We start from the raw sequence: 72,089 nt of genomic DNA on the forward strand, positions 1-72,089 counted from the left end.
TTGGCTTTGATATAATTGTAACTTGTCCTTAGTGTGTGCGGGATAGCATTAGTGTGCGGGAATTGCTAGTCGGCGTGGACTCGGTGGGCCAAAGGGCCTGTTTCTGTGCTTTATCTCTAAACTAAATATGCTTCACTTTAGAAATCTCCTGGCCAGACACACAGTTGCATGTTAACAGAACAACATATTGACAGAACTAGGGAATATTAATTAGCAAAGCCGTCCCGATATTGATGTAAGCACCAGATTCACCAAGGTAAAAGATACACTTTACACAAATCTTCTACTGACCCCGAGTGGCATCTGTGTGGAATTTGCACTTTCTCTCTGTGACTGCGTGGGTTTCCTCTGGATGCCCTGGTTTCCTCTCACAATCCCAGAGACAATGGATTCCTAGGTTCATTGGCCTGTGTAGGTTGTGTCTACTGTGTAGGGAGTGGATGCGCAGGTGGGATAACAAAACTGTGGACACAATGGGCCCAAGGATCTGTTTCCAAGCTGTGTCTTTCAATCAGTCGATCAGCATTGCCCACTGCTGTGAATGCAGCTAAAGCCCCCTCACCGGCAAACATGTCAATGCCATCAATTCGTTGCCAATGGTTCCAATTTGCTTGAGCAGCTTACAACCGTACATGACGGTCACCGTGGCGCAGCGGTAGAGTTGCTGCCTTACAGCAAATGCAGCGCCGGAGATCCGGGTTTGATCCCGACTACGAGTGCTCTCTGTACGGAGTTTGTACATTCTCCCCGTGACCTGCATCGGTTTTCTCCAAGATCTTCGGTTTCCTCCCACACTACAAAGACGAATTGGCTTGGTAAATGTAAAAATTGTCCCTAGTGGGTGTTAATGTGCGGAGATCGCTGGTCAGCACGGACCCGGTGGGCCGAACGGCCTGTTTTCGCGCTGTATCTCTAAACTAAAGTAAACTAAACTAAACCCAGCGGTATGAATATCGATTTCTCTAACTTCAAGTAAGCCTTGTATCCCCCTCTCTCTCCATCCCTCCCCCACCCAAGTCGTACCAACTTCAAAGTCATCTTGTTGAGTTATTATCTGTATTCATTCTCACCTAGCCCACAGCTAACAATGACCCGTTTCCTTTCTCATTGTTACTTTTCTATCTTTCTTTTATTCATTTGTTCTATATCTCTCTACATCACAGTCTATATCTCTTGTTTCCCTTTCCCCTGTCTCTCTGTCTGAAGAAGGGTCTTGACTCGAAACATCACCCATTCCTTCTCTCCAGAGATGCTGCCTGTCCTGCTGAGCTACTCCAGCATTTTGTGCCTATCTTCATGTCAATGCCAAAGTTGGGAGAGCTGTATAGTGGACTCGACAAGCATGTGCCCGTGCTAACAGAATCCTTATCAACATCATGGACTCCTCCACAACCAGCATCACTGCTGCCACATCAATACACTGGAAACTATCATTGAACCTGAAACTTAAATGGACCCGCCATCTCAGTAGTGGATCCACAAGAGATGGTCAGAGGCTGGATATTTTGTAATCTTCTAAGGTTTGTTCACAGGATCTCAAAGATGACATTGAGAAGCATTCGGAGGTATCAGGAGAAAAGCTTGTAACAATGTTCATCTTGATCTCATAATGAGGGAGTGCGATGTAACCGGGCAGAACTGAGGCTCTTGGAGTTTGCAAGATCAGAGGTAATTCCAGAAATGGAGTGGTGAGTTTGACGAAAGGCAGATGCTGGACCAAGGGTCAATGTAAATCAATAGTCACAGAGGATAGACACGAAAAGCTGGAGTAACTCAGCGGGACAGGCAGCATCTCTGGAGAGAAGGAATAGGCGACGTTTCAGGTCGAGACCCTTCTTCAGACAGAGGGGACTAACAAATGAACTCAGTGTACATCAGTCACGGTGGTGCAACAGTAAAGTTGCTGCCTCACAGCACCAGAGACCCAGGTTTGTTCCTGACTGCGGGTGCTGTCTGGGTTTCCTCCGGGTGCTCCAGTTTCCTCCACATTGCAAAGACATGCAGGTTTGTTGGTTAATTGACTTCTGTAAATTGTCCCTAGGGTGTAGGATCGAATTAGTGTACGAGGTGATCGTTGGTCAGCACGGACTCAGCCTGATTCCATGCTGTATCTAAAACTAAAGACTAAAGATGTGGAGAGCAGAATTTGGAGGAACTGAGGCTTAACTGGGGTAGAAGGTCAGAGAACAGCCGGGGAAATACATAGGAAGGAACTGCAGATGCTGGTTTACACTGAAGGGAGACACAAAATGCTGGAGTAACTCAGCGGGACAGGCACCATCTCAGGATAAAAGGAATGTATAATGTGGATAAATGTGAGGTTGGTGGCCGATTGGGAAAGGGGGAGATGCAGCGAGACCTGGGTGTCATGGTACACCAGTCATTGAAGGTAGGCATGCAGGTGCAGCAGGCAGTAAAGAAAGCAAATGGTATGTTAGCTTTCATTGCAAAAGGATTTGAGGAAAGGAGCAGGGAGGTTCTACTGCAGTTGTACAGGGTCTTGGTGAGACCACACCTGGAGTATTGCGTACAGTTTTGGTCTCCAAATCTGAGGAAGGACATTATTGCCATAGAGGGAGTGCAGAGACGGTTCACCAGACTGATTCCTGGGATGTCAGGACTGTCTTATGAAGAAAGACTGGATAGACTTGGTTTATACTCTCTAGAAATTAGGAGATTGAGAGGGGATCTTATAGAAACTTACAAAATTCTTAAGGGGTTGGACAGGCTAGATGCAGGAAGATTGTTCCCGATGTTAGGGAAGTCCAGGACAAGGGGTCACAGCTTAAGGATAAGGGGGAAATCCTTTAAAACCGAGATGAGAATAACTTTTTTCACACAGAGAGTGGTGAATCTCTGGAACTCTCTGCCACAGAGGATAGTTGAGGCCAGTTCTTTGGCTATATTTAAGAGGGAGTTAGATGTGGCCCTTGTGGCTAAGGGGATCAGGGGGTATGGAGAGAAGGCAGGTATGGGATACTGAGTTGGATGATCAGCCATGATCATATTGAATGGCGGTGCAGGCTCGAAGGGCCGAATGGCCTACTCCTGCACCTAATTTCTATGTTTCTATGTTTCTATGAATGGGTGATGTTTCGGGACAAGAAATCTGAAGAAGGGTCTCGACCTGGAATGTCATCCATTCCTTCTCTCCATGGATGCTGCCTGGCCCGCTGAGTTACTCCTGCATTTTGTGTGTATCAGTCAGGAAAATACTGTGTTTGTGTCTTCAGGTAATGAGAATGTGGATGAGCGTTTCAGTAACATTGACGTTAACAGAAAGGGAAACTGAGCGGATGCATAATGTTTGCCTGATTCACAGCACCCTCTGAAGGTGAGGGTGGATAGATGTTTTGAAAAGATAACCACAGCCACACCCATCCTCCGCTCATTCAACAACGACCTTCACAGAAATGCCGCATCCTGTTTCCTCTCTTGCTCTCTAACCTAATCAGCAATAACTTTTCTGGGCCTGTCCCACTGCAGTCGCCACATGGTGGCCACATGTCCGTGGGTGGTTGCCGGGGAGTAGCCTTCATGGTCGTGAGGAGTTCCCGCATTATTGGCACTAGTCGCGGCTTCATTCTGGTCGCCGTGAATTTTTCAACATGCTGAAAATTTAGCGGCAACTAGAATGAAGCCACCATGGAGAGTAGCGAGAATTCTCTTGCCGTAGGTGCAGTGGTAGTGGTTCGCCAGGAGGTTGTAGGTTCTCGTAGGTTGTTGCCAGTGCTGACCGGTTGGCTCATTGGGAAAAAAACCCATAAACAGTAGTTTTCTGAACCAAGGATAACCGACCGGTAATGTTAAATGTCCGTCGAGCTTCACAGCCGTGTATCTCTGGCTTCTTAAAAGCTGTCTCCACTCCTTCTCCCCACCCCGTCTCCCGCTTCCCACCCCTCTTTTAAAGGACTTACGTGATCCTTCCCGTACACTGTGCTTTCACCGTCTTAATTACAGTGCCAACCTTCCTGTTCATTGCGGTGTGTGTCTGTATCACATTGGCTTTGCACCGTGTGAATTTCACTTAGACAGCGCTCCCCCCGCTTGCCCTGTCCCCTGCCTCCATAACGGGCTGATGAAGGAAGGTGTGTGTGTGTGTGTGTGTGTGTGTGTGTGTGTGTGTGTGTGTGTGTGTGTGTGTGTGTGTGTGTGTGTGTGTGTGTGTGTGTGTGTGTGTGTGTGTGTGTGTGTGTGTGTGTGTGTGTGTGTGTGTGTGTGTGTGTGTGTGTGTTCCACTCTGATAGTCGCCGTTCCAGCCGTTGGTTTTTCAGCGACCTGCTACAACTTGATATTCGTCGGTAGTCGCCTGAAAAATCGCCTAAGTGGGACAGGCCCATTAATATCACAAGTGTTGCCACAGTCAGTTTAACTCACCCAGCACCGAGTTGACATCAGCCTTTGGGGCTTCAAAATAGCACACTTATTGGCCAAGGCATCCAGAGAGCTCAGGAAGCAAGCTAAGTTTTGGATTTACAAAGAATGAATTACTGTAACATTACAGACAGCAAACAAGTTCAGCTGCATAATTTCAAAGATTACCTAGCCCCCACCCCCACCTCGATAACAGGATAATGGACAGATTCCAACATTTATGATTTGCAAATAAATTACTATAATTACAGTTAAGTGCACATAAACACATTCTAGATCAACATTTATCATTGCTGTAATGTTAGTGAGCCCTAATGATCCCTATTAATGTGGCAACAGTGCAAGGATTGTTTTTAGAAGGAATATACATCATAGAAAGCCCACTGGCTCGAACCAAATACATGCTCCAGGAATCCACGGAACTATGACACATGCGGATGAATGCAAACAGCTTTTATCCACTCTGGATTTTATCCTAACTGGAACTTTGCAGGTAATTTTCAGTTCCTAAATTGTGAGCAATTGTGGGCACCATGTCTGAGGAAAGATGTGCTGGCTCCGGAGGAGATTTATAAGAATGATCCCAGCAACGAGAAGATTGACCTATGATGAGCGTTTGTCGGCACTGGGCCTGTACTCGCTGGAGTTTAGAAGAATAAGGGGAGACCTCATTGAAACATACAGAATAGTGAAAGACTTGGATAGAGTGGATGTGGAGAGGATGTTTCCACTAGTGGGAGAGTCTAGGACTAGAGGTCATAGCCTCAGAATTAAAGGATGTTCTTTTAGGAGAAATGTCTTTAGTCAGAGCGAGACCCTGTTTCAGTCTAAAGAACTGTCCTGCTGCGTTACTCCAGCTTTTTGTGTCTATCTTTAGGTGTCAGAGGTTATGGGGAGAAGGCAGGAGAATGAGGTTAAGAGGGAGATCTAGATCAGCCGTGATTGAATGGCGGAGTAGACTTGATGGGCCGAATGGCCTAATTTTTACCCTATCACTTATGACCTTATAACTAAATAGAAACATAGAAAGTAGGTGCATGGGTTGGCCATTCGGCCCTTCGAGCCAGCATCGCCATTCAATATAATCATGGCTGATCATCTAAAATCAGTACTCCATTCCTGCTTTCTCCCCATATCCTTTGATTCAGTTAGCCTTAAGAGCTAAGTCTAATTCTCTCTTGAAAACATCTTGTGAATTGGCCTCCACTGACTTCTGCGGCAGAGATACACAAGTCTAATAAGGGGGATTTAAACAAAGATTATACTGTATTCACAGCACAGGATAATGTTCAGTGTTAACATAGCTGGCGTATCTCACAGATCCATTAACCACATTTAAAACCTATTCAAAAGAGATCTGCATGCAGATGTTTGGCTATAGTTCAAGTTCAAGTTCAAGTGAGTTTATTGTCATGTGTCCCTGTATAGGACAATGAAATTCTTGCTTTGCTTAAGCACACAGAAAATAGTAGGCATTTACTACAAAACAGATAAATGTGTCCATATACCATGATATAAATATATACACACATGAATAAATAAACTGGTAAAGTGCAAATAACAGAAAGTGGTTAGTAATAATAGTAAGATTAAACGAGAACTTACCAGTTTGAGGTTTGATCTGTATTTTATGAGGAGGAACGTTGAGGGAATACGTGAAGAACCCCGCTTACGACGCATGCGTGTCATTCTTCAAAGCAGCGGTGTGAGGTCACAGATATCCTATAATGACCTAACATAGTAAGATTATGAAAGAGATACCAGTTTATGATATGATCATAGGAGGGTGGGAGCGGAGGGCACGTATTCCCTCAACGTTCCTCCTCATAAAATACAGATCAAATTTCAAACTGGTAAGTTCTCGTTTAATCTTACTATTTTACTTCGGAGTCACGTGAGTGACTACGTGAAGATTTTAAAGCTCTGTGACCTCATGCCGTGGAACGAGTCCATGCTTCACGTCTGCCTTGATTATTGGGAGAAGTATTGTTAACAATTTTTAAAACACCTCCATACAAACTTGTATGATGTAACGAAAAAATAAATTTATTAAATTGAAATCATAGCCCATTGGTTTTTTGGGCAAATTATATTATTGAACGTAAGAGTCTTTCTGAAAACGATGATAGATCCAAGACTGGTTTGTTATAAAACCTCTGAAATGTCTTCTCAGATGACCATCCTGCCATCCTGAGGATTTGGTCTGTTGGCACCTCCAGATTTTTCGCTGCGGATGTTGCTGCAGCCCTGGTGGAGTGAGATTTAAAAACATTAGTGTCTATTCCCGCCATCTTTAAGACATTTTTCAGCCACCTTGAGATAGTCTGGGTCGTCACCCTTTTGTGTGGTTTCTTGTATGAAATCAGCAGAGCCATTTCCTGCCCTCGAATAATTTTTGTGTATTCCATGTATAGAAGGATATGTGTGACTATACACAGGCGTTCGTCATTCGGGTACGCCATAAATTCTCTTACTTGCCCCGATGACCCCGGTCTATTTTGTGTTATGAAATCATTAATGACAAACACCAGTTTTTCAGGGCAGATCATCAAGCAGTCCGGCCTCAATTTGTGTAATGACTTGACTCGTTGTGCAGTAACCAACGCCATCAGCATAACCATCTTCATAGTGAGTTTTTTAAGTGATAATGCTGTAGTAGGTGACCAGCTTCTCAACATGGTCAAAACGACACCCACATCCCAGATTCGGGAGTACAAGGTTTTAGAGGGTTTTGCATTAAATATGCCGCTCATGAGTTTAGTTACCAGGGGGTGCGTTCCCACTGAGTGCCGCTCTGTTCCTAGCGATAAATAATTGGAAAGAGCACTTCTGGCACTATTGATGGTACTGTAGCCTAATCCTTCATCACAATGCAGGCTTGTCAAAAATTCCAATACAGCCGGAATGTCCTTTGCTCTTTGATCAAGGTTGTTATCAAAGCAGTACTTCCCCCATTTTTGATGTCCTAAGTATTGCTTTTTTGTAGACAGTCTTTGAGCTGATATGATCATATTCATAGTTCTGTCTGACAGTTCCATGCCAAGTAGTGGGTCTTTCAGACTCTACAAATCAACAAATTCATACTTTTATGGCATGGGTGACTACCCTGTGTTACTGGATGAATCAGTAAATTAGGGCTATGCCTTATAATGGTACATGGTTCTAATATCATTCCCTGTATAACCGAGAACCATGGTTGAGTAGGCCAATCGGGTACTATGAGAATCCCAGATGCCGAATCTTAATGAATTTTCCTTAGTACCCGATTGATGAGGCAGAAAGGAGGAAATGCATAAAAAAGCCATTTCCCCCAATGCAGTGAGAATGCATCTGTTGCTTCTGCCCCATGGTCTGGTTCCCATGACACATACCTTGGTAGTTGGTGATTCAACCTGGATGCAAAAAGATCAATATCTGGTGTACCATATTTTGCTGTAATTTCAGCAAATACCTTTTTATTCAACATCCATTCCGTGTTTTCCTTAAATTTACGTGACCTGGTGTCTGCCACTGAATTTAGTTTCCCTGGTAGGTATGTAGCCGATATCCAAATATATCTTTGGATACACCATAGCCAAATTGAATTTGCCAATTCATCACAAGATGTCAATATATTTCCACCCATATAATTTATATATGCCACCACAGTGGTATTATCAATTTGTAACCGAACATGCTGGTGCTCAATGCCTGAGCAATATGACTTAAGGCCATAAAAAGCCCCTAACATCTCTAGGTAATTTATACCACGTGTGTTAAGTAAAACTGCCTCCTGTGTCTTCCATCTCCCTCCACAGCTAGAAACGGAATTAGTGGCTCCCCAACCAATCCGTAAGTTTTGCCAACAATGAAAATGTCGTCTAGATATGCCATTATCCTATGGTTATGTTGACCCCATCCAGTTAAATTTCAAATACCGTCTGTGTTCACCTCTAATGGGTACTGTATAGTAAGCATCTTTTAAGTCAATGCTTGCCATATAGCACCCTGTTGACACTAATTCTTAGAAGTGATAAAGGTATCCATCTAAAAATGACCATATTGAATAAATGTGTTTAGGGTTGACAGATCAATGATTATCCGGCAACCCCCATCTTTTTTATTTTTAATAAATATGTTAGATACAAATTCTAATGGCTCATGTATTGTAGGCTCAACTACACCTATTGTATGCAATCTTTGCAGCTCGATGTGAGCTATAGATTGTTCGGCTTCCGTGAGTACGAAGTGCCTTTCTGGTGTATGTTGCACTGGAGGGTTATTTTAATGAATAAATTCTATCAGATAACCCTGAATACTGTTTAGAATATATGAGTCTGTTGTGATCTTATTACCTCTTGCCCACTGTGGCTAGCCTCCATATTTCTGGGACTGCCACCATGGAGGAGCTCCTCCAGCAACTGCACCAAACGGTCTTTGTGCTCACTGGCACTAGACGTTCTCGGCTGCACCCATTCCTGCAGCCGGTCCGCAGTCTGCTGCTCTCTCCCATATGCCCGCTCTTCCCGTCCCCGGTACTCACGGGCACTGGTTTGCGGACTGTCCTCGTCCCGCAGCCGGCCGCACCGGCCCTTATGCGAACGTTTCCTGGCCGCTTCCGGCTGCTCCATGTAGGTCCACCGCTGTTCCCGAGCCTGGTGCTCTCGGGCACTAGTTAGTCGTGATTGCTCCTCTTCTGCAAGCACCCACTCATAGCGGCTTTCTCCTGAGTGCTCAGATTCACGCACCCGCTCAGCCCGGGCCCGGTATTCATAGGTACTGGCCGCCCGCGGCTGCTCCAAGTCGGACTCGTCTTCCAGATGGTGAGTCTTCCTTAGGACCTTCCCGCCCGGCCGAGAAGTAGTTTTTACTGGTGCGGGAACCAATTCCGGCACAGCTGACTCCTCCACCGAGGTCTCTTGTGCCGTCGGCTGCTGTTTCTGCCCGATGTCCGTCCCTTCGCAACTTCCCTCTGGCAGTTTTTTCGCAGTCCGTTTTCTCCTTACTCTGTCCATTTCTCCTATTAAAGATAGAAACGCAGAGTCCCTTACCTGCCTTCTGCCGGCTTTTTTCTTCTCCCGTTAATGGGGGACGTCCTCCCCCCATGTCGACTCGTTGCAATGCGTGCAGCGATATGACACGCATGCGTCATAAGCGGGGTTCTTCACGTAGTCACTCACGTGACTCCGAAGTAAAATCAGAGTTTTGTCCGAGCCAGGTTTAATAGCCTGATGTCTGTGGGGAAGTAGCTATTCCTGAACCTGGTTGTTGCAGTCTTCAGGCTCCTGTACCTTCTACCTGAAGGTAGCAGGGAGATGAGTGTGTGGCCAGGATGATGTGGGTACTTGATGATACTGCCAGCCTTTTTGAGGCAGCGACTGCGATAAATCCTCTCGATGGAAGATGTTCATGTTTAGTGTTTTAAATGAGAAAACATGTGTCACCTATCCGTACGGTGGGTTGTAGGGCAGGATAATTAATTTGAGTATCGTGTTCACCTTTAGGAGCACTGGGATAGAATGTTTATGATTAATAAATGTCTTTTGTCAAATCAATAAAGCTTAAGAGACTGTAAGTGGAGTAGGTTATAGATTTTACTTCGGAGTCACGTGAGTGACTACGTGAAGAACCCACCCAGCGCGCAGGCGCGGCATTACGTCAGCAGTGCAAGAGCGGCAGCAGCTGGAGCCAGGCTCTCCAGCTGCAGCATAAAGACGAGACCTCAGGTAAGTGCCTTTTTTGTTACAGAGTCGCGCTAGAGAGAATAATGGCCTCTCGCAAGCGACCAGCCAGGAGGACTGCCTGCCCAACTCCACCCGAGGACGGGTCCATAGCGGGACGGCAGCCTCTCGCAGCGGAGGAGCTTTTTCAACGCTCCCGCTCACCCGACACCGAGCCGCCCCCAGTGCTGCAGATTTCAACGCCCCGCACAGGGAGGAAGGCGACACATAAAACCGACCGGCCGGTGTCCTCCGATGAATCGGAGGAACGGGAACACTCTCCCCCACCGAAAAGGGGAGACGCTCGGATCAGCTGCATGAGGCAGCTCCTCGAGCGCATGATAAACGAGGAGATGCGGCATCTCCCAGGAGGACGGGCTTTGGCCTCCTCCTCTCCACACCCTTCTGTACCCTCTATGTTCGAGGGCAGTAAGGGAGGCCAGGACTGGGCTGGCCTATCCCAAGGGCAGGCGGAGGATATCGTCAGCATGCCGGGCGTGCCGGAAGAAGAGCTACTGGGTGTAGTGGGCCGATATGCGGCACCACCAACAACTGGGATGGTGTTGCCACCCAGAATGGCGGCAACTATAAACAGGCTGTCCAACAACCCGCTGCAGGACAAGGCTGTCCAGCAGGCCCTTGACAACTACATCGCGCCAGAAAATTGCGAGGCGCTGAGGGTCAAGACGGTCAATGGGCAGATCTGGAACCAGCTGGGGCAGCAAATAAGGGCTCAGGAGGTCAAAATGCAGCGAGTCCTGAAGCTCCACTCAGCAGCCGCCGTCACCGCCTTTGCTCGGTCCGTTGGGGATGAAGACCTGACCATACCCCAGCAGGATGCCCTCGCACTGATGTGCAGCACCACGTATGAGTTAAACAACCTACGGCGGGACAACATCAGGCCTGCCCTCAACCCAACATATGCCGGCCTCTGTAAAGCTCCAGCGCCCGAACGACAGGCGCTGCTATTTGGTGCGGATCTGGCCAAAAGGCTCAAGGAGTTGGAAGAGGCGGCAAAACCAGTAGGCCTCATGAGGGCAGGGCCAGGACCGAGCAGGGTGAAGACACCCAGTTGGCCGCACGCCTCGGCAGCCACCAGCAGATACCGAGCTGGTGAAAGCCTGGTGACCGCCTCCCACTACCCCCAGTGCTCTTTTTTAGAGCGGGGCCCAGGGCGGAGCCGTGGGAAGATGCGCCGCCCCACCGCAGCACCAACACGGACAACCTTGGGCCAGACCCACCGAAAACGACCCCACAAGTGAACATGGAGGTAGGTGGGTCTGGTTCCTGTCAACATACACAGACAAAGGGTGTAGTATTAACAGGGGGACGTTTGAGGTTCTTCAAGCATGTTTGGTGCTCCCTTACTAACAATAAGTTTATACTCAACAGTATTAGTGGATACAAAATTGAGTTCAAACCAGGCGTAGAACCGCCAGTTCAGCACATGCCCCAAAGGGTGTTCCTTCCCTCGGCAGTTGAGAAGGTAGAAGGACAAGCTGAACTTGATCGGCTCGTGGCTAAAGGCATCATAGAAATGACCACACACGAGCCGCAAGAATTTGTATCAAATATTTTTCTCAAAACCAAAAAAGATGGTGGATGTCGCATTATTATTGATCTGACATCACTCAATCAGTCTGTTGAGTATCAACATTTCAAAATGGAGACATTTGTCACTGCCAGACAACTGATCTCCAAGGGATACTACATGGCAAGCATAGATATCAAAGATGCTTACTATTTGGTACCCATTCATAAAGATTACTTTAAATATCTGAAATTTATCTGGAGGGGCCAGCTATGGCAGTACCGAGCTTTGCCCAATGGTTTAACGACAGCTCCCAGACTATTTACGAAAATTCTTAAAGTGGCCATGAAGAAATTGAGAGAACTAAAACATTTAGTAGTGGCCTATCTGGACGATGTTCTCATATTAGGAAGAACACGGGAACAAGCTGTCGCAGGAGTGTTAGCCACTAAACAACTCCTTGAAACTTTGGGTTTTATCCTTCACCCAGATAAATCAATATTGGAGCCTACTACTAACATGGATTACTTAGGCTTCACTATTGACACGATTCACATGACTGTCACTCTGCCCAGAAACAAAACAGTTTCACTCATTGAAGCTTGTAGCCATTTAATTGCTACACCGCAACCTAGAATACGGCATGTAGCCAGAGTTATTGGCTCTATAGTAGCAGCATTTCCGGCTGCCCAACATGGGCCCTTGCATTATCAAAATCTACAAAGAGCAAGGACTCATGCATTACGCCTTCATAGGGGGCATTATGATCGCAAAATGGATTTACCCGCTGAAGTCAAATCAGAACTTCAGTGGTGGGTTGACAATATTTGGCACAGTCACAGTCCTATCGCCGTAACCAATCCTAACATAACCATTCCAACGGATGCCAGTGCTTTAGGCTGGGGAGCTACTAACTCCATAGACAGCACAGGTGGCAGATGGACTAACTCAGAAGCATCGCTACTACAATCACTGGGCATTAACTTTTTGGAAATGCTCGCCGCCTTTTATGGGCTAAAAGCATATGCATTTGATATGCGGCACGTGCATGTTAGAATTATGATCGACAACACTACGGCAGTATCTTATATCCAGCACATGGGTGGCATTAAACCAGTATCATGCGACAAATTAACTGCTATAATCTGGCAATGGTGTGTCGAGAGACATATTTGGCTATCAGCTGCCTATTTACCAGGCAAGCTAAATTTAGTGGCGGACACCAGGTCACGAAAATTCAACGACAACATCGAATGGATGTTGGACCCAAAATTATTTGCTAAAATTGTCAAGCAATATGGTACGCCAGATATAGATTTGTTTGCGTCTAGGTTAAATCACCAACTACCCATGTATGTGGCTTGGGAACCAGACCCAGAGGCAGCAGCGGTAGATGCCTTCACGCTGGATTGGGGAAATTTCTTTTTCTATGCTTTCCCTCCCTTCTGCCTCATCAGTCGGGTACTCCAGAAAATTCAGGCAGACTCAGCCTCTGGCATTCTGGTCGTGCCCGACTGGCCTACCCAACCTTGGTTCCCAATGTTCCACGACATAGTGGTAGAGACACCAATGGTCCTTCAACACCACCCCCAATTATTGACTCACCCGGTAACTGGCATTAGCCATCCATGCCACCAAAAATTGAAACTCCTGGTTTCCAGATTTTGAACAGGCCTTACCGGGGATTGGGGTTATCAGACAGAACAATCACCACCATGTCGGCATCCCTGCGAGTTTCCACCAAGAAACAGTACCTGACCTTCATCAGGAAATGGGAACAGTACTGTCTGGACGCAGGGACATCCTACAAGACGGCTTCGATCTCGGATGTGCTGGAGTTCCTGGCCCACCTGCACCATGATCTCAAGATGAGCTACAGTGCCATCAATACGGCTCGGAGCGCACTGTCCGCATACCTCATGCCGATAGAACAGCATAGTGTGGGGGATCCCACCCTCTGGTCATCAGACTCCTTAAGGGGATCTTTAATACCAAACCCCCTACACCTAGATACACTCACATGTGGGATGTGAGTGTAGTTCTGACACACCTTCGAGGTTGGCCTCCGGTGGGATCCCTGAGCCTGGAACAGGCCACTTATAAAACCCTCATGCTCATGGCGCTTGTCTCAGCTCAAAGGGTTCAGTCGCTCCATCAGCTAAATCTGAACTACATGGTGACCACCCCAGATACCATTACTTTCACCATGCCGGGGTTGGTAAAACAAAGTAGACCAGGTACATCAAACTCCCCGTTGATCTTCCGGGCTTACCCTCCAGAACCTAGGCTGTGTGTGGTGACCCACCTTCATCATTATCTAGACACAACCCAAACGCTTAGAGGGAGAGAGAAAGCCTTATGGGTTAGCCACAGAAAGCCTTTTGGACGGGTAACCAGCCAAACATTATCCAGATGGTTGAAACAGGTCCTCAGCATGGCAGGGATTAACACAAATGTTTTTAAATCCCATTCAACCAGGGCAGCGTCCACCTCAGCGGCGGATAGGATGCAGGTTCCCCTAGACCACATCCTCAGAGCAGCGGGATGGTCAAGGGAATCGACATTCCAACGATTTTACAAGAAACCGCTGATGGAACAGGACGTCTTTGCGGATACCATTTTAAAAACCGCAAAGTTATGATTTAAAGCCCATGGGAGCTATTTTTTGTTATAGTTAATAAACATTTCTTTTATAACTAAACAAACTTGTTGGTCTCTAGCTACCACTTCCTCCCTCGATGATCTTTCGGCAGTGAGTGATATAACTGTTACACGGTTTGAAATCACAGACCTTTGAAGTCTTCACGTAGTCACTCACGTGACTCCGAAGTAAAATAGTAAGATTAAACGAGTACTTACCAGTACGAAGTTTGATCTGTATTTTATGAGGAGTTACGATGAGGGATTACGTGCCCTCCGCTCCCACCCTCATTATATAGATCAAATTCGGACTAATGTCTCGTTGGTCTTTACTATCTTTACTTCAACTAGTGTCTATCTGTGATTCCACACCGCTGCTTGGAAGTATGCCGCGCCTGCGCGCTGGGTGGGTTCTTCACGTAATCCCTCATCGTAACTCCTCATAAAATACAGATCAAACTTCGTACTGGTAAGTACTCGTTTAATCTTACTATTTTACTGCATCTGACAGCCTGAGAGATGACAGAAAAACAGTCAATAAGACTCTATCTCTTACCAGGACTTGCATTTGATCTCCAAGCAGCCACTGCCAGAAGCAATCTAATTGCACTGTTCTTTTGAAAGTCTAATCCCATATCGTCGTCAATAACAGAGCAAACATCTGTCCAACAATTTCTTCATCGACTATTTCTTCAAAGAACACAAAGGCAACTGTCAGACAGGTCCTCAGGTTCAGAAGAATTAGTTGAGTTTAGTTTATAGATTCAGCGTGGAAACAGGCCCTTCGGCCTACGGAGTCTACACCGACCAGAGATCCACGCAAAATACACACTACCCTACACACACTAGGGACAATTTACATTCATACCAAGCCAATTAACCTACAAACCTGTACGTCTTTGGAGTGTGGGAGGAAACTGAAGAACTTGCGGTGACAGGGAGAGCATAAAACTCCGTACAGACAGCACCCGTAGTCTGGGTGGAACCCGGGTCTCTGGTGCAAGCAATCCTACGGCTGCGTAACCATGCTGTCCTATATAATGTTCACTACCATATGTCCACGGAAATAATTCATCCTCTTTCGTGACATCATTCTCCTAATCCTTATTCAGTAGATCTAGGAAATGGAAGCAGGCTTCTCATGAGCTTGTCACACAATCCACTAACACATTGCAACATAATCATTCTAAGGATATTCTTCCAAGTAAAATGATATGTCCTCTTCACTAGACTGACCATCTTGTTTAGTAATGGGTAACAAAAAAAACCCATTTAATATTGGCAGCAATTGGTGACAATACAAAAGGTTTCGCTGAACGCATTCGCTCAGTCCGCCTGAACCTACCTGATCTCCTCGTTGCCGAACACTTAACTCCCCCTTCCATTCCCACATTGACCTTTCTGTCCTGGGCCTCCTCCATTGTCAGAGTGAGGCCCAGCGCAAATTGGAGGAACAGCACCTCATATTTTGCTTGGGCAGCTTACACCCCAGCGGTATGATAATTGATTTCTCTAACTTCAAGTAACCCTTGCTTGCCCTCTCTCTCTCCATCCATCCCCCTTCCCAGTTTTCCAACCGGCCTGACTGTCCTCCGATTAAATTTTATTTCTGTATGCTCCGTTGTCTTCTTCTCCTTGCTAACAAAGGATTCATTCTACATTTTCCTTGAGCTCTATCCCCTTTGATGTCTTGTTTTCACACCTTACCATTCCTCACCTCTGTGTCTTCCTCTCCGCTCACACTCAGTCTGAAGAAGGGTCTCGACCCAAAACGCCACCCGTTCCTTCTATGCAGAGATGGTGCCTGTCCTTCTGAGTTACTCCAGTATTTTGTGTCTATCTTTGGTGTAAACCAGCATCTGTATCTTACACAAGGAACCAAAGTGGCCACAATTTGGTATTTCTTCTATCGGCCTAGCTCTTTTAAGGAACTGTGATTGATTCTAGTACTCTCTAGAATTTAGGAGATTGAGAGGGGATCTTATAGAAACTTACAAACTTCTTAAGGGGTTGGACAGGCTAGATGCAGGAAGATTGTTCCCGATGTTAGGGAAGTCCAGGACAAGGGGTCACAGCTTAACGATAAGGGGGAAATCCTTTAAAACCGAGATGAGAAGAACTTTTTTTCACACAGAGAGTGGTGAATCTCTGGAACTCTCTGCCACAGAGGGTAGTTGAGGCCAGTTCATTGGCTATATTTAAGAGGGAGTTAGATGTGGCCCTTGTGGCTAAGGGGATCAGAGGGTATGGAGAGAAGGCAGGTACGGGATACTGAGTTGGATGATCAGCCATGATCATATTGAATGGCGGTGCAGGCTCGAAGGGCCGAATGGCCTACTCCTGCACCTAATTTCTATGTTTCTATGTTTCTATGTTTTCTAAGAACATGGCATTTATGCATCAATCCTCCATTCTTCAGTATTTGTCAGCCAAAAAATATTTTTCTTCCATTGTAAGAAATTGCTGTATTTTCTGTCCCCTCTGTTCATTTAACAGTCTTTTTTGGTCTGAGTAAATTGATTAAAGGGCCTGTCCCACTTAGGCAATTTTTTCAGCGACTGCCGGTGACTGTCACAGTCATAACAGGTCGCCGAAAAAGTGGCGACTGGACCCCCCCGTGACAATGTCTACGACAACCTGCCACCTAGTCGACGTCAAGCAACGGCAAGCTACCGACAACCGGCGACCCAATCGTCGCGACTTGGGACGTCCACCTACGACCCCACCTACGACAACCGCCGACGACACAGGTGACAACCTACAACAACCAACGTCAACCTACATCCACCCGCGACAAGCTACGACCCTGTCGGCGATAACTGAAGACAACTGAAGACAATTCAGTTGCCGGTACCTGTCGCTGGTTGACGTTGGTTGACGTAGGTAGTCGCCAATGGAATTCACCGAAGTCAGCACCCGGTGACAACCAACGTCACCCGGCGACAACCTGCGTCATCCTGGCGACAACCTACGTCATCCTGGCGACAACCTACGACAGCACCTACGTCAGGAGAAGACAAGTTACGTCAAGCCCACAGTCACCGAAAAGTTTCGAATATTTCAGAATCCAGCGGGGACCTGAAAAACATTACTACTCTTTAGGCGACTTGAGGAGACTACTCATGACCATACAAGTGTCATCTCGCGACCATGTGAAAACAGCCTAATTGCCTGTAGTGGCCGAAAAAAAATGTCTAAGTGGGACGGGGGCATTAGTTTGTTGCACAAAAGACTGTTTTCTCTGAGTTAATGGCTCCAGCTCCAAATCATTGACAACACTGTGCGGGCTAAATAATATATTGCTACATATAAATTCCTGGACAATGTAATTCAACAGACCATATTAACAATCCATTTGTAGGAAGGAATTGCAGATGCTGGTTTAAACTGAAGAAGCCTGAAGAACTGAAACAGTCTGAAGAAGAATCTCGACCCGAAACGTAACCTATTCCTTTTCTGCTGCCACTGTGTTACTCCAGCTTTTTGTGTTTTATTAACAGCCCATGAAATCATGCGAGATCGTGGAAGTCATAAATACTCTTAGACTTTGTGAACATTTCAGTTGATAATATCTCATATAGTTCATCAGAACTGATGGTCAATGAAAAGGTTCTCCTGCTGGGAAGGACAATGGATAAGGAACTTTGAGTAGATGACAATCAATGCCAGCTGGAGATTTCATATTGTCTTCCAGCAAGAGAATACAATGGACAGAAGTTTATAATCACTTGTAAAATTGAGGATGGCCTGCTTGCTACTCCAGGATTTTGAAAAATCTCACAGGTCTTACCTCACCAATAACTGAATAGGTCGACTAGAAAAACTGTGGTTGCAAGTGTTATTTTCTACGCTGTTGTCTGCTGGGGCAACAGCATTAGTGAAAAAAACACCAAGAAGCTGGTCAAACTGGTTAAACAAGCTAGCTCAGTGCTGGAGGGGAGAGTAGACTCTGGGATGGATGTGCTTGAGAGGCGTATGAGGCACAAGGTGCAGGTCATCCTGAAAAACCCCGGGCATCCCCTCCATGTAATTCTGGAGAGTCAAAAGAGCACTCAGAACAACGACCAGCTCCTCTCCCTGCCCTGTAGAACGGAGCGGTTCAGGAGATCCTTCACCCCTGCAACCATTGGATTTTATAATTCGGACCGCTAGGCTGTAGGGGGATGCATTTTTGCAATTTTTAATTTTTAATTGTTAATTATTGGTCTTTTTAAGTATTTATTGCTCTCAGGTAGTGTCCACAGTGTATTCTATGTATTTTCTGTCTGCGTTCGTTTTGAATCTGTGGGTTTGTTGGTTGTGGGGCTTCTGGACATCTGAATTTCCCTGAGGGGATCAATAAAGTATTTATTATTATTATTATTATTATTATTATTATTACTATTATTATTATTATTATTATTATTATTATTATTATTATTATTAGGCTTGTATTCACTAGAATTTAGAAGGGTAAGAAGAAATCTTATAGAAACATATAAAATTCTTAAGGTATTGGACATGCTAGATGTGTGAAAAATATTCCCCATGATGGTGAAGTCCAGAACCAGGGGTCACAGTTTAAGAATAAGGGGTAGGCCATTTAGGACTGAGATGAGGAAAAACTTTTTCGCCCAGAGATTTGTGAATCTGTGTAATTCTCTGCCAATTCACTGGATGTTTTTAAGAGAAAGTTAGATACAGCTCTTCGGGCTAACGGAATCAAGGGATGTGGGAAGAGTAGGAGCGGGGTACTGATTGTGAATGATCAGCCATGATCATATTGAATGGTGGTGCTGGCTCAAAGGGCTACTCCTGCAGCTATTTTCTATGTTTCTATGTTTCTAACTTCCAATGTAGCAATGTTACAAAATTTTGAGATTTAAAAAATCAAGTCTGTAATTTATCCCATCAGATAAAGCATAACAATAAGTTTAATTTGACACCTAATTCACTTTCATATCTCAAGTATTTAAAAAATATGGCCATTTTCATACTCGGGAATTAGCATCTTGTTCCCTATTGATTTTCTATGGACATAACAAAAAAGCTGTGATCATGGACAGTCAAAAGCCCATAACCTTCTTAAAAATTAAGAGAACTGAATGAAATTTTCAGTTATCATAGATTGAACCATTCTTAAACAAATATAAATCAATCTTACTTGGATGACCTGAAATTAAAGCATATAATTAGTTAGTTACCCAATTGTAGCTAATTTCAAAGTTAAATTACTAGATCTAAACATCTATCCATTTCTTAATAAATGATTACCATTTTTAAATAGCCTAAGTGTCCAAATAATATTCGCAAATAATTCACAATAAAACATGATTTTAAAATCTCATTTACATTAATTTATAGGCCAAATGGAAGGAATTTAGTGTTTAATTGCTGTAAATAAATGCCCATTTAAATCAGCTTTCTAGTGGGATCCTGTGGACGCGCTGGTTTAGAACGTTCACATTGCGGTGGATTTGTGCCTCAAATGCCCAGAAAAATACTGCGGGATATAATGGGCCCAAAATGAGCTACTCGCAATATTAAACTTTGTATAAAGGGATCTTAAGAAGCTCTTTTTAATGTAAAAATAAACAGCCTACCTTCCGTTGTCCCCTGTATGAGACCCTGCCGGTTGCCGGTGGTCACGGGTTTAGAGGTTAATTTTTAAACTACTATAACACTTAGATAGAGCTCGTAAAACTAATAATAGCTCAAGTGAGGGAATCTCCCAGCGAATTTTCGTTAATAATTAACTAGGCTGAACATCCTCGATTTGAACAGCCTAGAGAAAATCGCGTTTTAAACCCGCCCCCTCTAAACGGCGCCAAAATCGCGCACACGGGCTGGGACAGATTTTCAGCGACGCTTCAGGTAGGTTTTGCAACATACCTATCCAATGCACTCTATTCTTTTGTTGCTTACATATTGTGATAGGGCCACATTTGCTTACCAAACACCAGATGGCTTTCCCCCTTTGTCGTCCCATCACAGCCGGGTTTTCAACAATTCATTTCCTAATGTCCACCAGTGTATGTTCTGCAGTGACAGGGCATCAAATACACCCAATCCTCATTATTCCACCATCAAGATGCCTCTCGCTCCATTCCTCACCCTCACTTTGAAAAATCGGACACACCTGGCTATGCCAGGTAAATAGGCAGCGACTGAAGTGCACAGTTCCAGCTGTGAGGATTACACAGAGCTGGTCATAGGAGGCAAAGAAACAGCCCCATAACTATTAGGAGTCGATAGACTGGCCGATGACCCAGGATTTGGCAATGGATCTGAACGTTTTGCAACATACAAGGAATTTCATTTGCCAAGTCAGTCATACAAATAAAAAGCTACGGAACACACAATACACATTTTAACATGAACATCCACCACAGTGACTCCCCCACATTCCCCACTGTGATGAAAGGCGAAAAAAAGTTCAATCTCGTCCCTTCTTTGTCCTCCCGCAGTCGGGGGCTGTAGGGGTTTAGTTTCCCTTTACTCCACTTCGGGCCCAACTGCCCGAGTTACTCTCTCCCTTGTCGGAGGGTCAAACGGCCACCACTCCACTCGAGCGGTTCCCAAGAGAGAGAATGTAACAAAAGGGATTCCCCTGGGTTCTAGACCTCGGAATTATGGTGGGATATGATAAAACGTTGAATTGACCAGAGTGTGCTGATGAGAGAAAACAGAAACCAAGACGGACTCAAAGCAAGTCTAAAATTTACAGGCTTTATTAAACAATGAGAAATTGAATCTCACCAACACTACATAATACGTGACTAACCTTATGCTTTAAACTAAGACTATGGAACGAAAATTATCGGGCACGTCGTAAAACTTACTTTACACAATTTTAGAGACACCCCCTTTCCCCTTCTTCTCTCAACCTCTTTCGGAAACTTCACCAGGTCACTGGCATACTTACAGCTAGATCGATACAGGGTCACTAGCTGTCCAGCAGAGCAGAAAGAGAGAGCGGGTTCTGGCTTGACTCCTGCTTTTTATACCCGTTTCACCCTAGAAACCCCCCAGGTGGCCCTCTGGACTAAAGGGTCTTTCGATGATTCCCAGTTTCGATCTGACATTAACAATAGGCTTCCGATGGTAACGGGTTTGCTGATGTCATGATCCCTCAGCCTGATCGTTATCCCATCGCCTAGATGGGCTCCCATTGTCCCGATGGATGGGTCAAACTTTTAAAATCTTTCCCCTGCACGGAGAAACCGACCTTTCCCTGTCGGGTCTCCGTTGTCGTTGGGGCTGCACCATGGAGCGGCCTCCAGCAGGAACGTCCTGGGGCTCCAGTCACGGAGCTGCGGAGCTACTCGCCATCGTGGAGCTGGCCGAGTACGGAGCGGGAGGAGCGGTGGTGGCGCGCTGCTGCGACCCGACCCTCGGAGATTCGGAGGCTCCAACCGCAGGTCTGGTAGACAGTAACACCGGGAGCCCACGGGTCCCTGCTGGGAGACCGCTTTTCGGGGCTTCCGCAATGGCGACTTCTCCCGCCCGAGTAGCGGGGTCGAGGATGACCTGGAGCGGGGCCTGACATCATCGCCCGGCGTGGCTTCAACGGCTGTGGGACTTTGCTAGCGCCATCGCAGCCAGGAGGAGATGCGCTGTGATGGATGTCTGTGTAAATTGTGTTGTGTCTTGGGTCTATTTTTTCTTGTATGTATGACTGCAGAAACAACATTTCACTTGAGCCTCTATGAGGTTCAAGTGACAAATAAATTGTATTGTATTGTATTGTATTGCAGTGGGGCTCAAAGTCAGTCCCGAGCAAGGCTGCCAGCTCCATTATGTTAGGCTGCACAGCGACCGGAGATACGATCCAAAAAACAATCGCATTTTCGGCAAGGTAAGAGATGGAGAAAAAGTTTCCCCCGACCCCCGCCCCCCCCACATACAACAAACCAACAAACCAGAGAACATTAACACAAACTTCTAAAACACACAAAAAAAAAATTTTTGAATGAAAAAACAGATTGTCTGTTGGCGAGGCAGCAAATCGATGGCTCCCCCTGGTGGAAAACACATTCATGTTGGAATTCGAGGTGTTCAATAAAGCATTGCATTGATGGTGCCAAAGTAGAGATGGTCAAAAACTTCTAATTCCTAGGAGTCAATGTCACCAACATGTTCTCCTGGACGACCCATAAAGCAACGACCAAGAGAGCACACCAACGCCTCTACATCCTAAGAAGGTTTAGGAAATTTGCATGTCCCTTACAACTCTCACCAACTTCTACAGATGCACCATAAGAAAGCATTTTATCAGGATGCATCACAGCTTGGTTTGGGAACAGCTCAATCCGAGACCGTAAGAAATTGTAGCAAATAGTGGACTTAGCCCACAAACCAACCTCCTTTCTATTGGCTCCATTTGTACCTCACGCTGCCTCGACAAGGCTAGCCGTGTAATCAAGGATGAGTCACACCCTGGCCACTCCCTTTTCTCCCCTCTCCTTCTGGCAAGAGGTATTGAAGTGTGAAAACGCACACCTCCAGACTCAGGACTGTTTCTTCCCAGCTGTTATCAGGCAACTGAATCGTCCTACCACAACCAGAGAGCAGTGCTGAACTACTGTCTACCTCTTTGATAACCCTCGGACTATCCTTGATAAGACTTTGCTGGCTTTACCTTGCACTAAACGTTATTCTTTTATCATATATCTATGACTGTAAATGGCTCGATTGTAATCACGTATTGTCTTTCTGCTGACTGGATAGCACGCAACAAAAGCTTTTCATTGTACCTCGGTACACGTGACAATAAACTAACCTGAACTAAACTAATCCTGTTGAACATCGAGGGGGAAGTGATCGAACACTCTGTTTTTGGAACTTTTTACTCCTCCCATCCAGCAAAGTAGTCGTAGAAGCTTCAGAAAACTGTAAATAAATAAATTATTCTCTCCTTCCTTTTAACACGGGAAAAATGTGAATAAAGCAATCAGTACCTTGTGTCTGCCCAGCTGTTTAATAAGGTGATGAGAATCTGATCTGAGGAGGAGCCATCTTGGGGAACGGCTGCTAACCAGCAGCCGTCCGTTTAATTCATTTTTTTCCCAGTTTTTAGTTAGTTTTGTTCGTCGTTTTTTTCGGAGAAATGGACTTCTTATTGTGGGGGGAAGGAGGTAACCTTACTTTTAGGTCCCTACCTGGTCGGTGAGGCAGCTTTTTCTCTGGGCTACCCGTCGACCCGTCCTCGCGGCCTACCAGCGGGCTTGGAGCGCCGTTTCCTGGTGGGGACCGCACAGCACCTCGGCTTCGGTGGCGGCACAGCGCTGGAGCGCCATCGCGGAGCGGGCGATGCCTTGCCTGGGTCGCCTCGCTGGATCGACGCGCTGGAGCTCCGGTGAGCTGGACCGCCGAGAGCAACACCTCCGGGCTGCGGGTCTGCAGAGCGGAGCGGTGCGGGCGGCGCCGACATTAACATCGGGAGCCTGGGAGCTCCAACTCGGTGCATCCTTGTCGGCTTCGCAAGCCAACAATCCCCTGTGAGGACTCTCCCAACGCCGGGGCAAGACCACCCGGCTAGAACGGCCAGGAACATTGGGCCTCCGTTGAGGCAACAGCAATGGCCTTAATAAGCCTGACTTTTGGGAGAACTGGGGTTGGGGACTGGACTCTGTGCGTACCCCCACAGTGGTATCCACTGTGGGGGGATGATTTTTCTGTGTGTGAGGTACTTTGTTAGTCTGTGTCCAAGATGGCTGTCGGAAGGGAGAGTGGACGCTGGCGCGCTTTAGCTGCCGCTGCTCTCTCTTCACATTGTGTTTTTTTTTATTTTTTTTATTTTGTGTCTTTGGAGCGATTTCTATCTTTAATTTGTGTATTGATGATGTTCTTATTATTTATTTTTCTCCGACTGTATGTTTTTTTTTCTTTTCTGTTTAATCTTTGTAAGGTGTCCTTGAGATTTGAAAGGTGCCCGAAAATAAAATGTATTATTATTATTATTAATATTACAGTAATTCCACTTCCTACCTGATCACCATCTGTACCACAGCATGAAATTTATTTAATGACCCATTCTCCACCCAGCTCTGTGGGTAGTAATTAGAGGGGAAATAACTGTAGAACAGGCATTAACCTCTTATAGATTTAAAAGGAATGATTTTTTTTTTTTTAAATTTAATTTTTATTAGCAGTACAGTAAATCACATTAATACATCGCATATATCTTATTACATTATGTTGTACCACTTCATTTTATGAGCTTTAAAAAAGATAGAAATAAAAGAAGTAAGGAAAGTAAGCAAGAATCGTGAAGGTGCAGGAAAGTGTTGGGAGAAGAGAACCCCTTAGGGAAGGAATTAGAGAAGGAAGCAAAGAAAAGAAATAAGACCCTAGAAAGAAAAGAAAAAAAAGAAGAAAGGAAAATCAATCGCTCTATTGTAACACAAAACTCCACAAAAAAGGATATACCAACCATGTTATTATTAAAAATGTATTTTATACCCCCCATTACCAGGTCCTGGTAGCCTTTATGTTTTAACTTATTATTGCACCTTATGCTTGTAATAGTTCCATAAATGCAGACCACGTCTTTTGGAAGTGATCTGCTTTGCCTGCTAGCAGAGATGAGACTCCTCCTAAAAGGAATGATTGAACCATAATTCTGGAGGGGATAATCCACCTTTACATCATAGCTTCTTCCATAGTCTGCCTCTAAATTCCTACAACCCCGCCAGTGGTGGTTGTAGGTGTACCTAACAGCATCATAATAGACCCTCCAGTCATTCACTACTGCATTCATCCACAATTATTTCACTTTGCAAACTCTCCATTCTGCTATGGGTGGAATAATAGTATCTATCTTCATGTTGTGCCAAGCATTGACCACTTTGCTGGTATTCCAAAGCAGCCTACAAGCACGCTGACAGATGATCCTTTATTGTGGGTGACTCCTGATCAATTTTTCCTGATCTCCTGATCACCCAACTCTGGGGGTAGTCATTCTAAATATTTATCACATAAGGAGGAACTCCTTCTATGTAAACAGGTGACTCCTGATCCTGAATCTACATCCCCAGTTCTTGAACCCACAAAAAAGGGAAATATCTTCTTGACCATCTAATCTGTTAAACCCTCTGAGAACATTTCAGTGGGGTCACTCTGAATCCATCTAAACTCTAATGCAAATAGGCTCAACCAACTCATTAGTCGCCCACTAGAGATCCCTTCACCCAAGAAAACACCCTGATGAATATCTGATCTGGTATTTCCCTCCCTAAGGAAGAAAACCAAAAGAGCAGACAATACTCCCAATGCAATCTCACGTGGCATTTTACATAATTGTGGGAACACCTGCCGACCATTATGCCAAATTCACCTTCCAACATTCCACTGGCCTTCTCAGTCACCGACTGTACTTGCATGTTACTATTGTGTAGATACAAAAAGCTGGAGTAACTCAGCGGGACCGGCAGCATCTCTGGAGAGAAGGAATGGGTGACGTTTTGGGTCGAGACCTAATATTGTGTCATGTGTTTCAGCTCGGAAGACAATCAGAGGCCTTTGCATTGCAGTCTCCCTCCATTTAAATCAAATCCTACCTTTTTATTCTTCCTAGTAAAGTGGCTAGCCTCTCATTCAAAGGTTCAAAGGTCTGTTTTATTGTCACGTGTACAAATTAAGGTACAGTGAAACTCGAATTACCATACAGCCATACCAGAAAAAGCAGCAAGACACACAACTACATAAAAGTTGACATAAACATCCACCACAGTGGATTCCCCACAATCCTTATCGTGAAGGAAGGCAATAAAGTCTGATCTTCTTCAGTCTTTATTCTCCCACTGTTGGGGTAGTCGAACCATTCGCAGTTGGGGCGATCGAAGTTCCCGTGATCGGGGCGATCAAAGCTTCCGTAACCACCGATCGAAGCCCCCGCGTTGGGGCGATCAAAGCTCATGTAACCACCGATCGAAGCCCCCGCGTTGGGGCGATCAAAGCTCCCGTAACTACCGATCGAAACCCCCGCGTCAGGGCGATCAAAGCTCCCGTAACTACCGATCGAAACCCCCGCGTCGGGGCGATCGAAGTTCCCGTAACTACCGATCGAAGCTCCCGCGATCGGGGCGATCAAAGCTCCCGTAACTACCGATCGAAGCTCCCGCGATCGGGGCGATCGAAGTTCCCGAAGTCGATCCCTAACCAAGCAAGCTCTACAATGTTAAATCTGCAGGCTCCCGTGGTTGGAGCTCCCAAAGTCAATCTCCAGCAGAGGCCGCCAGTTCCTGGATGTTAGGCTGCAGTGCGGACGGAGATACAATATGGGAAAAAGTTGCATCTCCGTTGAAGTAAGAGATTTAATAAAATTCTCCCCCTTATTCACCCCAATAATACAAAGTTAAAGAACACTAAAACATACATTTAACTACAGACTAAAGGCAACAAAGAGAGAAAAGGACGAGACAGACTGTTGGCGAGGCAGCCACTGCTGGTGCCACCCGGTGGAGTCATCGTGCCCCTCATTATACTCCACATGCCGAGCTTTACCTATACACAGCTTCTGTGTTTATTCACCACAATTTCTCATCTATCCCTGTATTGGCAGCAAATTTAACGACAATATAATTAGTTTATTCATGCAAGTCATTAGTATGGATTGTAGATGGTCGAGGCCACTGGCAACCATCAGTTACAGCATGCCAACCAGAAAATGGCCATTCGGCCCAACTCCATTACCTGCTGCTTGTTAATCCTTTCTTTTGAGCCATTGGGCTATACAGCATGGACACAGACTCTTCTATCCATCGTGTCCATGTTGACCAAGTTAGCATCCCCTCCCCAGGTACTTTCCCCTGCAACCACAGGAGATGCCACACCTGTTCCTTTACCTCCCCCCTCGACTCCATCCAAGGACCCAAACAGTGTGTCCAGGTGAGGCAGGGGTTCACTTGCACCTCCTCTAACCTCTTCTACTATATCCACTGTTCCAGGTGTCAACTTCTCTACATCGGTGAGTCCAAGCACAGGCTCAGCGATCGTTTCGCTGAACACCTCCGCTCAGTCCGCCTTAACCAACCTGATCTCCCAGTGGCTCAGCACTTCAACTCCCCCTCCCTTTCCCAATCTGACCTTCCTGGCCTGGGCCTCCTCCATTGCCAGAGTGAGGACCAGCGCAAATTGGAGGAACAGCACCTCATATTTTGCATGGATAGTTTATACCCCAGCGGTACGAACATTGACTTCTCTAACTTCAGATAGCCCTTGCTTTCCCTCTCCATCCCCTCCCCCTTCCCAGTTCTCCCACTGGTCTTACTGTCTCCAACTACATTCTATCTTTGTCCCGCCCCCTCTCCTGACATCAGTCTGAAGAAGGGACTCGACCCGAAACATCGCCCCTTCCTTCTCTCCAGAGATGCTGCCTCACCCGCTGAGTCACTCCAGCATTTTGTGTCTAGCATTCTGGGCTGATCCCATATGTCTCTAAATCCTTCCGATCCATATATCTGTCCAAATGTCTTTTAAAAAGTCTTTATTGCATCTGTTTCTATAGCTTCTTCTGGCAGTTCATTCTAGATAGGGACTACTCTTTGAGTGAAATAGTTTCCCCTGAGGTTCCTATCAGCCTCTTCTCCACACCATCCACCTGACATACCACTTTGGGTGAGCCATGTACCTGTACTACCTGATTTCTCTATTCGCCAACACTCTCCAGGACTATACCATTGGCTGTTTGTTTCTGCCTGATTTGACACGCTAAAGTGCAACACCTCACATTAGTCAGAGTTAAGGGCCTGTTGTCCCACTTGGCCGTCATTTGCACGCCATTTACGCGACCTCCAAAAATATGGTCATCGCGTTGTGATGCACGGGTAGCGAGTGGGTAGTGTGGGATGGGTGCATGGAGAGGCGTGGAGTTGCATGTGGTATTGTGCATGTGGTATCATGCACGAAATCTTCGTGCACCACCGGCGTGGCTTATCGCCTACGCACGCGGACGCGCGTGGACTTACTGCGGTCGCACGCTGACGTCCTGACCTCGTACGTGTAGTACATGATTACACATGATTACGTCACCATGCATGACCATGCGCTGCCACGCGCCCCCCATACGCAGTCGGCCCGCCTTTTTACGGGTCATGGATATAAGCGCGTGTGCGATTTAAGAGTACATTGTGGATAATTATTTAGCATTTGCAGAACAATGGGAATGTTGGCAATCTTTGGCAGCAGGCAATTCACATGAGGAATGAGACATTGAGGGTTTGGCAGATGGTTGTATTCAGAACGAGCTGGAAATCCTTGCACACAAATTCCTGAAAGGTTACATACCAATACATACCAATATAGAAATGGAAGAGCAAACCAGATAAGTGATACAAAAAGCTGGACCGGCAGCATTTCTGGAGAGAAGCAATGGGTGACGTTTTGGGTCGAGACCTTCTTCAGACTGAAGAAGAGTCTCGACCCGAAACATCTTCCATTCCTTCTCTCTTGCGATGCTGCCTGTCTCACGAGTTACTCCAGCATTTTGTGTCTATCTTCAATTTAAACCAGCATCTGCAGTTCCTTCCTATAGATTAATTTGGTCTGCAGTTTGCTACTTTTCATTCACCTCTTTTTTTGAATAGGGGCATTACATCTGCAGTTTTTCCAATTGCTAGCACCACTCGAGAAACTGGAACATTTAATCACCATAAATATCATAAACTGTGTAAATATCATAAACTGGGTATTCAAGTGATGTCATGCACTCCAGACGGCTATGCTGACGCATGAAGACGCGCGATGACGAGCGCGATAGTCGTGTAAATGACGGCCAAATGGGACAGGCCCTTTTAATTCCACTTGCCATTCCTTGACTAACTGATCTAAATCCAACTGATTTAAATCCTATTGTAAACACAGATATCCTTTCCCATTGTCCACTACATCACTATCTTTGGTGTCATCAGGGAATCAACTGACAATATTGACTGCATCGTCATCCAAATCAATAATGTAAATAACAAACTACAGCGGAGATAGCACAGACATGGTCTTCGATCAGAGGACGGCACTGTGGTGCAGCGGTAGAGTTGCTGCCTTGCAGTGCTTGCAGCGCCAGAGACCCGGGTTCGATCCCGACTATGGGTGCTGTCTGTATGGAATATGTACGTTCTCCCCGTGACCTGCGTGCGTTTCTCCGAGTTCTTCGATTTCCTCCCACACACTAAAGACGTACAAATTTGTAGGTTAATTAGCTCGGTATAAATGTAAATTGTCCCTAGTATGTGCACTTCTCTGTGGATTGTCACCTTGTTGTGGTGGAGAAGCTTGGATCCTGAGAGTGATGCCGTCTGGAGCTGTGCTTCTGGTAGGGCCACCCATGGCGGTAAGGTCGAGGGGGAGGTCGCTGACAAAGAGCAATCCAACCAAGACCTCAACGGTGGAACAGGTGGAGGATGATGGCTGACTTTAGTGGAGCGTCACAACGGCTGGGAAGGCGGATGAAGGCTGCAGCAGGAAAGAGTCCCCAGTCATCTTGGACTCCATGTCACTGGATCCTGACACAGATCTGTCTATGCAGCAGTCTCCCCACGTTAAACAAAGTTACACACAGGCGTCCTACAAAACGACAGTCATACTTTTTTCGAGTGATCGCCGATGATGAGTGTGTGTAGGATGGCGTTATTGTTCAGGGATCGCTGGTCGGCACGGACTCAGTGGGCCGAAGGGCCTGTTTCTGTGCTGTATCACTAAATAAACTAAGCTAAATTAAGCTCATGTGTTGGAAAGAACTGCAGGTGCTGGTTTACGTCTGAAGAAGGGTCTCAACCCGAAATGTCACCCATTCCTTCTCTCCAGAGATGCTGCCTGTCCCGTTAGTTACTCCAGCATTTTGTGATCTAAACTAAACTCATCTTGGATACCATGTGGTCTAACCTTCCAGACCAGCCTACTGTCAGAAGCCATACTAAAGTCCATAGAGACAACGTCCACTGCCCTGGCCCTCATCAATCATCTTGGCAACATTTGGAGACTTCATTTCCCACTTTTTTGCCAATCTTCTTTGCCAATATGTTACCCTGATACTACAGTTTCTTATCCTGGACACTAACTTTTTAAGTGGCATCTTAATAAAGAACTCTTGGAAATACAAGCACAAGTTATCTATTGGATCCCTTTTATCCATTGTGCTTGTTGCATCCAAAAGAATTACGATTTGTCAAACTCAATTTTCCTTAAGGGGCTGTCCCACTTGGACGACCTAATCCATGAGTTTAGAAGACCCTGGACGAGTTGAAAAAAATGTCAAGGTCGTGTTGACTCACCAAAGTAAAAGACCTCCTACGACCTCCTGCAACTATGTCTGCGACCTCCTACGACCCTGTCGACCTCAGTCTTCCACACCTAAGACCAACTACGACTCGCTACGAGTGGAAAATGAACACATGATAAAATTACTTCTTGTTTGCATTTTTTTTCTCGGGCCAGTTACCGACCCACGACAATCTATGACGACCATCACGACCTACTACGACCTACCTATGACCTGCCTACGAGTAAAAAGTAGCAATTTTTTCCATGCCAACCTTTTTTTTACTCGTGGAGATTTTTTATCAGGCTGGAAAAAACGGCGCGACCTACTTAAGGCCACGAGTACGCGGAGACCACTCACGAGCATGAGGAAGAGTTACGAAGACCTCCTACCACCTCGTGGCGACCATGCTGCGAGTATGAGTCACGGGCAAACTCGGCAGAGATCGCCAATTAGGTCGTGAAAGTGGGACAGGGGCTTTTCATGAAACAACATTGATTCTGCTTGATAGTATTATGTTTTCCTAAATATTAACTCAAAAGGAAGAGGAGGATTCAAACAAAGCAGATCTGGCCAAGGCTGAACCTTAAAAGCCTGGAGGAAACTACCACCAAGCAGCGACTTCAGACTTCCCTTGGGGAAAGTCTCCAATTCTGCTACTATGTCCTTAATAATAGTAAGATTAAACGAGAACTTACCAGTTTGAAGTTTGATCTGTATTTTATGAGGAGTTACGATGAGGGATTACGTGAAGAAGCCCGTCCCAGGACGCGTTGCAGCATACTTCAAAGCAGCGGTGTGGAATCACAGACAGACACGTATTTGAAGTAACATAGTAAAGAACAAAGAGACATCAATTATCAGTTTGATCCATGTAATGAGGGTGGGAGCGGAGGGCACGTAATCCCTCATCGTAACTCCTCATAAAATACAGATCAAACTTCAAACTGGTAAGTTCTCGTTTAATCTTACTATTTTACTTCGGAGTCACGTGAGTGATTCCGTGAAGATTTCAAAGCTCTGTGATTTCAAACCGTTGTAACAGCTTTATATCACTCGCTGCCGAAGCCTTTGAGGGAGGAAGCGTGTTATCATAATCAACCAATGATTCTGTTTATATGAAAAAAACAATGGTATTTTACAATAACACTGAAGAATTTTAAATGCTCCCCTTGGCTAATTTGAATATTTGCAGATTGGAATCTTCCTGCAAATAAAACAGGTTTTGTCAACAGTTTATAATTTATTTCTCTCTGAACGTTTACCCCCACTATTCTGCTGCAGCCAGGATGTGGTTTACAGGCACGTCCATTCTTTTGCCGTTGACGTGGAAGCTTCTCCTGTGGGATGACAACTTTATACATGTTAGTTTTATTCCCAGGAGCTTTAACCTGCTTGAGCCATTTAAAAAAAGGCTTGTTACCCGACCACAAGGTGTTTTGTGACCAACCCACAAGGCTTTTCATCTCCCTCGCATAATTAGGTTGTGTCTATATAAGGTAATAGGGTCTTGGCACATACCGTGTTTTCTGGCGGGTAGCCCGGTTTTATGACTGGATAAGGTGTTCCTGGTCTGGTTTGACCATTCCCTAAACAAATGATTGAGATCTGGTCTGAAGCTGTGAGCATGGTGTCCAGTTGAAATAGGAGTAGTGACTGGACCCTCTGTGCTGCTCAGTGTGCCTTTAACATATGTTTTTAGTGCATAGAAGGTTCAGGTATTGGACTCTGGCTGGTGGGATCCCCTGAAGTGTGGTTAACCACTGTGACATCCCATATATAGGTGTACCTTATCTAGGGGTTTAGAGTTTTAATACCCTTCAAATTACCACCAGCCAGTGACCCCATGGCCTGTTGTCCTGTAGCTGTTTTGAAAAAGAACAGGCAGGGCAATTCTAGCTGTGTTGATGGCACTGTAGCCGAATCCTTCATCATGATGAAGGTTCTCCAGGAATTCCAGTTCGTAGTACCTGTATCGGATGAGTAGGTTTTCCCCTTTATCCTTGCAGTACTTTGCTTGATGCTGGACAAGTGTTGTAGTCCAGTGGATGTTCAAAAGGATGCTGACATGGTGTCGATTATTCAGTATAACAATCCCAGTCCCAGAGGTTGCGCAGAATCTGCAGCTCAGGAGCTTATTTCTCATGGCACAGTTGATTTGTGCCCGGCTCCGATATTAATAATTCTGGGTACTGGCAAAACACCATCCAAGTTCCAACAACCATGTCATGGCGTGAAGTGAAACAAGGCCTGCGTAAGTCCGTCAGGTAGTATCAGATACCTGAAGCAGAATCCTTTTTTACTGTGCGTTGTTCTCGATTGGTGAGGCAGAAGGGAAAATACATGGATTAATTCCCCAATTCAGCGTGAACGCATTTGTCTATCAATATAATAAATACATTCTTGAATGACAACATGACCTATAGGCCAGAAAGTTAATATATATAGCTGACGATCTTTCTGCTGGAACTATCTGTCCCAGAGAAAAATTTTTTAATGAGGATTCCACTGGCCCAGGGTCTGGTTTCTCCCCGCGACATAGATAGGACATCCCCAAACACCTGGTGATATAGCGTTAATGCAAATAATCGATATCAGTTTCACATTCCATTTTAATTGTCATTATCAGTGTACAGTACAGCGACAATGAAAAATGCATTAATATCTGTTGCATCATATAGCCTGATAGTTTTGTTAAACTTTATATGAAAAACATCTAATTGATGTTGTCCTTAATTTTATGTGACCTGGTGTCTGTCACTTTATTTTTCTTACCAGGCAGGTAAGTTGTTGATAGTCCAATACCTCTATGGATATACCATTGCCAAATTGTTTTGACCAACTTGTCATATGATACCGACTTTATGCTGCCATATGGTTAATATAGGCCACCTCCATAGTGTAGTCTTATATATACCCATACATGCAAGTGCTTAAACTCATAAATTTCACCCGAGCATTTTTTAGATAATTAATGCCCAGTATAAGAGGTAACCCCACCACTGTCTTTCTAATATTATTCCAGTGGGTAACTTCATGAGATGCTCAATGACAACCTATATGTTGATTTTGATACTAACATCTGAATCATTGTAGACAGAAAATGGTACCTTTTTCCCCCCCAATTACTCTGTTATTTGTCGAGTAGTTGGTAGTTTGACCATTAATTTGTCGCTTGTTTGTGCCAATTCAACTATGTTGTCTCTTGGCAACATTAAAGTTACGTGGACTGAATTAATATGAAAGCCAAGATAGTCCAAGAAAGCGCTCTATTTGCTGGTAGAAACCAGACCCACCTACCTCCATGGTTATTGGCGGGGTTGTGTTTTTTCTTTTTGAGTGTTCTTCCCTGTCGACGTGCTGGCGATGTTGGGGGAAAGGCGCATTTTCCAGGGGGTCCGCTGCAGGCCCTGACCTAAAAGGTTTCTGGGGATAGTGCGGCCCCAAGCTTTGACCAGTCGCATATTCGGGACGCCGACTGGTAGATACAGTGGTGTGCTGCCGCCTGGGTGGAATGAAGAGCTTTGGTATGTTCTTTGCCGGTGGTGCCCTCATGAGGCTAAAGGTCTTAGACGCCTCCTCCATCTCTTTGAGCTGTTTGTTCAAGTCCTTCCCAAATAAAAATGAGTCGGTCTCTACTGATGGAGTTTTGCATAATCCTGCAAATTTAGGATTGAGGGCCGGCCTGATGTTGTCTCTTCTCAGGTTATTCAGCTCATATTGTGTCGTGCACATGAGTGCCAGGACATCCTGTTGGTGAGATGTCATATCTACGGTCTCGACACCCCACGCATGGGCTGTTATAGCCGCCGTGAGGAGGCGAAGAATGTGCTGGAGTTCGACCTCCTGTGTCCGAATCGGTCCCCCCACGTTGCCCCATATTTGAGGATTGAGGCTCTTGACCTTGAGAGCCTCAGAATTATCCGGGGCTGTGTGCTCCTCAAGCACTTGGGCGAGCACCTTCTCCCGCAGTGGTTTGTTGGAGAGATGGTTTATGCTGTCAGCCATCCTTGGCTCCAGTGGTGCTCCAACCCGTGGGTAGCGACGAATCGGCTTACGACCCCCAGCAGCTCTTCCTGCACACCCTGCTCTCTTTCGGCTCCTTCCGCCTGCCCCATACTCAGACCAGCCTGCCCCTGGTCACCGATGCTAACCTCCCATTCCTGGTCCGAGGTCGCAAAGGGAGGTGCCGGACTCAGCACCATGGAGGGGGCGCCTGTCCTGTCTGTCCGAGAGCGCTGCTGCTCTCGGTAGACCATCCCCTCCAATAGCTGCTGGATGCAGCTTAGGCGGCTGTCTCTCCCCCGCTTTGGGGTGGACATTTCCCCCCACCTCCGACGAGTCGGAGACGACCAGCCGTTTTGCTTCCTGTCCGCTTTCCCAGTCCGCCGTGTAGGCTATGGAGAGACTGGCTTGGCTCGGTCTCAGGGATAGCGAAAACCGCTCTACGAGCGACGCTGCCGCCGGTTGCTGCCCCGCTGGTAGAGTTGGAGCGGGCAGTTCCTCTTAGCGAGTTCTGCGTTGTGTTCCTGAACTCTGTAATAAAAACACAACTGCAAACTCACCTTTCCAATGCCCAAGAGTCGTTCCTGCAGCTCAGGCAGCTGTCTCTCCCCCTCCTGGGTGGAGAGACTTCCCAGTCCAATGTCGTTCCACTGCCGGGTTTTCCACACATCCAGCCCGCTCTCTTTTGCCGTTGACGTGGTCAGGTGCTAGCGGGCTGGCTCGGTCCCGATGTCGGGTTTGCGGACCGCCCCCTAAGCGGTCCTACCGCCTGTTGCTGCCCTGACTCTCTCTTTTTTTTTTTTTATATTTTATTTTATTAGAAGTAAGCACAGTCATATGGCACCAAAGTGCCTAATATATATTTTCATAATACATTTTATGTACAACTTCTTTTTTTTTTTTTTTTTACATTGAAAAAAGATGAGAATAAGAAAAAGAGGTTAGATAGTAAAGGATAGAAAAATGTGAAATATATAGTGTGTGAAGAAAGAAAACGAGTAAATGAAGAAAGTTGAGAGAGAAAATAGTGAAAAGAAAAGGAGATCATTATTTATAGTCTTGACCAACCCTCGTCCAGTCCTGAAACAGTTATTTTTTACAATTGTGTTACACCATATGATTCCAAAAAAACGACGAATGGAGACCAACTCGTTATGAATTGGTCTGATTTATCCATTAGGAGGAATCGCATTTCCTCAAGATGAGCAGTGTCCAACATACTTGCAATCCACATTTTAAGCGTTGGTATTGATGTACCCTTCCAAAATTTAAGTATTAATTTTTTTGCTATTATTAAACCATAATTAAGGAATAGATTTTGAGATGTGTTCAATTTATTCCCATCTTCCATTACACCAAATATAATCATTTCAGTATTAGGTTCCATTCTTGTCTTGAATAATTTTGTAAGTATTTCAAAAATATCATTCCAAAATCTATAAAGTTTTATGCAGGAAACTAAGGAGTGTGTTATAGTTGCCTTTTGGGCTAGACATTTATCACAAGTGGCGGATATATTTGGATAAAATTTGTTCAATCTTGTTTTTGAATAATATAATCTATGTACAATTTTAAATTGTATTAGATTATGTCTTACATTAATTGAACATTTGTGAATATATATCAGGTATTTTTCCCATTTAACCTTCGTAATTTTTATCATTAATTCCCGTTCCCACTCTTCTCTAAGTACCTCTGTCGATGGTAGGTCTATATTTAGAATACTATTATATAAATAGGATATTAATTTTTGTGAGTCAGCTTCAATATTCATTGCTTCTTCCAATAAGTCAGGAGTTACTTTTTGATATCCTTGTATATATTTTTTCACAAAGTCGCAAATCTGAAGATATTTAAAATATTGATTGTTTTTCAATTTAAATTTTAATTGTAGTTGTTGGAATGATAGTAGGTTTCCTGTTTCGTACATATCCCTGATCCTTCTAATTCCGAGACTTTCCCATTGGTTATATGTCTTATCAATAAGAGATGGTTTAAATAAAGGGTTATTCGCAATTGGCATTAACAGTGATAGATTTCTTAATTTTAAAGATAATTTTATTTGTTTCCAAATTCTTATTGTACCATATATAATTGGGTTCTTCTTATATATTGTGTTATTCAGTTTTTTGGGGGAAAAGAGGATCGTTCCTATATTACAAGGATGACAATCCTCCTTCTCCATTTTTATCCATTCTGTCTGTTGTGTAGAACTATCCAACCAATAAATCATATTCTTAATATGCACTGCCCAGTAATAATACATAAAATTCGGAAGTGAAAGTCCCCCGACCTCTTTTGGTTTACATAAGTGTTTTTTTGTGATTCTATGTGATTTATAGTCCCAAATATGACTCTCTCTTGAGCGGGCAGGTGCAGCATATTTCCCCCCTCAGCCCGCAGCTGATGCTGGCGGGCTTGGTGCAGAGTCGGGAGCGGGCCGCTGATTAGCGGACCTCGCTCTCCCTGTACTCTGGCTGCTGCTACTCCACGCCAGCTCTGCACCGTGGGTTCCCCTAACGGCTCCGCAAATGTCGGAAGCCTCCTCCCGCCCGCCTGCCTGCCTGCCTCACCTGGACAGTGCGTGGAGAGCGAGCGAGGACTAAGGGGAACCCCCAACGCAGTGCTAGCGTCGTCTTCCAGCTGTCAACTGTAGCCCCTGGGGAGATTTTTTCGGCACCGGCACAGGTCCCATTCATGGTCCGCCGGCGCTCTGTCTCCTTGGTAGCGTCTTTCCTCCCCTCCCTCGAACGGGAAACTCCTGCCAGAGTCCAAGGGGCCGCTTGCACGTCCCTGCGGGAAAAAACAAGCAGACGCAAAGGGGCTGTAAAAGTAAAGGTAAGTACTTACCTAAACTTAGATTCTCTCACGTTTCTTCGGGAGCCCTGACTCCCGGCTGCCGCTTTGCCTGCTGAAACGTAATGCCGCAATGCGTCCTGGGACGGGCTTCTTCACGGAATCACTCACGTGACTCCGAAGTAAAATTGAACGCTCAATTTTCTCAATGATAGGCGTCAGGTAAACTGTTCTAAACAGATAATTGTTTTCAATCAATCAATCAATCGATCAATCAATCAATCAATCAATCAATCAATCAATCAATCAATCAATCAATCAATCAATCAATCAACCTTTATTGTCATCTTGCAAGCAACAGTCGTACAGTGCAAAATGAAAAGACGTTTCCCAGTGAATAGCGGAGCATCGCACATGAAATTTAAAACATTTCACACATAATAACACTAAAAACAATCCAGTCCCTGATGGAACAGTATAAATAGTTAAAAGCAGGTAAAACACAATGTTAAAATACAATAAACCAATCATAAAAATGTTCGGGGCAGCTGATTTGAGTGGCCAGTGCCAGTTATTAAAGTGTCCGTGCCAGCCGCAGGTAGCCACTCTGAAGGTAGACAAAAATGCTGGAGAAACTTAGCATCTATGGAGTGAAGGAAATAGGCGACGTTTCGGGTCAAGACCCTTCTTCTGTGACATAAATGTTTTACCATGCTGCTGGGTCCTTTCCAGAATAATTTTGGAAAATTACAGTAATTGTATCTACTAAGACCCTCACAGGCCATCATTTCCAGTGGGGCTTGTTGGTCTTTAGTGTCTGTCCATTTGCCTCTTGTCCTGCACCACAAGAAGCCTCAATGAAAGGATTTGTACAGGATTTGGCACTGACTTGACATTCTTTGAGCACTGTTGGGTAGCTGGAATGAGAACAAGAGTAGAATGGTTCAGAAATTGGAACCAAAATGCACTGTTTCATCAGTTAAAGATTCAGATTCAGATTCAGATTCAATTTTAATTGTCATTGTCGGTGTACAGTACAGAGACAACGAAATGCAAATGCAATAAAATGCTTCACTCCATGTGCAGCAGTATTGATGAAAATACTGTATTGGATAAAAACGCAAATAAATATTTAATTGGATTTCTTGTACTGCCCTTACCTTCTCAAACACAAGAAATAAATTTAATTCCCTTTCACAGCATATATTTTAATTGATGAAAAAATTAAGACATTTAATCATGACACAATCAAGAACAATTGCAGGGCAGCAAGGTGGTGTAGCAGTAGAGCGACTGCCTTACAACGACAGAGGCGTGGGTTCGATCCTGACTATGGGTGCTTGTCGGTACAGAGCTCGTACATTCTCCCCGTAACCTGGGGCCGTTTTCTACCAGATCTTCGGTGTCCTCCCACACTCCAAATACGTACAGGTTCGTAGGATAATTGGCGTGGTTATAAATGTAAAATTGTCCCTAATGTGTGTATGTGCAGGGATCGGTGTTCGGTGCCGACTCGGTGGGCCAAAGGGCCTGTTTCCGTGCTGTATCACTAAACTAAACTAAACTAAACTAAACTAACAATGACTCATCAAGGCAGGCCAGCAGTTACAGTTACAAGGAGTCACGTTCAATGGGCTTCCATGAGGAGACAGCAATGTTACCATATAATGCCGTGGTGAGCTTCCCCTTCTTCTTCTTGCGTATGGCATGCACAACCTAAAGTTGTGGGACAACTTGTTCTATTTTGAACAATTTGATCTATTTGATCTATTTATTTGTGCACGTCGGGTCGATTGCATTAGTCGAAACAGTGTGGACCACATGAAGGTTGCAATCTCCCACCCCCGTGTTGAGCTGGAGACATTGGCTATTGCCCTTCAATTATTGGAATTCATGGACATTATGTGTTTACTTTTAATTATTTGATCATCCTGCAATATCAATGCCAAAAAGAAATTGCTAAAGGGCTTGTCCCACTTAGGCGATTTTTTCAGCATCTGCCGGCGACTGCCATAGTTGTAGAAAGCCCCCAAAAAATCGGTGACTGGACCCCCCAACAATAATGTCTACGACAATGTCTACAACAACCTACCTCCACGTCAACGTCAAGCTACCGACAACCAGCGAGTCATTAAAACGTCCACCTACGACCACTCCTACGACACCCTACGTCCACCCGCGACAAGCTACGACAAGGTCAGCACCGGCACCAACCTACGTCATCCTGGCGACAACTTAGGTCAGGCTACGATCGTTGGCGCCAAGCCCACGGGCACCGACTGTCGTCGAAAGGTTTTGAACATTTCAAAATCCAGCGGTGACCAGAAATAAGGTACGACTCTTTGGGCGACTGAGGAGACTGTACAGATGACCATATGGCCTGTAGTCGCCTAAAAAAATCGCCTAAGTGGGACAGGGGCATAACTTATAAACTATTATTTATTGTTTGTACACCACACAATAACATAGGGGTTATGTTTCTGAGCTAAACTCAAGTAATTGAGAATCCAAGCACAATAGGATTTTAAATAGTTAATTTAATATCATAACAAATTAAATAGCTGAGGTAGGATTGGCATCCATGAAATTGTCCTCCTAAAAGTAATTAGGTTCAATAATGTTCTTTAGAGAAGTAATTCTGCCGTTATAAACCTATTCTGATCTCTACTTGGCTCCAGAGCTAAAGCAATATGGTTCATGCTTAACTATCCTCCAAAGTAATTTAGCAGTTCATTTGGTTGCATCCAACCATTACTACAAAGCAACCTGAGATAGACACAAAATGCTGGAGTAACTCAGCAGGACAGGTAGCAACTCTGGAGAGAAGGAATGGGTGATGTTTTGGGTCGTGACCTTTCTTCAGTCTGTGGAAGAGTCACGACCCGAAACGTCACCCATTCCTTCTCTCCAGAGATGCTGCCTGACCTGCTGAGTTGCATTTTGTGTCAATCTTCGGTTTACACCAGCATCTGCAGTACCTTCCTACACTTAGCAACTTAACATTGATGGAGACATTAGACACAGTCTTGACCGCAGCACTCAGTCAATTTGCTTCTCACTCACTTTTCTCCCCAATTCTTCACAATTCTCCTCACTTTCCTTTTGGGAACAAATCTAAATCTAGAGAGTTAGACCATAGACTGGACTGAAGCAAATACCTGACATAGTGACGGATTAATATGGCAATATAGCCAATGGTTCCATTGTTATCCTTGTCAGCTGTTGACAGGGAAGACCACCCTGAAGGGTGGCACAGTGATATACAATCAGGAAGGCAAAGGCTTGGAAATACTTTATCTTCATTTTGGGAAGGAAATCCTGAGTTTATAGAGCTTACTTTATTGGCAGGTGTTCCGAGGTGCAGTGAAAAACGTTTGTTGCGCGCTAACCAGTCAGCGGAAAGACAGTACATGATTACAATTGAGCCATACTGATTCATTGAATGGCGGTGGTAGCTCAAAGGGCTGAATGGCCTACTCCTGCACCTATTGTCTATTGTCTATTGTCTATTGATAAAGGGAAGAACGTCAATAACATTTAGTGCAAAGTAAAATCCAGTAAAGTCTGATTAAAGATAGTCCGAGGGTCTCCAATGAGGAGGACAGAAGCTCAGGACTGCTCCCTGAAGAAGGATCTCATCCCGAAGTGTCACCCATCACGTCTATCCAGTGATGCTGCCTGTCCTGCTGAGTTACTCCAGCATTTTGTGTCCATCTGCTCTCTAGCTTTTGGTAGAATGGCAGTGGCCTGATAATAGCTGGGAAGAAACTTTGTTGATTATGTCGTATGGTCCACTCTCAGCTGATGAACCGGCACTCAATATTGAACACCACTTGGAAGAAGCACTAATGTTACCATGCTGTCTGTACGGAGTTTGCACGTTCTCCTCGTGACCTACGTGGTTTTTCTCCGAGATCTTCCGTCTCCTCCCACGTTCGAAAGACGTACAGGTTTGTAGGTTAATTAGCTTGGTAAATGTAAAAATTGTCCCTGGTGGGAGTAGGATAGTGTTAATATGCGGGGATTGCTGGTCGATGCAGATCCAGTGGGCTGACGGGCCTGTTTCCATGCTGTATCTCAAAACTAAACTAAACTAAACTTGCCTATTGCATTAATCCTCAATGCTTTCACTTTGGAAGCTGTCTGGGAAAGAGCATTGTGTGCAGTTTTGGTCCCCTAATTTGAGGAAGGACATTCTTACTATTGAGGGAGTGTAGCGTAGGTTTACAAGGTTAATTCCCAGGATGGCAGGACTGTCATATGCTGAGAGAATGGAGCAGCTGGGCTTGTACACTCTGGAGTTTAGAAGGATGAAAGGGTATCTCATTGAAACGTATAAAATTCTTAAGAGTTTGGACACGCTAGAGGCAGGAAACATGTTCCCGATGTTGGGGGAGTAGAGAACCAGGGGCCACAGTTTAAGAATAAGGACTAAGCCATTTAGAACGGAGACGAGGAAATACTTTTTCTCACAGAGAGGGGTGAGTCTGTGGAATTCTCTGCCTCAGAGGGTGGTGGAGGCCGGTTCTCTGGATGCTTTCAAGAGAGAGCTAGATAGGGCTCTTAAAAATAGTGGAGTCAGGGGATATGGGGAGAAGGCAGGAGCAGGGTACTGATTGGGGATGATCAGCCATGATCACATTGAATGGCGGTGTTGGCTCAAAGGGTCAAATGGCCTACTCCAGCACCTATTGCCTGTTGTCTATTGTCTCTCCATTCTGCTCTGGGTGGAATAGTGGTATCTTGCTTCATGCTTCTCTGGTCTTGTTGAGACAGCATTGACCACTTCATTGGTTTTCCTCAGTAGCCTACACGCATGCCGAGATGATGTCCCATGGTGGCTGTTCCCTGATCATTATGCCCAGGCCTTACTGCTGGACTCTTGATGAATGTGATCAAGATCCATGTTTCTTGATCGCAGATGAAAAAAATGTATAAACTCAATGAAAAAAAATCTCAAAGATAATTAACAATAACTAATCCTGAAAACACCGAAGCATTCATGTAAATTTATGTCATCCCATCATTGAGTTCTATCACTTCCAAATAGATATGATTAATTCATTGGGTAGGAAGGAACTGCGGATGCTGGTTTACAGCAAAGATGAACACAAAATGCTGGAGTAACTCGGTGGGACACACATGATATAACCATATAACCATATAACAAATACAGCACGGAAACAGGCCATCTCGACCCTTGTAGTCCGTGCCGAACACATATTCTCCCCTACTCCCATATACCTGCGCTCAGACCATAACCTTCCATTCCCTTCCCGTCCATATAAGCATCTCTGGGATCGGTGACATTTCGGGTCATGCTCCTTCTTCAGACTGAGAGTCAAGGGAAACGGAAATAAGATATGGATGGGTAAGGTGTGAAAATGTTAGATCAAAGCAGACAATGGAAAAGGAAATGTAGAATGGTTTGTTGTTGTCTGAGGGGAAGGTGACAATAAGCCAAACAACCAGTAAAATTAATCAGGAGGACGGTGAAACTAGGAGAACTGAGGTGGGGGATTCATTCATTGTTTTTGAAGTATTGACCATCAGAATTTTCAGACACATTTTTTTTTTTTTAATCTAGAAACAGGCTGTGGGCTGGTGGCTGTGGGAATTCCCATATACAATACGATTTCCAATTGTTTCTGAGCCTGTCTCTTACTATGCAAAGCTTTTCACTTCTCTAGCTGTATATGTTAATATTCTATTTAAATAGCATTCACTTGTAGACACAGGTGGGTTGCTGTGTTATTTGTCACACACATTTCACTCGCTTCTTTTTCCCAATGATTACTTATTGCTGATAAACATGAGTGAATATTGAATATTTCCACAGCTAGTAATTCTCTCTTTTTCTCTCTCTGTCCACGACTCTCTCTCTTTTTTTCTCTCCTTTTCTCTTTCTCTCTATCTCCATCCCTTCTCTCTTTCTCTCTTTCCCATGCTCTATCTCTTATCATTCTTTCTCCCCCTCCCTCCACGCTCCCTCTTTCTTCTTTTTCTTCCCACTCTTTCTTTATCTCCCTCTCCCTGCATACCTCTATCTTCCCGTTCTTTCTCTCATTCCCTCTTTCTCTTTATCTTTCTCTTCTGCTCTCTCTCTAACTTCTGCTCTCTCTCTCTCTCTCTCTCTCTCTCTCTCTCTCTTTTTTTTTTTTCAAAGACTTTATTCAACACATCAAATAATACAACAGATCAAGTCATACACAAAACGAACTTACATTATATCGTGTCATTATAGTACAACATTACAATCATTATTCACAATACTCTCAACCCCACGCGGTGACCAGCACCCACGGAATACCTCCAAAGTCCCCGTGAGCACCGCATGTTCCCTCTCCAGGGACACACGTGCACGGACGTAGGCCCGAAAGAGGGGCAAGCAGCCGACTCTTGCCTGACCATCCATCGCCTGCTGCCTGGACCCGCGTATGGCCATCTTGGCCAGGCCCAGGAGTAGACCGACAGGTAGGTCCCACCCTCCCACTTGGCTCTCCCCACACCCTGCCTTGTGTCCAAACACAAGAATCGTAGGACTAAAATGTAACCAGAACTTTAGGAACAACCCCTTCAGATATTGATACAGGGGCAGTAGCCTCTCACACTCCATATAAATGTGGAACACGGTCTCTTCCTCGCCACAAAAAATACAGGCAGCGGACGAGTCCCTCTCTCTCTCTCCCTCTCTCCCTCTCTCTCTCTCTCCCCTTTATTAGCAAATGCCTGACTTCAGTGACAGATTAATATCTTTCAGCTGATACGGCAAATGGTTCCATCCTTATCCTTTTCAGCTGTTGACAGGGAAGACAGGTGAGCTGCAGCAGGCTGCTGGCGTTTAGCCACATTGGAATAACACTGGCCAGGTGGATTGCACTGCAAGCTGCTCCTCCACACAGACACCGCAGAGACTATTCCTGCTGTGGGACATCTGACATTACACATTCCTCACTTGTGGCTTCCGGTCCTCTTCCATGTACACACGGCCTTTGTTTCCCAGTTGTCCACAGCATTGAGTTTTTTGGGAAGTGGAGCCTCGCAGGTTGATGGAGCCTTGTGGGTCAGTAGAGCCTCGCAGGTCGACAATCTTGTCATTTGTCATTTATTTTTTCGTCTTCTTTTTCTCTCTATTAGTTTAAAGTTTCTCTTACAGTTTCTCTCTTTATCTTTACTCTTTAAAAAAATGTTTTTTAAAGTGAAACCATGTAAGAAATCTGTAATTAAATTGTCGCTTACTTCTATTTGTATACATGCTTCGAATAAAAATATTTTTAAAAAAAGATTGATCCTATATCACCAAATGCATGTTTTTAATGGTTTGATTAAAACTAAAATACTCATAACCGAAATTATACCAATTTCTTTGTCATTATTATACAAAAGGGAAATTGGTTATGCCTGTAAATTAGTCTAGCAAAATTATTTAGATACAGAATTAGCACTAGTATCCAACCAACCTCCCTTCCATCGACTCCATCTACATCTCACGCTGCCTCGGCAAGGCCAGCAACATAATCAAGGACGAGTCGCACCCTGACCACGCCCTCTTCTCCCCTCTCCCATCAGGCAAAAGGTATAGAAGTGTGAAAACGCACACCTCCAGATTCAGGGACAGTTTCTTCCCAGCTGTTTTCAAGCAAGTGAATCATCCTACCACAACCAGAGAGCAGTGCTGAACTACTATCTACCTCTTTGGTGACCCTTGGACTGCCCTTGATTGGACTTTGCTGGCTTTACCTTGCATTAATCCTTTATCATGTATCCTTACATTGTAATCATGTATTGTCTTTCTGCTGACTAGATAGCACGCAACAAAAGCTTTTCACTATCTTGGTGCGCGTGACAATAAACACACTAAATGAGTTATTTATAGGGCACCTGTGTTCTGTCCACTATGATCCATTGATACACTGTATGAGAGTCACTGTTGACCTGGACAACATAATTTAAAAATTACCATTATTCAGTCTTCGGTCACTGAAGCAAACCTTCATCGAGAAAACAAAGTGTATTCAGCGGTAATGTTTTGACATTTACAGAGCAGTAGCAGTTTAGTTCAACGATGGCATACCATTAATTCACAGAAACCACAAATATTTTCAGATTCTCTTCATTTCTCCTTTGGTTCTAACTTTAACTTTTAAGCTTAACCGCAACACTTCATTGCGACATTTTAATAAAGTTACAACTGGTTCTGGAGAACATGAAGTATCTGTGAGAGATGAGGGACTATGACTGAACTATGACATGTTTATTTCAATAATGCTTGCAAAACGTCCCATCGAGGGATGTTGTCAACAAATGAACAGTCAGATCATAATGTAATACCTTCTTAATGGACCAGAAACATGGAAAATAATGTAAGTCTGGAAATGTAAGTTGGCAACAGAATCTGGGTCTCATTCCCAATGGAAACAAGCAAAGCTAATATTAGCATTGACGAATGTGCTATAAGTATTGACGTCAACTGCAGCCAGACAGCTGTTTTTGGTTTCCTCTGTGCAACATTCCTGACTTTGAATGGAATATGAAATTGATGCGTATCCTTTAGAAATGTCTAACATTATGAAAGAGTTCGGGAGAGGGCGAGCAAAGCCTTTTTAAAAAAAAAAAAGAATATTCTTCGATAGTTTTACAAACTATGTTCAGATGTTTGTAAGGAATCAACCTCATTATGTTTACTCCAAATTAGGTAATGATAAGGCTTGGAAGGTTGCGGCAAATAATCGGGATTGCAAGACAATACCAACCATAATAGCAACCTATTAAACTGATTGATGAGGTGGAAACAACATAAACTCTATGCAATTATTTCAAAGGAGAAAACACAGATCCAAAGTACTCAGAGGCATCTATATATCCTATCTTTATTATGAATTATTTGTATAGCATATTTCATTTCTGTGCCTATTTTTTAATGCTATGAACTGTTCAAAGAAACCATGCCAATGCGCATCATTGTGACTTTGGTAAAGGGCCTGTCCCACTTGCGCATAATTTGCGCGTCACGCAGATGGCGTGCGAAGATTTTGTACATCCCAAAATCCTGGGGTCCCGCGCGCAACCGCACGTCACTGCCTACGTCACCCTGCACCATGCACGCGTAATGCACACCATGCGCGCATCACGTGTGCGTCATGACGTGCGTCGTGACACGTAAATGATGTCGCATAAACGACGCGTAAATGACGCCCGTGGGACAGGCCCTTAAGACTGCTTTGGATTTCTAATGGTGTACGAGCACAGCATTTGGAAAACAGTGACAAAGTCACTCAATATTAGTGATAGGGATTTATGCAAGGGACACACTGCATGACAATTTTACTGCAGCATTTTGATGATGTAACTGAGAGAGTGGATGGGGAGAACCAGTTGAAGTAGTGTATTTGGAGCGTGACCTCTAAAAGAGATTAGTGTACAAGATTACAACACATAACATTGGGGGTAGACAAAAATCCTGAAGAAACTCAGCGGGTGAGGCAGCATCTACGGAGAGAAGGAATAGGCAAAGTTTTGGGTCGAGACCGTTCTTCAGACTGATGGGGGGGGGGGGGGGGGGGGGGGGGGGGGGGGGGGGGGGGGGGGGGGGAGGACAGGACAGGAAAAAGAAAGGAAGAGGTGGAGCCAGTAGGCTGTAGGAGAGGTGGGAAGGGGAGGGGAAGGAGGGAGAAAGCAAGGACTATCTGAAATTGGAGAAGTCAATTTCATACTGCTGGGGTGTAAATTACCCAACCGAAATATGAAGTGCTGTTCCTCCAATTTACGCTGGGCCTCTCTCTGACAACAGAGGAGGCTGTGGAGAGAAAGGTTGGATTCGGAATGGGAGGGGGAGTTGAAGTGCTGAGCCACCGGGAGATCAGGTTGGTTATTGCAAACAGAGCGCGGGTGTTGGGCGAAATGATCGCCAAGCCTACGCTTGGTCTCACCGATGTAGAGCAGTTGACACCTAGAGCAGTGGATGCAATAGATGACATTGGAGGAGATGCTGGTTGGGGGTAATGTACAAACATGGATAGAGCACTGGTTGGTAGATAGGAAACAATGAGCAGGAATAAAGGAACCCTTTTCTAAATAGTAGGCAGTAACTAGTGTTACTCACAGAATATAGTAAATATACAACTTAAAAATTAAGTGTTTGTACGACAATGCTCGTGGTGGTCCCCCTAAACACTTGACGGACCCCCGACCATCCCGATGACCCCCCCCCCCCCCCCCCCCCTTGTTCTCGACGGTCCACCTACACTGTCAGCAACGCCCTACGATCTCGACGGTTGCCTGTAGCGGGCCTCCTCACTCTGCTGTCTCCGATTCTCCATCATAACCATTCAGGCTCACTTGGCACACAATCTGCACTCAATTACTAAATACATTTCTGTTTTATTCTCATTTCCCAGTCTCGACTGGAAGGGTCTCGACCCAAAATGTCCCAAAGGGAGTTAGATGTGGCCCTTGTGGCTAAGGGGATCAGAGGGTATGGAGAGAAGGCAGGTACGGGATACTGAGTTGGATGATCAGCCATGATTATATTGAATGGCGGTGCAGGCTCGAAGGGCCGAATGGCCTACTCCTGCACCTAATTTCTATATTTCTATGTTTCTATGTCACCCGTTCCTTCTCTCCAATGACGCTGCCTGTTACTCCATCTTTTTGTGTCTATCTTCTGTTTTATTTTATCTCACCAGAAACGCTTACTCTTTCCACAATTCTGACCAACTGTATTTCTTCCCTCTTCCCTCTTCCTCTGTTCTTTATCAACTTCATGATTTTTTTCCACTGATCTTTTTCACTGTCTCTGCCTCGGAAGCGATGTTCTCTTTTGGTCAATTTTCTGTGACATACAACTAGTCAACAAGCTGTCGGACTTAGACTTCTCCCCTCTCACCTGCGCCCGGATAAAGGACTTCCTCACTAACCACCCGCAAACAGTAAAAATGGGCCCCCACTGCTCCAACCTCACCCTCAGCACTGGTTCTCCACAGGGCTGTGTGCTGAGTCCACTCCTCTATCCTCTGTACACTTACAACTGCACTCCCATCCACTCCGCAAACTCCATTATTAAATTTGCGGATGACACCACAAGGATGAACATTTGAATTGTCCGGGGATTGGAATCAATGGGACACGTGCTGGAATATAGGTTTAATACAGATGGGTGTCCACTGATCAACGCGAGCGGTCACAATGAGTTAAGTTTGTTTCCATGCTCTGTGACTTGATGATGCAATACCATCTTCCCCGTACCCTAATGGGCCTGTCCCACTTTGGCCGTCAGTTACGCGACAGGCCGGTGGTGCGCGAAGATTTAGTTCGCTACAAAATTCCGGAGGGCCGCACGATACCGCACACTACTCCATACCCCTCCGCACTTCTCAGTGGGACCGGCCCTGTGCGGCCACACGATGCCCGTGTGCCTCAACATGACGACGAGGTTATGTAATTTGCGTGCCAAGGACACGTAAGTGGGACAGGGCCTTAAAGGTAGAGCCTCAAGTTGTAGGTACCTCTACTAGGTATAATTTTCCATTTGTATCTATCTTATTTATGCCCCTCAATATTATGTTTCTTCTACAATTATGCCACACCTCGCAAGTTGGTAGATTAAGCGACCGCTATAGCAAGCCACACGTTGTGAATCAAAGTGATCTTTATTCAGGTAATACAGAGAACAGCACACACGTGACTGGGGAGGGTTCCCAGAGTTCTACATATAAATCAGGGCACACCCCTCAACCACATGACGACTCCTTCCCGCCAAACTCAGTCACGTGACCCTGCCAGCCCTAGTGCCGAGGGTTCGCACAGTATGTGGCCTAACCACCAGGTGGCGCCACACCATTTGTACCAATTGTTCCCTGTGCCGAGGTAGGGTATGGGGTGAGAAGAAAATGTCGTGTTAGCATAAATGAATAGCTGGTGGTCAACGTGGACTGAGCGGGCTGAATGGCCTTGTGGCGTGCTGTATGACGGTGACTAACACGGTGGGTTAGCAATTAGGAGGTATGTTGTTGAAAACCATGAAAAGTGGATAAGGTGTAAGCACAAATGGTTACCTCTTTCTATTACAAACAGAAGAACATGGGCAGTGCTTCTTCAATTTACAAAAGTATAAAGTATATACTATTTATATACTATTGCATAGAGGAACTGTTGTTGAGTTGCCTTGGGAAAGCAGCATATGACACATTGCTACCTTCAGTTAGTTATGATACCAATTACACACTGCAACCAGTGGAGAAGGTTTGTTGCAATTGCTGGGCAGTATAGATTGTTGGATCTCTCAGTGGTCAGTCCATTAGCAACATTTCACTGCAGGAAGCTTTAGACCAGGAGTGAAGGGATGATCAGTGATGGCCGAATACCATATGGTATGCACATGGAAATGTCCAAGTGAGATCAGCCTGTTCCCAGAGGGTTTCTAGTAACATCATTGTACATGGACCTGCTGATGTGCAATGTGGTCAACAGCATTGCTTTCGAAAGCTTTTAATTACAGACCTTCCGTGAAAGGCAGCACCTCTGGAAGGAAGGAATGGGTAATGTTTTGGATTCTTCAGACTGTCTGCTGATTAAGCTTCCTAATTCCTCATGATCTTTCTGAAATTCCTCCTGATCTCCTTCCTAAAGGAGCATCCTTTAATTCTGAGGCTGTGACCTCTGGCCCTAGACTCTCCCACGAATGGAGACATCCTCTCCACATCCACTCTATCCAGGCCTGCTCCTGCTACCACTCCTGCTGATCTTGATCTTGTGCCTCATGCGCCCCTCAGATGCCTGTTTACATCAAAGATAGGATCAAATAATGGCTTTGCTGAAATATATACACTGACTGCCTCCACAGCCTTCTGTGGCAAAGAATTCCACATATTCACCACCCTCCGACTAAAGAAATTTCTCCTCATCTCCTTCCTAAAAAAAAATCCTTTAATTCTGAGGCTGTGACCTCTAGTTCTAGACTCTCCCACTAGTGGAAACATCCTCTTCATGTCTACTCTATTCAAGCCTTTCACTATTCTGGATGTGAAGAGGATGTCTCCACTAGTGGGGGAGTCTAGGATCACAGCCTCAGAATTAAAGGATGTTCCTTTAGGAAAGAGATGTGGAGGAATATCTCAGTCAGAGGGTGGCGAATCTGTGTAATTATTTGCCACAGAAGGCTGTGGAGGCCATGTCAGTGGGTATATTTAAGGCAGAGATAGATAAATTGTTGATTAGTGCGAGTGTCAGAGGTTATAGGGAAAGTGCAGGAGAATTGGGTTAGAAGGGAGAGATAGATCAGCCATGAATGAATGGCGGAGTTGACTAGATGGGCCAAATGGCCTATTTTTGCTCCTATCTCATATGGCCTTATGGTGTGTGAAGGATCACAATGGAAAACATCAGTACTACATCAGAAACATCATTATCAGGAACATTATTAGCAGGAAAAATGTTCCCCATGTTGGGGGGCAGTCCAGAACCAGGGGCCACAGTGTAAGAATAAGGGGTAGGCCACTTAGGACTGAGATGAGGAAACACTTTTTTCACCCAGAGAGTTGGAAATCTGTGGAATTCTCTGCCATAGAAGGCAGTGGAGGCCAATTCACTGGATGTTTTCAAGTGAGAGTTAGATTTACTCTTACTGTAGCTCTTGGGGTTAATGGAATCAAGAGATAAGGGGAGAAATGGTTGTGGATGATCAGCCATGATCATATTGAATGGCGGTGCTGGCTCGAAGGGCCAAATGGCCTACTCTTGCACTTATTTTCTATATTTCTCTGCTTCAGTGTTCCCCAAGGATCAGTGCAGACCCCTCTGTTTGTTCTATATATAAATAGTTTGGATGAGAATGTAGTTGCAGATGATACAAAAACGGACGGAATTGTAAGGAACGAAAAATGTTATCAAAAGGTTTACTAGGTTATAGACCAGTGGAAATATGGGGGAATTTAATGCAGATTGGAGCTTAAACTGGACAAGTATGAAACATTGCAGTGGGTATATCTGATGTGAGGGGAAAGTGTACAATAAATGATAGGACCTTGAGGAGCAGTGATGTACAGAGTGATCTTAGGATGCAGGTCCATTGCTTTCTAATAGTAGCAAGCCAACTGAATGGGGTGCTAATTCAGGTACACAGCACATTTTGCCTTCATTGGTTTGGTGCATTCAGTATTAAAGATGCATCTGTATAAAACATAGGGCACATTTGGAGTCTTTATGTAGTTCTGGTTACTGCAGTGCAGGAAAGATGCGGAGGCTTTGGAAGTGGTACAGTAGCAGTTGACGAGGATGTGGCCAGGATTAGAGGGTAATAGATATAAGGAGAGTTTTGGATTCTGAGGGCAGACCTCTTCTTCTTCTTATCGAGCCCACACACAAGATTAGAAGTTGTTCAGCCAGAGCTGAAATCACTTCTCGGCATCTGCACACAATGGTGTCTGTCTTGTTGCTGCTTGCGTTTCTTGTGCCTGGTGGTGGTAAGATTGGTGGAAACAGGGCCGTGACGTGAACGCTCTTTCCTTGACCCCAGGGGAGACTTGACAGAAGTATATAAAAGTATTGGAAGCAGAGATAGGATAGGCAGTCAGTCAGTCTTCTTCATAGGATGGAAGCGTCACAGAGCTCATAGTTTTCCGATTTAATGCCTCAACATCTTTAAAAGATTGAAGAGATTTAGGATGGACACAAAAATGCTGGAGAAACTCAGCGGGTGCAGCAGCATCTATGGAGTGAAGGAAATAGGCAACGTTTCAGCCCGAAACATTGCCTATTTCCTTCACTCCATAGATGCTGCTGCACCCGCTGAGTTTCTCCAGCATTTTTGTGTACCTTCGATTTTCCAGCATCTGCAGATCCTTCTTAATTGGTTGGTGGGGGCGCTGGAAGCCGGCGCCCTGTCAGCAGTGTGTCCGTTTTTTCGGTTGCCTCCTCCATGGAGAGGCGACTTTTTCCAGGTCGTCTCCCCGTGGCTTAACAACGAGGATCAGCGCGGCCTTTACCCGAGACACGATTGAGGCTCCAGCGGCGGGCGCAGCGCGTACTCTTGGCGTGGAGCGGGCGAGCCCTCGCTGGGGCTCGCCGGAGGGGAGCGCTCCGTTTCGCTGGCCCGCGGCAGCCGGTAGCCTGAAGCCGTGGTCTGCAGAGCTCCAGCTGGCGCGGCGTCTGCAGCCCAGGATCCCTCGTGGGGGACCCGGGGGAAGAAGAAGCCATCACTGCCGGCCCGCGGCCAACTTCTACCGCAGGGCCGGCATGGACTCACCATCACCCCTGGAGAGGAGCTTCGACCGCCGGCCCTGCAGTCTACGGTGCTTCTGGCTGCGGCGCGAACTTTAAATCTTCGGCCTGCGGCCTACACCAACCTGAAGCTGCGGTCTCCGGTGGGGAAGAGCCGATCCTGGACTTACCTTGACTTTTACCTTGTCCTTAATCATCTGGATGCCCGTAGCGACGGCTGCGGAGGGTTGAGGTCCCGACCACGGGGGGGAATGGAGGAGGACTGGCCAATTTCTGTGCCTTCCACCACAGTGATGAATGCTGTGGTGGATGTTTGTGTCAAATTTCTATTGTGTATTGTGTGTTCTTTATCATTGTACCGCTGCTGACAAATTCATTTCACTTGCACTTTATGTGCAATGTGACGAATAAAACTTCAATCTTTTTTCATCTTTAAAAACAAAGAGATTCAGGCTCTCTTGAACACTTACAGGTGTACAGTAGAGAGCACATTGACTGGTTGCATCACGGCCTGGTTCGACAACCCAAACGGCCAGGGTTGAAAGAGATTATGAAAGGTGGTCACCTGGTCCTTCACGGTTACTGACCTCCCAATATCGAAGGGTCTATCGGAAACTCCACCTCAAAATGGTCCACTAATATGAGGAAGGACATTCCTGCTATTGAGGGAGTGCAGCGTAGGTTTACAAGGTTAATTCCCGGGATGGCGGGACTGTCATATGCTGAGAGAATGGAACAGCTGGGCTTGTACACTCTGGAGTTCAGAAGGATAAGAGGGATTCTCATTGAAACACATAAGATTGTTAAGGGCTTGGACACACTAGAGGCAGGAAACATGTTCCTGATGTAGGGGGAGTCCAGAACCAGGGGCCACAGTTTAAGAATAAGGAGTAAGCCATTTAGAACGGAGACGTGGAAACACTTTTTCTCACAGAACGCGGTGAGTCTGTGGAATTCTCTGCCTCAGAGGGTGGTGGATGCAGGCTCTCTGGATGCTTTCAATAGAGAGCTAGATAGGGCTTAAAAATAGCGGAGTCATTGGATATGGGGAGAAGGCACGAACGGGGTACTGATCGTGGATGATCAGCCATGATCATATTGAATGGCAATGCTGGCTCGAAGGGCCGAATGGCCTACTCCTGCACCTATTGACTATTGTCTCTTGTTAAAAAGGCAGCCAGCATCATTAAGGACCATTCCACCCTGGTGGCCACACACACTCTAACTTTATTCCTGTCTTTGGTAAGAAGGTATAGGAGTCTGAAAACCATGATCTCCAGATTCAAAGAACAGCTTCTTCCCAAAACCCATCAGACTCTTGAACACTGCAAACACTGAAATATGAACTGTCTTGGATGCATTAAGGGCTTGAGGCCTTTTGCAATAATATTGTGTTTTTTAAATGATATCCGTGAGAGCTGTGTTTACGGGCCTGTTATGCTGCTGCAAGTAACAATTTCATTGCTCCATTTTCCATACATGTGATAATTGAACTTTCTTGACTCTTGCCTTTTCACTCTTGACGGCGAGAGGGGAATGCTGAAATTTGCAAGGCAGGATTTTACACAGAGAGTGTTTGGTGGCTAGAACGCGCAGGTAGCAAATAAGATAGTGGCGTTAAAGAGGCATTAGGACAAACACATGAACGGGCAGGGAATGGAGTGACACAGATCGTGTGCAAGCTGAGGTATGGAATAATTGTCATCCCATTTGGCACACACACTGTGGACAAAAGGACCCGTTCCTGTGTTGAAATACTGTATGCCCAATGACACAATGATGCTTTGACGCAAACTATCCAGATTGGAATTCTGATTCAGTTCCACTATAATGTGGACAGAACACCAGATGGCAGTATGCACCATTATTTTCAGAGCCCCTAACTCAAGGCAGGAAACAGAGATGGACACGAAATACTGGAATACAACTCAGCGGGTCAGACAGCATCTCTGGAGAGAAGGAATGGGTGACGTTTCGGGTCAAGACTCTCCTTCAGAGCACTTCAGAGTCTGAAGAAGGGTCTCGACCCGAAACGTCACCCATTCCTTCTCTCCAGAGATGCTGCCTGTCCTGCTGAGTTACTCCAGCATCTTCAGTGTAAACCAGCATCTGCAGTTCCTTCCTCTCTGCAGTTCCAAATCACCATCAAGGGATCATTTGGCAAATATGGAGGAAATATGAAGTAAGAACTCCATGGGGCTTAGATGCTGACTAACTCATTGTATCAGGGTGAGGAGATAGCCATGGAAGAACTTACAATGAAGCAGTGTATATGTTAAACAACACAACAAAGGCAATTTAGAGAATCTATTTAGAAATAATCTCTGCTGGTTTGCAACAGCTGTATGTGCAACAGCATAAAAGTGGGGTCATTTCTGCAACATATGTAGTAAATGGAAGATAGGAACAACAGAAATAATGTAATCAATCAATTCCTGTCACCTTGAACAATATAATCAGCAAATGAATTAACCAGTCATTTGCTTCGTTGCTGGGTTTAGCAGTGTCACTATACACCGCTGAAAACGGAAGGGAAAACAAATGAGAGGGCGGACAATATGCAAACTATTTTTAACGTTTTTGGATCAACTACCATGATGCTAGTTGTTTGAACTATATTTTCCACTGGACTCGAGAACTAACAATTATCCTGATAATTCTGCCCAAATAAATTGCTGTTGACACCTCTGCTCTTGTTACAAAGTACACGTCAAATCTATCCAGTTGAGCAGGCAATGTGTGAGACTGAGGTGCGAAAATACTCTTTCACCCAGAGAGTTGTGAATTTGTGGATTTCCCTGCCACAGAGGGCAGTGGAGGCCAAGTCACTGGATGGATTTAAGAGAGAGTTAGATGGAGCTCTAGGGGCTAGTGGAATCAAGGGATATGGGGAGAAGGCAGGCACGGGTTATTGATAGGGGACGATCAGCCATGATTATAATGAATGGTGGTGCTGGCTCGAAGGGCCGAATGCCCTCCTCCTGCACCTATTTTCTATGTTTCTATGTTTCTATGTTTTTAATCAATCTTTTATTATAAATTTCGACAGTAGAGTTCTATAAATCCTGAATTCACAGACTGAAACTGGGAGGCATAATGGGTCTTAGGTGATTTGTAAGGCAACTGCAGGCGACTAGTTTGTCGCCGGTGTTCACCGGGAGTGGTCTCCTCAGTCGGGCAAAAATCGTGGCGTCTTTCAGGTCGCCGCTAAATTTTCAACATGTTGAACCTTTTTCGGCGTCAGTGGGTTTGACACCAATGAGCGCAGCTTGACGTAGGTGCTGTCGTAGGTTGTTCAGCGACTTGCTACGACTATGACCGGCCACCGGCAGATGCCTAAAAAAATAAGCAAGTGGACAGGCCCATAAAAATGACCATCAAACTACATCAACAATATTCTCAAGAATATCTCAATATCATTGTTCACTGATGTATTTACAGTATATATGCTGTACAAATATTTGTATTTATGTACTGTGTATTTATATATTAATAAATGTATATATAAATTTATATAGAAATATATCCATCTATATAATTACTAAAAGTCTCATCTTGACCACTTGTCTGCGTTGTAATTAGATTTGCACAAAAACGTTCCCCCATAGCGCTACGATTTTTCGCCACCTTCTCACCATTATCCTCTGCTGCAAGTCAAATGAGTTTTGTTCCGATCGGTGAAATAGTACAAAAGTTGTGAAGGTTTCAAAATCGTAAACTCTGCCGCTTCTGGAACCCACTGTCAATAATGGCGGCGAGGAGAATAAAAAGCTGAATGGGCGGGGAGTGAGCAGCCTGCAGACGACCAGCTTCCTGCGGCGACCGGCACGACCAGCTGTGTTCATTGAAGCTCATTGACCTTGGTGACCTGTGGAGGATGCATGACTGCCAGAAGGTTTTCTCGGCTGCATCATCTGCCAGGATTAACTGGAGTAAGTGTTCTGGACATTTAGTGGGTCAGTGGCAGGTATACACCCTGCCAGAGGAGATGACAATGTATGCGTGGAGCACCACATACCTCCTCTATCTGGAGGTTTACCCGAGTCGCACTGAGGATGCTTGGCCGGCGAACTGGCTGGAGCTGGAGAGACAAAGGTCGTCGCCCAGTTGGGGCGCTGGTCAGGCCTGCTTAGAGTTCTTTCTTCCCACAGTAGGGTGCTGGTTATAAATCAGCTGGTGGCCTCCATGTTACGTTACTGGCTGGCTACTCTTGTCCCACCCTCTATCTTTGCAACTGCATTACAGAAGAAGCTGGTGGATTACTTCTGGGGAGATATGAAGCACTGGGTCTCCGCAGCGGTCCTGAGTCTCCTGTTAGAGGAGGGCAGCCAGTCCTTGGTATGTGTGCATACCCAGGTGGTGGCTCTCCATCACAGGACTCTGCAGAGGTATGTGTATGTAGTGAACCGCCCCAGATGGCACGTTCTGGCCATGTATTTTTTTCTGTCGGGGTCATTGCCTAAGGGGGTCTCGCAGCTCCTGGTTTGCCTAGTTTCTACCGGAATGTGCTAAGAGTGAGGAATTTGGTGTTTTCAGCCAGCGAGGGTAGGGGGGTGTTGTGGGTACGGGGGTGGCTGTACCTCACCCTGTCATGGTGGGTGTCGTGGAGAGGCAGATTGGTTCTGACTGAGCTTACTCCCGCTCCGTCGGATTTGCTCATCGTGCCGAGGCTCCAGGATATTTCTCAGGCACCGGTTCCACACAACTCGAGTCGCCTTTCCGAGATGCCCAGCATGCCGTTTCGTGATGCGAAGAGACGCGCACTGTACAGAATGTTCCTACACATTTTGCACCTCCTTGCCTTCGTCTCCCGTCCCGACACACCTTGGCGGTCCGTGTTACCACCTGAAGGCGGGGCCGGTCTCCAGTGGAGGTCTCTCTACAAGGGAGTTGTCTCCCTTTACATTGGGGACCTGGGGTGTAGAATGTTGCACAGAGCGGTGACGTGTTATAAACTTTTGAGTCGGTTCACGGGCTCCCTGGGCGCCTGTATTTTCTGTGGCGAGGAAGAGACCGTGTTCCACGCTTATATAGAGTGTGAGAGGCTACTGCCCCTGTACCAATTTCTGAAGGGGTTGTTCCTCAACTTCTGGTTGCATTTTAGGTCCAATTCTGCAATTCTTGCAATTCTGGTCCAAATTTCTAGTGTTTGGACACAAGGCAGGGTGTGGGGAGAGCCAAGTGGGTGGGTGGGACTTCCCTGTAGGTTTGCTCCTGGGCCTGGCCAAGATGGCCATTCGCGGGTCCAGGCAGAGGGCGGTAGATGGTAAGGCTAGAGTCCGCTGCCTGCCCCTATTTCGGGCCTACGTCCGTGCACGTGTGTCCCTGGAGAGGGAACACGCAGTGTCCACGGGGACTCTGGATGCCTTATATGGGCGCTGGTCACCGCGTGGGGTTGAGAGTATTGTAAATAATGAATGCACTGTTGTATTATAATGACATTTGATATAATGTAATTTATTTTTGTTTATGACTTGATCTGTTGTATCACTTGTTGTGTCGAATAAAGTCTTGGAATTGAAAAAAAAAGAGAGAAAGAGAAAGAGAAAGAGAAAGAGAAAGGTAAGGAGACGGAGAAGGAGAGGGAGGGAGGGAAATAGAGAGGGAAATGGAGAGGGAGAGGGAGAGGGAGAGGGAGAAGGGGAGAGGGGAGGGAGGGAGAGGGGAGAGGGAGAGGGAGAGGGAGAGGGAGAGGGGAGAGGGAGAGGGAGAGGGAAGGGGAGCCAAGTGCCTCCTCCTTTGACAAGAGACAATGGACAATAGGTGCAGGTGTAGGTCATTCGGCCCTTCGATCCAGCACTGCCATTCAATGTGATCATGGCTGATTATCCCCACTCAGTACCCCAGTTCCTACCTTCTCCTCATATCTCCTGACTCCGCTATTTTTAAAAGCCCCATCTAGCTCTCTCTTGAAAGCATCCTTAGAACCTGCCTCCACCACCCTCTGAGGCAGAGAATTCCACAGATTCACCACTCTCTGTGAGAAAAAGTGTTTCCTCGTCTCCGTTCTAAATGGCTTACTCCTTATTCTTAAACTGTGGCCCCTGGTTCTGGACTCCCCCAACATCGGGAACATGTCTCCTGCCTCTTGCGTGTCCAAACTCTTAACAATCTTATGTTTCAATGAGATATCCTCTCATCCTTCTGAACTCCAGAGTGTACAATCCCAGCCGCTCCATTCTCTCAGCATATGACAGTCCTGCCATCCCGGGAATTAACCTTGTAACCTTGAGCTGCAGGGACTAGCCGGAGATCGCCAGCACCACTGGACATGTGGCTTGACGGTGAGGGACAGCGCCCCCATGTGGTCCTGGCCGTTCTTCCCACTGTAAATAAAACATATCACATCAGTTCACCTTACTGTGAGTGTCGGTGTGGTCACTGCTGAATCTGGCATTGTTCCCCTAACGCCACAATGTCTCAACAAGCAACACCTCACACTGGCTTTCCATTTGTCAATGATCCAGCCAAAAATCCATCTGTTCTATATCCTGCTGTAGCTTCATACCACCTTTCTTGCTATCCACAGCACCGCCAATGTTTGTGCCATCCTGGTACTTACAAATCATCCCTCCTACATTCACATCCAAGTCAATAATAGGCAGGACAAACACCAAGGCGTCTCTCTCCCATGCAGCAGTCACGGGGGAACCCAGTAACCTTCTCCATCCCATGTGATTTGCAAATCAGTCTTATTTAAAACAAATTTTTAATTATATTTTTATTAGAAGCATAAACACATAATAGCAACATGGTTTGTTTATCAATTACATTCATACAAAGCTTCTGTTCTTTTTATAAAAATTTTTGAAAGATGGAACTGAAAAGAAATGTCTATAAACTAATAGAGAGGGAGGGACAAATAAAAGGATAAAAAAATAATAAAAACAAACAAAGAAAATTACCAATAACAATTTTGGAGATTGGTCCGTAAATTATAAGGCATAGTTATTCATCCAATCCTGAGCTCAGGTTTCAGTCCAGTTTCTGTGTTGAACCAATCAATAAATGGAGACCATATTCTAGCAAATAGTTCTGATTTGTCAGTTAAGACAAGTCTAATTTTTTCCAAGTGTAAGGTCTCAAACATTTCTATAATCCACAATCTAATTGTGGGGGTTGTTGGGTTTTTCCAAAATTTTAGTATTACATTTTTTCCCAGTTATTATACTGTAATCAAGAAAATGTCTTTCATTTGTTGTAAGTTTTATACTTTGTTCGGATATTCCCAATATTATTAATTTTGGATCGGGATCCAATTGAATATTAACAACTTCAGAAATAATTATTTCATTTACGCACAGCTAATTGATGATGACTGTCAAGATTTCATATTGGTACCTTTTTTTGTTGTCAGTTTTAACGTTTCGTGAATATATGTTGAAGTATTTCTTAAGTACATGTCTCCTGCACAGCGAAAAATAAGCAATCATCTTACATCTTAACTGTTCATGCATCAGAGGCCATGTGAGTTAAAGTCTGGAGGGATGCAAGGTGGCTGACAATTCACTGTCACGTAAAGATGAAGGTAAACACCTTACATTTTGACATTTAAACAAGGAATTCAATTATATTAATAACTAGACTAAGTGGGACCCATTGGGTCCCATGTTCTCATGGGAGGGCTGGTCCCCCAACGTAATATTCCACCTCTCCACCAATTCCAATATTGGTGGCCAGTGGGGGGGGGGGGGGGGGGGGGGGGTGCTAGTATGGGTGTTGTGCATTGAAGGGACTGATTTCCATTGGGCTAGAATAGACATTGTGGACCAAATGGATTATTGGGCTGGCGGCTCAGTCACTCAAACCTGTTGTGCTGGCAGCTCACTCACTCATGGCTGGTGAGCTGGCAGTTGACTCAAGGCTATTCCTTGAAATTCCATTTCAAGCAGGGTGCAAGGGCACCAAATTCAAGTGCAGTTTCATACCATTTCAAGCAGGATGCAAGGCCACTAAAGACAGCGAGTCGTGACCTCTCCCTCCCCCATCTTATAGAGACTGAGCCACGCCCACACTTCCGGGTTTTATAGTCCCTCCCCCCTCCCACGAAAAGGGGCATGACCTTCATGGTGTGATTGACAGGAGAGAGAGAATCTCAACATGTTTTAAACACTAATAACTCTTTTATTTTTCATCGATGGGAAAAATCCACAGCACCTGATGAGCGGAGGGAGACTCTAAGATGGCCAAAAATCACAGCTGTACATGGTAGCATTTTTAATAAATTCAATATAAAGCACAGGAAATGGTCAAGATTAGACTTTTAATTATATAAAAGGCAAGGCAAGGCAAGGCAAGGCAAGGCAGCTCTAATTAGGCAAAGCAGCTTGCTTTAGCACTTTCAAAACCAAAGGCAACACAGCTTCAGCACTTTCAAACCAAAACACACTTTTGCATTTTCAAACTACATTTTCAAACCACAGTAATGACACTGATAGGTCAGTAATACTACTCACAGTTTAGTAGACATGTGTTTAGTGTTATTCACAGCTCAGACTGAGAATTGTGATCTCTCGCTCCCCCATTTTGCTGAGAATTGAGGCACCTCCACACTTCCGGATTTTATAGTGCCTTCAGAAGAGAGAATCTCAACATTTTTTAAACACTAATATCTCTTTTATTTTTCATCGATGGGAAAAATCCTCGGCACCTGATGAGCGGAGGGGGACTGAGTAAGATGGTCAAAAATCACAGCCATACATCACTTTAGCACTTTCAAACCAAAACATTCTTTTGCATTTTAAAACTACATTTTCAGGGCACTGACAAGTCAGTAAAACCACTCACAGTTTAGTAGACATGTGTTCAGTGTTATTTACAGCTCAGACTGTGAATTACAACCTCTCGTTCTCCTATCTTGCAGAGAACTGAGGCATCCCCACACTTCCGGGTTATATAGTCCCTCCAGAAGGGGCGTGGCCTTCATGAGAGAGAATCTCAACATTTTTTAAACACTAATAACTCTTTTATTTTTCATCAATGGGAAAAATCCTCTTGTCCTGCGCAGTGGAGGGGGACTGAGTAAGATGGCCAAAAATCACAACCATAAGTGGCAGCGTTTTTTTCTAAATTCAATATACAGAACAACAGGAAGTGGTCAAGATCAGACCTTTAGTAATATAGATATTAAATTGCACAATTCATATAATTTGGTGACTACTCCCCATCATTGTCATTCATAACTCAGTATGAAATATTTTCTCACCATAGTGAATTAACAATTCAAATATTAAAGTTAGTTTAGTTTTATTTAGAGATACAACGCAGAAACAGGCCTTTCGGCCCAACAAGTCTGCGCCGACCAGCATACATTAACACTAAAAGTCTGAAGAAGGGTCTCGACCCATTCCTTCTCCCCAGAGAACTGTGGCTGAGTTACTCCAGCTTTTTGTGTCTACACTAATACTGACCAACACACACTAGGGACAATGTACAATTATACAAAGCCAATTAACCTACAACCCTGTATGTCTTTGGAGTTCACAAGTTCACAAGTTCGCAAGTTATAGGAGTAGAAAAAGCCCATTCGGCCCAACGCGCCTACTCTGCCATTCAATCATGGCTGTTCTCTGCCTCCTAATCCCATTTTCCTTTCCTTCTCCCCATAACACTTGACACCCGTTCTAATCAAGAAATAAAAATATCCACTGACTTGGCCTCTGCATCAATGAGTTCCACAGATTAACTACCCTCTGACTAAAGAAATTCCTCCTAACCTTTCTAAAAGAGCGCCCTTTAATTCTGAGGCGATGACCTCAAGTCTTGGACTCTCCCACCATTGTAAACATCCTCTCCACATCCACCCTATCTATGCCTTTCATTATTCTGTAAGTGTCAATGAGGTCCCCCCTCAACCTTCTAAACTCCAGCAAGTAGAGGCTCAGTGCTGTCAAACGCTCACTATATGCAAACCCACTCATTCCTGGAATGTGTGGGAGGAAACTGGAGCACCCGGAGGAAACCCACACCGGTAACGGGGAAACGTACAAACTGTACAGACAGCACCCAAAGTCAGGATCGAACCCAGGTCTCTGGCGCTGGTGAGGCAACAACTCTACCTCTACGCCAACGTGCCGCCCGAAATATTTTGAAAGTGCATAACTGTTTTTTTTCCCTTTCACTTTATGTATTTACAGGTGTGACTTTAATTTGAGTGTACGAATGATTTTTAAAGTTGTTTATAAGTAAAATAATTCAGACTAATGGGCCTGTCCCACAGTACGAGCAAATTCAATAGTTCTGACATATTGTGATAAAAAAAATTTTTTTTAATAAAACACGTAAATTTACAGTGTCTGAGTATTCGACACTGTAGTGAGTGGCCCACCCGTTGAAAAATCTTCACGAGTCTTCCAGAGCTTACCGCGTTTCCCGACTACCTGCCGTTAGCGTTAAGAGCCGCTAAGAGACATCCCGAGCTCCGACGTACCTGCTACGTACATTCTACGTGCTTACCACAAGTTTGATTTTTTTTAAAACTCAGGAGAGCTCTTGAATTAGCTCGTACAGTGAGACAGGCCCTTTCCTCTGCATAGTTGATGTTCAGCCCTTTCCTCTGCATAGTTGATATTCACCGGCATGTAATATTCAGTGAATGCCTTGAATATAGCTGGAATGTAGAATGGCACATTATGTAAATGGAAATGAGGTTGGATCATTTATTAAACCGAGGTCAAGGAAAGAGCGTTCACGTCACGATCCTGTTTCCACCAATCTTTCCACCACCACGCACACGAAGCACAAGAAGCACAAGAAGCGCAAGAAGCGCAAGACGCCATTGTATGCAGATGCCGAGAAGTGAGTTCAGCTTTGGCTGAACAATTTCTAATCTTGTGATGTGGACTTGATAAGAAAGTGCAGTAACAGATAGTCTCTGTTACTGCACAAATTGTCCAATTTGTCGAAATTGCCTTCCATTTATTCCTATCACTCATCATATCCAGTGCAACAAGTCACTATGCAACAAGTCACAAGTTTTTAAAGCAGCATTAAATTAAGCTGGAGCAGCAACACCTGCAACGTCAGAGCAGCTCAGGTCAGGCAAGTGTCACATGGTCCAGCTTTTCATCAGCAAGACCTCCTGGAAATTAATCTGTCCTTAAATCTACTACCTGTCACTTAACATTAAATTCTAAGGGGTAGTTTTGGTTATGGCAAACAGAGATCTATGAATATTCTGGAAGAGAATGATGGCACGGTGGCGCAGCGGTAGAGTTGCTGTCTTAAGGGCCTGTCCCACGAGCATGCGACTGCATGCGGCAAGCGCGACCTAACGTGGTCGCTTGAGACATACGGCCTCACGGGGCCGGTCCCACTTCGATCGCCGGAGCCATATGGAGTTGTGCGGAGCTGGTCCCGACATCGCGCGGGGCTCCGAAAAAATGACACTGTCCAAAAATTACGTGCGGCAACGGCCTGCCGGCCCGCAGCCGCGTTAAGGCCGTACGCACCACCTCGACGTCGCAGGCAGCTTCTCGACGTCGTATGCAGCGTCTTGACACCATACACAGCGTCTTGACGGCGTATGCCTTCGCTCAAACTTTACGTCAACTCATACGGGATCACTCGACCTCCGCGCGGCCCCCGCTTCTGGTTTGGTCGTGCTCGCCGCATGCAGTCGCATGCTGGTGGGACAGGCCCTTTACAGTGCTTGTAGCGCCGGAGACCCGGGTTCGATCCCGACTACGGGTGTTGTCTGTACGTTCTCCCCGTGACCGCGTGGGTTTTCCCCGGGTGCTCCAGATTCCTCCCACACTCCAAAGACGTACAGGTTTATAGATTAATTGGCATTGGTAAAATTGTAAATTGTCCGTTGTGTGTGTTGGGTGGTGTTAATGTGCAGGGATCGCTGGTCGGTGCAGACTCGGTGGGCCGAAGGGCCTGTTTCCACACTGTATCTCTAAACCAAACTAAAAGAAGGCATTTATGCAATACTTTCCAGAACTTCAGGACCCACAAATTTCTTCCCAGATAATGGATGGTCTCAAGTGCAATCATGGTTACTTTGCGAGACCTCTCCAACGGCCGAGAGTCATGGCCAAATAACCTTTTGATTGGCCTATTTGGTTGAGTGATAAACATCGGCTGAGGTATCCTACAGTGAACTATCCTACAGTGGCGGCACAGTGGCGCAACGGTAGAGTTGCTGCCTTGCAGCGCCAGAGACCAGGGTTCTACCCTGACTACGTGTGCTGTCTGTACAGAGTTTGTATGTTCTCCCCGTGACCTGCGTGGGTTTTCTCCGGGTGCTCCGGTTTCCTCTCACACTCCAAAGACAGGTTTGTAGGTTAATTGGCATTGGTAAAATTGTAAATTGTCCCTGGTGTGTGTAGGGTAGTGCAGGTGTGTGGGGAACGCTGTTCTGTGTGGACTGTTCAGTGTTTCCGCGCTGTATCTCTAAACTAAACTTAACTAAACTCAGTTGTATAGGGTTCTGGTAAGACCACATCTGGAGCATTGTGTACAGTGTTGGTCACCTAATTTGAGGAAGGGCATCCTTGTGATTGAGGCAGTGCAGCGTAGGTTCACAAGATTGACCCCTGGGATGGCGGGACTGTCATATGAGGAAAGATTGAAAAGAGTAAGCTTGTATTCATTGGAGTTTAGAAAGGATGAGGGGGTATCTTATAGAAACATATAAAATTATAAAAGGACTGGACAAGCTAGATGCAGGAAAAAATTTCCCAATGTTGGGCGAGTCCAGAACCAAGGGCCACAGTCTTAGAATAAAGGGGAGGCCATTTAAGACTGAGGTGAGAAAAACATTTTCACCTGGAGAGTTGTGAATTTGTGGAATTCCCTGCCACAGAGGGCAGTGGAGGCCAAATCACTGGATGGATTTAAGAGAGAGTTAGATAGAGCTCTAGGGGCTAGTGGAATCAAGGAATATGGGGAGAAGGCAGGCACGGGTTATTGATTGGGGACGATCAGCCATGATCACAATGAATGGTGGTGCTGGATTGAAGAGCCGAATGGCCTCCTACTGCACCTATTTTCTATGTTTCTATGTTTCTAAACTATCCTCCTTATCTTTACAGGGTACTGTGGGATCTTTATGTATCATGAGGGCATAGGGAACTTTCTTTTTCAGATCCGAGCAGAAGTACACAACCACACAATAAGGTGGCAACAACTAACCCATGAGGCTGACTAGGAAATGGGTTGGAGTCAACAGTATGACTTTTGACTTGGCATTCTGCACTGTTAATCTATCCCTGATATAAAGAAAATTAAAACATTTACTGATTCAGTACAAATATTAATCATTCTGCCTTCTTGCCCATTTTACTCCCTCAAGGGGGAATATTTGTTAGTAATTTTTGAAGACAAGAATAGGATCATTATTATCTCAAAGTCTAGCTGCCAACAGACGGGGCATGAAAGAGTATGCTTCCTATTAGCAATTTTACTGCTTGAGACATTCTTCAAGTTGCTATGTAAATATTATTTTTTTTGCAGGGTAAGTGGAACTGGAGATGCTTGAGTGATCAAATTCCTTCAGATTCCTTGACAAAATAACCCAGCGCCATTGATCCGTGAAAACAAATTGGTTTAACATTCTTGTCCATCGTACCATGTACGTTCCATGTCCATGCCTTGATGAGAGCACAGATTTAAAGCAGGGAGAGAGGGAATTGGTCTCACGCCAGTAAAACACAAGAACTGACATTCAAACATGCTGGGTGACATTCCTGAACTGACATTCATTGGTGGCACAGTGGCGCAGCGGTAGAGTTGCTGTCTTACAATGCCGGCAGCGCCAGAGACCCTGGTTCGATCCCAACTACGGGTGCTGTCTGCACGGGGTTTGTACGTTCTCCTCGTGTCTTGCGTGGGTTTTCACCAAGATCTTCTATTTCCTCCCACACTCCAGGCATGTAGGTTTGTAGGTAAAATTGGCTTGGTATAAGTGTAAGTTGTCCCTAGCATGTGTAAGATAGTGTTAAGGGGCTGTCCCACTGCGGCAACCTAATTGGCGAGTTTAGAAGAGTTTAGGTGAGTTTGAAAAAATGACACGTTGAAGACCTCCTTTGACTATGTAGAAGACTAGCTACGACTAGCTACGACTAACTTCGGGAAAATTGGACATCGAATAGTGGAGAGTGAAGACGACCTCCTTCGATCTCCTTCCACCGACCTCCCTTCGACTATGTTGAAGACTATCTAGTACTATCTTCAACTACCTTCGATTACCTTCGACTACCCTCGATTGCCTACGACTAACATGCTGACCTACTACGACCTATATCGACTAAACCTACGAGTAAAAAAAGTATAGATTTTTCCATGGCGACCTTTTTTTACTTTCATCATGTTGAAAAATACGCCGTGACCTATCTGAGGCCTCGAGTATGTGGGGACTACTCTCGAGCATGAAGGAGAGTTACAAAGACCTCCTAGGACCTCGTGACGACCATGCTGCGAGTATGAGTCGAGGGTAAACTTCTAAACTCTCCAATTAGGTCGCCGCAGTGGGACAGGCCCTTTAGTGTTGAGGATCGCTGGTCAGTGCGAACTTGGTGGGTCGAGGGGCCCGTTTCCGCGCTGTATCTCTAAGACTCAAAACTAAATTAAGGTAATGTTTGGTTGGACACAGCTATTGTCAGAGCTGAAGTTCACAGCTGAGGACGGAGTGACTGCCCTTGACATCACCATGCCATTTGATCGTGTATGACTGGCATTAAGGAGGCCTTGGTAATGTACATGAGTGGAAATCAGAAGGAATGTGACTGGCCCTGTATCTGAGCACGAACATAAAACCTGTGCAGACCAACTGGCTGGAGTTTTTGCAGATATCAGCAACCTCTCATTATTGAGGACTGAGGTTCCCGACTGTTTTAAAAGGGCATCAATAATACTCGTGCCCAAGAAGAGATAGCCGACATGTCTCAATATCTACCGACCGGTGGCCCTAACCGGTTGCCTACCACAAATTATAGTGGGTCCATTAGATCAATGGGGGATGCGATCTTGCGGGCGGAGCACCAAAGCAAATTCCTTGTATGTGAATACTTGGCCAATAAACTTATTCATTCATTCATTCATACATTGATGGCGATCCATCCTCGACTTGGGCAATAAGGCCACATAAGTCGGGCTGTTGTTTGTCAACTACAGCTCGCCATTCAACCCCATCGACCCCTCCAAACTTGATATTAGGCTCAGGGAACTTGTTCACTAGATAGGCTCAAAAAGCTGGAGTAACTCAGCGGAACAGTCAGCATCTCTGGAGAGAAGAAATGGCTGACGTTTCGGGTTGAGACCCTTTTTCAGACTGAGTCAGGGGAGCTGGAGGCACAGAGATAAGGAACTGTAAGGTGTGAAAATGAGACATCAAACGGGGTGAAGAATAGATCATTGTTAGCCAGGAGAAGGTGTCAACGAAGCATACAGAGATAAAATGTAATCAGGGACAGTCAGACTGGTCAGAGAACTAAGGAGGGGAGGGATGAAGAGAGGGAATGCAAGGGTTACTTGAAGTTAGAGAAGTCAATATTCATACTGGTGGAATGTACATCCCTTTGCATCAGGATCTTTGACTTCCTCCTCAACAGACCGCAATCAGTACTGTGATGTCGGGGACAATCTAGTGACCACACTGACACTCACAGTAGGGTGAACTCATGTGATATATTTTATTTACAGTGGTAAGAACATACTGGAACACAAGAGGGCGCTGTCCCTCACCGTTAGAGCACATGTATTGTGACTGGCGATCTCAGGCTTGTCCCAGTAGCTTAGTCCTAGTCTTCCTAGGAAGAGATATGGTGATCTCAGGCTTGTTAAAGGTACTTCCATAAGCAATGGTCCTGTACGATTCACCTCTACCTTGCTATGGACATTGGTCTCTGAAACTGATGCCTACAATGTTGAGAACTATATTCTACACTCTGTATCTTTCCCTTTGCTCTTTAATTTGTTCCTGAGTTTGTCTTATTATATTGATGTATGGTATGGTATTAAGATTTGTTTGGATAGCAAAACCTTGGTACAGGTGACAATAAGAAACCTAGACCCACACCTTTACAGATAATACAGGTAAAGATTAATTTTAAGTTCAAATTAAAACTACATCAGTTCAAATTAAAATGACATAAAGATTAAAACAGCATCAGTTAATGTAATGGTCAATAGGGGGTATATTTGGCCATCACTCAATGCTATTGCAATCCTGCTATCGGCATGGTGGTGCAGCGGTAGAGTTGCTGCCTTACAGCACCAGAGACCAGGGTTCGATCCTGACTACAGGTGCTGTCTTTATGGAGTTTGTACGTTCTCCCCATGACCTGTATGGTTTTTCTCTGGGTGCTCTATTTTTCTCCCACAACCCAAAGATGTACAGGTTTTAATGATGGGTAAAAACGTTAAACTGTCCCTAGTGTGGGTAGGATAGTGCTAGTGTGCAGGGATCACAAGTCGGTGCGGAATCGGTGGCCAAAGGGCCTGTTTCCGCACCGTATCTCTAAACAAAACTAAACTACTGCCGATTGTCAGCTATAACCAAGTAAAGGGGATAAATATGAACTAGTTTATTCCAAAGCCGGGTTGGAAGAGGCGTGGCATTTTCTGTCAGCTGGTGTTATAGCACAGTGACATGGATGCTGCCTCATAGCACCAGTGATCTGGGTTCAATCCTGTTTTGCAGCAGTTTCTTTCAAAGCTGTTTCATTCAATTCAATTCAATTCAATTCAATTCAATTCAATTCAATTCAATTCAATTCAATTCAATTTAATTTAATTCAATTCAATTCAACCCAACCATTGCTTTGAATGAATCTCAAGACCCAGATGCACTGGGAATCAATTGAAAGGAGGCAGTGAAAGTTCCAAACAAATATGTCCCTTCTCCCACAAGAAAATGAGAGGTACGTCTACATTTCCTTCTTTCTCTTTAGACTTTTAGAGATAGTGCGTGGAAAGAGGCCCTTCTGCCCACAGAGACTGCACCGACCACAATCACCCCGTATACTAGCACCATCCTACACACTAGGGACAACTTACAATTTTACTGAAGCCAATTAACCGACAAACCTGTACGTCTTTGTAGTGTGGGAGGAAAGCAGAGCAAACGGTGAAAACCCACGCTGACATACAGAGAACGTCCAAACTCCATACAGACAGCACCACTAGACAGGATCGGACCCGGGTCTCTGGCACTGTAAGGCAGCAACTCTACCGCTGCGCCACCCTTTCATTCATTTTATAAGAGTGCCTCCGTTTATTGTCAATCCCAAAACGCTCTTGGATACATCTGGGTCTTGGATAGCTCTTAGGGCCGAGATGGCCTGTTTCCGTGCTGTAATTGTTACATGGTTATATGGTTATATGATACGTGATTCAGATTTTCCTTTTTGAACAGTAGAAATCCTTCTGGTGAGGGAACTGGCACCGGGCTCTGGGGTAGGTCAGACTCACAATGATGAAGCAGCAGCATTATGATTCATAAAAGGGATAAGTGTAACGCAGTTGAACCTACTCCTTCCTGGTGGTGTTCTGGGCACTTGCTGCTTGGGTCCTGCAGACAGGTATTGTGTAGGAAAGAACTCAGATGCTGGTTTAAACCAAAGATAGACACAAAAAGCTGGAGTAACACGGTGGGGCAGAAGGAATGGGTGACGTTTCGGGTCAAGACCCTTCTTCAGACTCTAATCAATGGGCTGTTTTCACTTGGACGGCCCCAAGCCTCTTGAATATTGCAAGTTGAGAGCAATACATCGCACTCCCGAATAGTGTGTTGAAGATGGAGTCAACTTTGGAGTGTGAGAAGGTGAATCACACGACACAGAATCAACTGACCAGCTCTTGCGTCTACTGTATGTACGTGGCTGCTGCAGTTGTTTGTGGTCAATGGTGACCGCGACCAAAACAGTGGGTTCTTGGTGATGACAAAAACATTATATGTCCAGGTAGGTGGTTCTACTGTGTCCTTGGCGATAGTCGTTGCCTGGCAGTTTCTACGCCTCTACTTCCTTAGAAGGGTTATGGCCCTGTCCCACTTTGGCAACTTTTTAGGTGACTGCAGGAGACTATGCGGTTGCCACACGGTCAACACATGTTCACAGGTGGCTGCTGGGTAGTCGCCTTCATGGCCGCGAGTTCCCTCATTCTAGTCGTGTCCTCATTATGGTCGCTGCAATGGCCTCCTCCTGCACCTATTTTCTATGTTTTCTATGTCCCCTGGGTCTTTATTCTCCTAGCTGGGTAAAAGATCACCCCTTAACCTTCACATTCCAAGGAATAAAGTCCTAGCCTGCCCTATCTCTCCCCATAGCTCAGGCTCTCAAATTCTCATAACATCTGCGTAGATCTTCTCTGCACTCTTTCCCGCATAATGGCGACCTTTCTATAGCAGGGTAACTAAATCTGAATACAATACCCCGAATGCGGCTTCATCAAAGTCTTGAACATCTGTAGCATAAAGTCCCAACTTCTACACTCAATATCCTATCTGCGGAAACCCCAAGTACCAAAAGTGTTCTTGACCACCCTACCTACATGTGCTGGGCTCTCGCTTAACTTTTTTCCCTGTTGCCAGCCGGGCAACCTTGACAGCTTTTTAGGTTGCCAAATGACAGTTTAGGTGGTCATTTAAGACGGTTTGCATGACGCATGTGATAATGTGCTTGGGCGAAGTGCATAGTTACCAGTTGGAATTATGCTCGATGAAGCATTCACAAATTATGTTCAAGAAGGAACTGCGGATGCTGGAAAATTGAAGGTAGATAAAAGTGCTGGAGAAACTCAGCAGGTGCAGCAGCATCTATGGAGCAAAGGAAATAGACAACGTTTCAGGCCGAAACCTATCAGTCTGAAGAAAGGTTTCGGCCCGAAACGTTGCCTATATCTGCCACATCATATAACCATATAACTATATAACAATTACAGCACGGAAACAGGCCATCTCGACCCTTCTAGTCTGTGCCGAACACATAATCTCCCCTAGTCCCATACACCTGCGCTCAGACCATAACCCTCCATTCCCTTCCCGTCCATATAACTATCCAATTTATTTTTAAATGATAAAAACGAACCTGCCTTCACCACCTTCACTGGAAGCTCATTCCACACAGCTACCACTCTCTGAGTAAAGAAGTTCCCCCTCATGTTACCCCTAAACTTCAGTCCCTTAATTCTCAAGTCATGTCCCCTTGTTTGAATCTTCCCTACTCTCAGTGGGAAAAGCTTTTCCACGTCAACTCTGTCTATACCTCTCATCATTTTAAAAACCTTTATCAAGTCCCCCCTTACCCTTCTGCGCTCCAAAGAATAAAGCCCTAACTTGTTCAACCTTTCTCTGTAACTTAGTTGCTGAAACCCAGGCAACATTCTAGTAAATCTCCTCTGTACTCTCTCTATTTTGTTGACATCTTCCTATAATTAGGCGACCAAAATTGTACACCATACTCCAGAATTGGCCTCACCAATGCCTTGTACAATTTTAACATTACATCCCAACTTCTATACCCAATGCTCTGATTTATAAAGGCCAGCACACCAAAAGCTTTATTTACCACCCTATCTACACGAGATTCCACTTTCAGGGAACTGTGCACAGTTATTCCCAGATCCCTCTGTTCACCTACATTCTTCA

Source organism: Leucoraja erinacea, chromosome 7 (assembly GCF_028641065.1).
Source record: "Leucoraja erinacea ecotype New England chromosome 7, Leri_hhj_1, whole genome shotgun sequence".
Classification (NCBI taxonomy): domain Eukaryota; kingdom Metazoa; phylum Chordata; class Chondrichthyes; order Rajiformes; family Rajidae; genus Leucoraja; species Leucoraja erinaceus.